The sequence below is a fragment of the Lathamus discolor genome, chromosome 1 (assembly GCF_037157495.1).
Source record: "Lathamus discolor isolate bLatDis1 chromosome 1, bLatDis1.hap1, whole genome shotgun sequence".
Taxonomy (NCBI): domain Eukaryota; kingdom Metazoa; phylum Chordata; class Aves; order Psittaciformes; family Psittacidae; genus Lathamus; species Lathamus discolor.
In genome coordinates, this window is record NC_088884.1 from 49,500,973 (window position 1) to 49,573,061 (window position 72,089).

General features: G+C 37.7%; 1 protein-coding gene across 1 annotated transcript; it reads right to left on the reverse strand.

Moving 5' to 3' along the window:
• Positions 1–3,727: 3,727 nt before the first annotated feature.
• DCN (decorin) lies at positions 3,728–46,397 on the reverse strand. Its single transcript, XM_065670094.1, has 8 exons — positions 46,133–46,397; positions 41,790–42,022; positions 24,872–24,984; positions 12,058–12,271; positions 11,754–11,867; positions 10,462–10,555; positions 6,334–6,472; positions 3,728–5,245 (listed from the first exon to the last, which is right to left on the reverse strand). The coding sequence occupies exons 2-8, from the start codon at positions 41,992–41,994 to the stop codon at positions 5,051–5,053; spliced, it is 1,074 nt and encodes a 357-aa protein (XP_065526166.1). The 5' UTR covers positions 41,995–42,022; positions 46,133–46,397; the 3' UTR covers positions 3,728–5,050.
• Positions 46,398–72,089: the final 25,692 nt, after the last annotated feature.

A 72,089-nucleotide genomic window follows, 5' to 3' on the forward strand; every position in this document is an offset into this window, starting at 1 on the left:
AGAGAACAGCCTGACAAAGCAGTTTTGAAGAAACCGCATCTTTGTATCTCAGAAAGGGAAGTGTGGAGCTCAACAGGCAGGGAAAGTAGCCCTCTGTAGTGCCTGCATCCAGACCGATCCTTAGACACTCACAGTACACTAACAGCCCTGAACAGGAAAAGGGGCAGGAGGCCAAAGGCTGGTTTATGTCACTTTAAATGTATCCACTGATGAGCCTAGCTGTTTGAGTGCTTGTGTTGAGTCTAATTCAAACAATAAAACAGTCTTTGTGCCTTTTCAGGAGATGCACAGATACTTTGTTCTATTGCAGCTGGAGCTGCAGGAGCACTGTTAGCATAATATTTTTTGCTAAAATTTATCGACTATTTTTAGTTCCACTACTTTAGTTTGAAGATGATGAACTTAATACTGAACATCTTACAGCCCTTTTCCTCTTCAGTGCTGTGCAGACTGGTCACTAACAAGTTCCTTACTTTACTGATTTATGTTTTACTGAATAAACTGCTCCCAACTAAATTAGTACTGACTAAACCCCTTTGCTGGTTTAAAATTTGAAATGGAAAAAACCACCTAGCAATAGCTTGGTAGTGACCATGGAAAATAAGGCAAAATCTTTTGAAAAGAAAACAAAAAAACCAAAGAAACAGAACTGTAGGCCAGTCCCCGTAGCAAAACTCACTTCAGACCAATGTGTACTTTCAGACAGGATGAGTAAAACCACATCCATCTGCAAAGCCAGAATATTTGACTGTGGATGTACAAAAAGGCTAAAGTAAGTATGTGAATTTGTGTAGCTTCTCTTCATAAAACTTCATAAGCATCTTTCCTGCTGGTTTTCACAATTAGTGCACAGTAACTTTGTACTGTCCCTCAGTAACACTAGATGGCACTTCAGAGTAGTGGTGGAATCAGAGTCTTCTGCAATCTTTTCTAGTTACTTCGTTTATGATTTTAAAGATACATGAAAATTATGATTGCATCAAACAAAAGTAATTTCTCAGCTTTCTTCTAATTTATATGTATTACTGTGAGCTGGATGATACTACCTGTTTCAAAAAATAACAAGCATAAGCAGAAAGAGATGATAACAGCGTGGTTCACTAGCCCAGGTTATGGGCCAAAACACTGTTGCCAGACATTGTGTTTACAGGATTTGAGAAGCAGTTTGTGGAGGGAACTGAAAAAAGATCTATAGAGCTAGAAAGCAGAACAACACACTGGTGCAAGGGACTTAAGAGTTGATCCTTTCCTGGAAATTAAATTACATTTAATGTCATCAGCATTTGATACATCAGCATAGTATCCAATGACTATCCATAACCTGATGCACTTTAGGAGAAACCACCCAGCTCCCTTCTGGCCTTAAAAGACCAGGGCAGTATGAAAGAGCTAACTGATTTGTAGTCAAGTTTTGAAAACTTAATGTTCTTTAGCAACATACGCTTTTGCTAACAAAAAACGTGTATGTACTTTTGGAAAACCTAAACCTGAGGGATATTATTAATTAAAAAAAAAAAGAAAATAATATGAGAAGGATACAATAAAAGCAAAAGAATAAATTTACAGGATTGCCAGCAAACTGCAGTAAAAACTTAAGCATCACTTCTGCAACAGATCATTTTAATTTCCAACTTATTTAGTCAATTCAGTTAAAAACCTCTTACAGAAATTTTAGTTAACACTTTAATAATATTCACAACTAGGGGAAGAATGATACATTTAGATAGCAAAAAGTAGCAGAAAATGCTGTCCATAATTGCAAAAAGCACTTTAAATAGGAAAAAGGGAAGTTCAAATATTTACTCAGGCATGTTCCTGAGTAGTGTGATGAATCACAGACATTATGAACTTAAGATGGCAGAAAATACATTGCTGTCTATAATTTTATTTTTCTGCCTTTAATATAATCTTTTAGCTGAGGATCTGTCACTACAACTATTTATTCTCATATCTCTTGTTTACACTCGCTTGACTTTTCTGATTATTAGGATATGTTTTGTCTCAGGCTTCCTTTGAGGGTCTATTCTCACACTCAAGAGACAGTCACACCCTTGCCTGCTGTATAGGATGAGATGTCTTAGGCTGCACCTGGGAAAAATGGGTTAGTTCCTTACATGTTTGAGGCTGTGACTGTTTACCATCCTCGTACTTTATGGAAGGATCAGAGACGCACTCTTCGGCTTAAAAGCTTTCTACTTTAGCTCTCTTCTTTCTTTCTTTCCAACTGTTCATAGTTTGTTTGTGTTTGTTCTTTTTTTCTTTTTTTTTTTTTTTTTTAAGTAGAAGAGCCATCTGTTCTGTATTTATATGAAATAGTTTTAAAAGTATAGGGCTTCCCACTGCTTTGAAGTCTTTGCAGGTGCTGTATATGGAGAGGGTCCTGTTGGTCAGACATTCTAAGTATGGCTGCACAATTTATGGTAAGCCAACAGTGTGTTTGCCTTTTGAATTTGTCATGATCTTGCTGAGGTCCCATATTATACGATTTGTTTATTCTGTTTTATTGCACAGGACTGGGAATTAGGAACATCCTGTAATCTTTGCAGCCAATGGTTATTAGCACAGAATGTTTTTTAAACTAAAGAGGGGAGATTCAGGCTGGAGATGAGGAAAAAAGTCTTTACAATGAGAACAGTAAAATACTGGCACAGGTTGCCCAGAGAGGTGGTGGATCCACCACCCCTGGAGACATTCAGGTCCAGGCCGGATGTGATTCTGGGTGGACTGACCTCATTCAAAGATGTAACCTGCTCACTGCAGGGGCGGGTGGACTAGATGACCTTTGGAAGTCCCTTCCAACACAAACTATTTCACGGTTTGATAATTCTGTTTTATGAGGAATAAATTGTGCATTAGCACAGAGGGCAGCAAGCTTTCTGTGGGACATACATGTGGGACATGTATCACAGAGGAGGACCAGGCTCAGGTATTTTCTTCTGGACTTAAAGTTGCTTCTGGTTTGAAAGAAAAACCTTAGTATGTAGAGACTTGAAAGCCACGGAGGGAGAAATGGGAAGTTTACATATATGTTATGTGAAGTTTATATGTAATATGAAGTTTTACATAATAAGTGATTGTTATCATTTATTGAATAAATCTCTTCCTGTAAGTTTTTAGCTGTATCTAATTTGAACATACAAACCCTGTGGAGTTGTTCAGGCTAAGACAATGTCTGTGTTCTCTTTTGAAATGCCAGTGCTTGGCTTTCTGTATCAAATCTGTCTCTAAATGATAGAAAATATCCAACCAAGAACCAAGAGAAAAAATCTGACTGCTTTCTGGAGGGTTTTCCCTCCAGTGACAGAAGGATATAACATACGGTTAGTTTTGTTTAAAAAAAAACACTCAGAAAATGTGAAACCCGGAAGAAAAAACAGATGCAAATGGGGAAAATCAGTGACTACTACATGAAGAAGACAGCTAACAAGAATGTAAACATGTTTTTTAATGTGTAGTGGCTTTAGTGATTCATGATTGCTTCCAATTATTTACTGCCTGTAGAAATGACAGCTATAAAGAAAATATATTGATTTTATAGAAAAAAAACCTATGAGTGTTAGGCATGAAAAATTGTCTTGAGGGAAGTGAATTTCACACAATTTGTTCCTATTTTAACTATCACCATTACAAAGATGTTCGGTTTTCAAGTCTTAGTAACGATTAATGTTGTGACACACTATGTTCTGTTATTCTATCAAAACAGAAAATAAAGACAAACACTTTGGAGTTTGCCTGTATTACATTATTCTTTAATATAAATGACATATAAGTTTTACAAATTAGAGAGATTGACCTAGGAGTATTAAAAGGCTGCAGAAGATTCTTTTAAGGTGACATTTTTATTGAGTATATGTTTAGCTTTGTAGATTGATAGTAGAAATGTGCAGCCTACCTTTGATGTGCTTGCTACCCACTGGTATGGACTGAAGAATCCCAATTTGCAGAAGGCTTCAAATTGTTCTAAGAAGACACTTCTACAAATGATGTCCCAGTAATGTCCAGCTAGGTCTTGCAGTTATTTCACTTCATATTTTGCTATACCTTACTTTTTCTCTTACAACCTAAATTCCACAAATTCATCACATGGGAAGCTTGCATATCTCTACTTGGCAATTAAAAACATTGTTTAAAAAACAAAAACAGTAAAGGATGCTGACAAATGTACAATGCAGAACAAGTGAACAGTGAACTGCTATTGCTTTTGGTTTAGATATATACATGGATTGATACCAACGACTAAACCCTAATACCATACTCTGCAAGGCAGTCTCACTGAAGTCATTATAACTGCTTTTGTGACTAAGGTGAGAGGGACTTGCCCTAGAGAAATTTAGTCATTGAGCTCCAGACAGAGGTTACAGGTTTTGTACTGCAGGCTACTCATTATTTTGTTCAGTAGGATTGTTAGGCTAATCCTGAATAACATTGCTCTAGAAGAATGGCAAACTTTAGAGAACTATGTGTACAATATGAATTTATTGTATTTTTTCCAAAATAATAACATTAGCAACAACTTTATTTGCTCTGCTAAACAGATACATTCAGAATTGGCTTAGTGTTATAGTGGATATTTTTAAACCTCCAGGGCTTGAAATAAATTTGAAGGAGGTAACTCTTGCCTTCTCAGGTCTCAAGATGATTAGAGAGTCCTTATTCCCTCTACTATTTTTGCACGTGTGGCTATAAAAATAACCTTAATCGCTATCTTTTTTTTTTTTTAATATCATAGCTTGACAAATATTTACTCCGAATCTCATATACAGTGGAATCTGAAAACCTGTAGCATTCAGCAAACTTAAAAATACCACAGAAAGCATGCTGTAAAAGAAGGTTGAAATAAATCAGTTTAAAGCACAGTTGGCAATTCCTTTTGATGGTATGCTTGGTCTTGTACATCTGTAATGATTTGTTTATTCTATATCAATGGATCATCTCCACTTTAAAGTGAACTTTCTGGTATTTGGCATTAATTGTTAGCAACAATTTTTTTAACAGGCCTATAACAACAAGTACTTTAGCTGAAACACAACCGAACCCCATCTTTAGACATCTATTTGTAATTTCCAATCTGTACAGCAGAGCGTTCATGGATACATCGGAAAGCAGAGGGCTGGATTTCCCAGTACTGCACAGGGTTGCTGAAGAGGCTCACACCAGAATAGCTAGCCTTTTTGGTGTTGTAGCCAAGAGGGCAAAAGTCGTTGATTCCAACTGAAGCAATTTTGTTGTTATGAAGATAGACCACCTGAAAAGCATAAAAGTACAGAAGTGAGAAATAGAGCTACTCTGACAAGTAAGATAAATGATTTGGTGTCAAATATTTGATAGGTATTGTGCAATGCTATATGGAGTTACAATATATCCTTTTTTCCAAACAAATGTTTGATCCTTCTTACTTTTTGAAATACCTAAAGTATACCCAATTAGAAATTATTTCTACAGAAAGAGCAGAAAATGTGCAAGGCAATCTAGTAACTTTTCTATCAATTGATGATACTGTAGCCAAACAGATGTCAAAGATGTGGAACTATTAATACAGTGCTGTGGTTCAGAAGCATGTGCTTCTGAATAAAGAATGCATTTGGTGCTAATTGATTTCTCTCTAGCTCTAATGCTTTCACTCCCATGAGTGTAACTGTACAGGACTCAGAGCCAAAGTAACCACTAATAATTTAAGATAGCTCATGAATATTACTCTGCTTGAGAATCGCCATTTCTGATTATTATTCCCAAGCTACTTGCAAAAGATGATTTACATTCATTCTTTAAGAGTTTTCTTTGTACAGTGTTAGTCCACTTGCAGACAGATTTTTACTGGTTCCAAGAGGCCATAGCTCAGCCACACAGACATCAAAAATACTGCGGATGTGAAATGCACATTGTGTCTCTTTGTTATCCTGAAGGCACAGCTTTGTGAGATACCAAAGGGAAGGTTCTTGGTGAAAGTTGTGAAATGTCATTGAGTAGAATTTAAAAAAAAAATAATAATAAAAAAAAACAACAGAAGAAATGTTCTTTGAAAGCATTTTTCAAGTTAAAAAAGAAACTGAAGTACACACAGAATTCCATCTTTGTTGTGTCCCCTCAGACACACAGAGACAATGAATGCATACTTCCAGATCTATACACTTCCACAGCCACATCCACACAAAAAACAGAATAGGAGTCATCTTGTCATGTGCAGCTTTTCCGTACCTATTCAACAGTTTATGAAACAATCATCAAGTTACTTTTTCACAAATACTGTATATATTTCTGTTCAAGACTGAATAACCACATAAATACCATTTGGAATCTTTTAACTATTGCTCTCACAAGCCGTATTATAAGTACCTGGATATATTTGTGTTCGCCCAGCCCACCAGGTACTCTGACAAGTTCATTGTTGTTCAAATGGAGCTCTCTTAGGTGAGGTACATTGTTAAGAGAGCCATTTTCAACTGAAGAAATGCTGTTGAAGCTAAGACCCAATCTGAAACAAATAAACAAACAAAAAAATAGGTTAAATTGCCCACATAACCGTCTTTCTTGTGTTAGTTACTGGTATATACCACTGTTGTAGACTAGACCAGCTGATTTTCGTATTACATGAGGTACAGAGTCACCACTTAGAGCTAGTTTAGATAATTTTTTTTAAATGTTTGACATCTGATGTGAACTATCATGATTATTGTTATATTCATGCAACATGTGCTCATGGTACTGCATGCTTCCACAAACTACATGACGAATCCCACTGTGTACATACTGTGTATGTACACTGGCACCAGTCTTTCTCTAAATACTGAATAAGAGTTTCTTGTATGACTTTAGAAACACTGGCTGTAACTTCCTTTGTCAAACTACATAAACAAGGGTGACCAGAACTGTTAAGTTTAAATCTCCTCCCCATCCTTATCATATACTTATGTAGTTAGAGCCATGTTACAGGCTAGAAACAGGAGCCAAGTCAGAAGTAATGATCTATTCAGCAGGAAACAAAAGTAGGATATACATATTTCTCCTAGGTTCCAGTCCAGAGTTTTCATCACAAAATCATCCTTTCTGCCTTCATAAATCCACATTCTGGGTTTACTAGCACGTTTATGTCCAGTTTGGAAAATCTGGTCCTATGTATGTATTTGGTTTGCAATTAACTACAGAATTTTTACAAGAAACTCCTAAGTTACAGTGCTCTGTGTAGCAGTGAGGAATTCAGTAGTAATTCTGCAGATGTTGCTATCATTAGGAGTATAATTTTGAGAAAATTATTTCTATAAAGGCTAAACTTATTTCATCTTGTTTGTTTTATATTCTTTCTTTAAGCAATCTTTCTTAATTTTGAGAAAAAAAAAAGCTCTGAGATTTATTACTAACTGAATAAATTCAAGAATTTTAAATAGGTAATCAAAATCATAGAATATCAGTCCAATCTTTCTAGGCAAAGCATGATCAAGACTAGATGTCCAGCTGAATCTTAAAAGTGTCCAGTTTTGGGGAGTCCACCACTTCCCTGGGGAGATTATTCCAATGGCTGGTTGTTCTCATTGTGAAAAATTTTCCACTTGTGTCCAGTTAGAATCTCCCCAAAAGTTATTTGTGCCCTTGGCCACATCTTTTCCATGGGACTCCTTGTAAAAAGGTAGTCTTCATCTTCTTTGTAGCCACCCTTTAAATAGTGGAGGCCTTATGATAAAATAATTTGCTATGGATGAGTACTTTTAAAGAAAGTCTTATGAACAGTAATCTCCTACCTGCAATTCTATGTGACTTGTGCCAGATTTGAAAGTCAGAATCTGGACCTGGTATAGAATCACAGAACTAAAAATTCTTGTTTGATCTTTATGGGAGAGATGCTTCCAGAAATAATGCTATCCAAGAATGGAAGTGTATTTTATACTTTTCCTTTTAAAAATAAACAAAGAAAGCTCTTGTTAACCAGTATTATATATAATACAAATAGCCATATCATACTCATTTAAACATTGCAATGTTGTCAAAATATTTAATGTCAAAGGAGAGCTTAGTGAGATCTCCCACTGACATTAACAGGGATTTATTTCATTCAGAAATCAGTTCACAGTATCCCATATGTTTTCTAGAGTTTGGAGGAATTGTCATAATAATTTAAAAATCATTTTAATATAACTTTTATTAATTTATATGAATTTATATTAATATATAATTTATACTTAAAATTATTAGAAATTTTTACCTTTGAGTAGAGTACATGTGGGATTTGATCTTACAGAGTAATTTGGTTTGAAGATCCACAGAACGTCTATAAAGGACTTCAGTGATGGGTGCTCATAGTGAACGTCTTTAATACGATTGGGAAAAAAACCCCAAAAACAACACTTTGGCATAAGGATATAAATTCTTGGTGACACATATCTAAATATATATACTTGCTATATATGCAGGTCTACAAGCAGATGTGTCACACCTGGGGAGACCGGCACGAAAAAAGCAAGTCTGACTTCATAGTGGTCTATTGAAGCAAAAGTACATATACTATAGGGATGGACAAGATCCAACTTTGCATTAGCTCATGCAGGAAAAGACTTTAAGGGAAAGAGTGAAATTGGAGGAGTCTGTAGAAAAGTGAGTCTAATTCCCATAAGCAGTGAAATTATATGTAATTACATTTCATCTAAATGTGTTATAAACAAACTCTCCATCACTTGGGGCTATGTTTACAAATGAAATAAATCAAGATTAGGGTGTAAAATACAGGGTGATTAAGAGTGTTTGGAAATAATATAATCTCTCTTTTTTTTCCCATGGGAAAAAAGAAGGGAAGAATTTGAAAAATCAGTCTTATTTAATATATTGACATATTGCTTCTTTTTATGTTAGTCAACAGGTAACATTTCTCCAGTGTTTTAGCTGATTTAGTCATTGTGTTCTAAATCATCGAAGGGCATCATCAAAAACATATCTAAAAGTTTAAGAAATTCTCAAATATTTTAGACTTTTTTTTTGTCTCCAACAACCCTGCTGGCCCATTTTCACTTTTTGAAAACAGACTTCACGCTGCTCAACATCTTTGGGCTTGATGCAACTCCCACTGTATGGAGCTAGATCTTTTCAGTAAACTTTAATAGGTTATAGACATTAGAAACATCAGTTGTGTAATGTGTATACCCTCCTGTGAGGCTCATTCCTGCATGTAATCAACAAAGTCTTTGTACAGTTTACATTAATGAGATTTATTAGAAGCACTATATGAAAACTTTTGAAAGACTTAAGAGTAATTTTACAAGGAAAACAACTAAACAAAAAGGTCATATACTGGTGGCCTTCTAGGACTGAAGAACTCAAAAGAGAATGAGCACTAAATCTACACCAAACTCTTGTGTGGAAAATTTTAGAGTTTGAAACACACCTTAACACAATCAAAATAATGACTTGTTTCTCTAGGTCTGACTGTACTTTAAGGCAGCTATTAGACTGTTGACAATGAGTTGACATGATCCAGAAGGAGAGCGGTCTGACCCTGTAGTGATGTTCCTGAAGATTTAAATCTGTCTGCTCTCTTATGTTCAATGTGTTCCTTTTTTCACCTGTCTGTATTCTGCCTTACTTTTCAACTTTGCAAAACAGGATTTCTGGCTATGTTTAGGTTGCCTGCCTAAGAACAATCCAGAGGAACAGAACAGCTTAAAATCTAATTTAAGAAGCTCTACATTTCCACACCACTGCTTCATAGTATCCTAATTCATAATTATGGTATTTTTATTTTTTCATTAAAATACAGGGGCAGCTTCTTCTTAATTGAAGATGAATCAAATATGAACATCAAACGTGAGTTGAAATGTCTTACTTTACAACCTCTAGAAAGATTTATTACTTGGAGTTGCCAGTGTTAAGTTACTACATACTTCATTGCACTACACTGATGTCCAGTGTGGTTTACCAAGTGGTAAACTTAACTCCTGTTTTTCAGCAATCTTTCTTTGATTTCTTTGATTTCTTTGACTATGACAAGCAGAATTATTAAGATGAAGATCAAGGAATTAGATTCAGTAATCTGGTTCATGGTCAATCACGCTACTATTTTCACAAAAAGGTTTCAAAGTATCATAGTATTAAAATACCTTTTAATAAAGTCCCATTTCACTGTTTTATCATGTTATGTGCTGTGAATTAATTCACAAATAATTCTGTATATTTATAACTGATCTTTGGGAATTCTCCTTACATTTCCTACAGTTAGTAAAACATTCAAGAACATATTCATAGATTAGCAAGGTGCAATCACCCTAAAAAATTTGCACTTTTTAATTGATGGTGTATGATTTTTTTTTAATAAACAAATATCGTTCTTAAGTACACAAATCCTTAGAAGCTTTTGCTGCTAAATTTTGTACTGCTTGAATAATAACACTCATGAAGCCCAGAATGATTCTTTCTAACTGTGTGCATAGTGGTTGCAACTTCAACCAATATTTTATTTGAAAAGAAGAAAATAATTCTTACTTTGCCAAGTTGGTGAGTCCAGACAGACTTTCAGCATCAATTTTGCTGATTTTGTTGCCATCAAGGTGAAGTTCAGTAAGGGATGGGGGGAGGCCTGAAACAGAGCATGCCATCTATTTAGTTTTGATAAAACTGGATTATTATTTTTTTAAAAAGACTTGTGTTATACTGAGGCACTTCTACAGTAAGAAAAATATTTTTAATAGACAGTGCCAAGAACAATTCTCTGAATGAAGCAAGGAACTTACACAATCATTGAAACTAGCAGCAAATTTGGCGTGAAATAAAACTAAGCTCCTAAAGTCAATTATAGAACAATTAATTCTTTAAAAATAGCTAAATGACATTATTCTCAGATATGAATTCTAGCCTTCACAATTATGTAAATGGTACACATATAATTGTGTAAAAGTGCCTTCATTTTACCCAGACTATCCACATGCATAAGCCTACAAACATTTTGCACCTAGATATTAAACAAATAGCAGCAGCAGAAAATGAGAATATAAAGATGAGGTAAAATAATTTTAATGTTATTTTAGGTAAGGCACAAAATAATTTGCAAATTCTGTTTATCAGAAAAAAAAAAAAACAGGAGAAAAGTATTTTACCTATTGGAGGTCCCTCAAAGGAACATCCAAAACAGGAAATGTGGGAAGAAAGAAATAACAACTAGTATTAATCTTCAAAAAGTTTTCATCTATTTCAAAACAATCTGCTGACTAAAGTATGAATAAACTGAATATCATTTCCTCTGGATTGGAACCATTCTGGTTTGTTTTTTTGTTGCTTTTTAATAGGTTAAATTGAAATTGCTCTTCTTTTGCAGAAATTTGCAATAAAGTACTTTTAAGAATAGCATGTTTCTGGGTTTATAGGAATAGTATTTTTGGCTTCAAACCCAGAGAATTGTGGAGGACTGATTTTATACTTGTAGAACTTCACTTAATACTACATGAGTATACATCCGTGTAATGCTGATCAGCTTCACCAGCCAGGCTTGGAAGGTGAAAACATTCTTCAACTTTATATTTCAGCTATGAGACAAGAAAGTCAAAATAACATAAAATGGCTTCCTTTTCACAGTGCACCTATTGTGGAGCTTCTCATAACAGAGCACTAATCTTTTTTGAACCAATAAAAGCCAGCTAACCAAAAAAGGAGAAATAGTCAAGGAATGGCTACTCTAGGGACTGACTCAAGAGACTTCCATAACCATTTTTTTTCCATCTGACTAGAAGTAGCAATATTATACCTCTGTAAATCTCTGAAATATTAATTGAATTTCTTACCTTTTGGAATGCTAGTAATGTTGGTGTCCGCGATACGGACATAGGAGAGCCTCTTCATCCCCTGAAAAGCTCCATTTTCAATACCTGAACTCTTGATTGGATTGGTGCCTAGTTCTGCCAACAAAACATGGTCATGAGCTGTACTGCAGTGTAGGTATTTATATCCTTCAGGTCAAAGCTAGTTTGGAGGTACAATTTATTGTAACATTTCTTTGTTTTCTACCAAAAATCACTGATTGAGCTAAAAAAACAACATCTTGAAAGAACACTGAATTGTTTTTGTTATAAATTCTTATGCTCATACCTAAGACAATCACTTGATTCAGTCCATTAAAGACAGCTTTCCTCAACTTGGAGATCTCATTCTCATGAGCCCGTATCTCCTGAAGAGACTTTGGCATGTTTTCTGGGAGTTCCTTCAGGTTGTTCTTGGACAGGTAAAGTCTCTCCAGTTTCTTCAGAGGAGCAAAAGCTTGCGGGCTTATTTTGCTGATTTTGTTGTTAACAAGGATCAATGCCTGTGGAGCAATAATGAAGATCTCAGATGATCACAAGGGAAATGGCTTTAGGAATGAAAAATATAAAAATTATTATTATTTTTTGATGTCTCTTGATGTCTTTTGATGGCTAATCTAGTGGGCTGAAGAAAATGAAATTCAGTACTAAACCAAATAGGTGAAGAACTTCCGAAACAGTTAAACAAGGCCTACATAATAAATAAAAGTATTATTTTATTGCAGAGGTATATGCAGCTTCTGTGAATATTCATAATTCATACCCAAGAACAAGTACAACCCTTCTAATTGAAAGCTGTGAAATACAAGACATTCACATAAAACTAACATTATTAGCTTCATTTGGTTTTGGTTTTGCCTTTTTTTCCCCCTGATTTTGTTTTTCCAAGGCTACTTTTATACTTTGCCTATCATCACAAAACCATCAAATATTTTTTCCTGAGCAGAGAATTCTGTAACTCAATAAGCTGAAGACATAGGCCCGCTTCAGAAAAGTCCTCATAGCAACACCTACTTCGTCTTATAGTATGCACTTATAAGATATCTGTCTGAAAATTACCTAATTTCTTCAGTAATATAAGCTATTTTTTTAGTAAGTAGAACTTGGTATGGAAGGGTAGCAATTTCAAGTGTTATACTCTAAGTCCAGCAGTTAGGGATTATGAGCCATATTAGTTCTTCCTGCTATATCCGTGCTATTTCATAACTTTAATATCTAGACTTAGGGTAGAATCATAGAACAGCTAGGGCTAGAAAGAGCCTTAAGATCACAGAATCATAGAATCATAAAATAGTTAGGGTTGGCAAGGACCTCAAGATCATCTAGTTCCAACCCCCCTGCATGGGCAGGGACACCTCACACTAAACCGTGCAACCCAAGGCTCTGTCCAGCCTGGCTTTGAACACCCCCAGCGATGAAGCATTCACAACCTCCCTGGGCAACCCATTCAAGTTCCTCACCATTCTCACAGTAAAGAGTTTCCTCTTTATATCCAATATAAACCTCCCCTGTTTAAGTTTTAACCTGTTGCCCCTTGTCCTGTCACTACAGTACCAAATGAACAGTCCTTCCCCAGCATCCTTATAGGCCACCTTCAGATACTGGAAGGCTGCAGGCTGCTATGAGGACTCCATGTAATGTTCTCTTCTTCAGGCTGAACAGCCCCAGCTTTCTCAGCCTGTCTTCATATGGAAGGAGCTCCAGCCCCCTGATCATCCTCGTGGCCCTCCTCTGGACTTGTTCCAACCATTCCATGTCCTTTTTGTTTTGAGGACACCAGAACTGCACACAATACTCCAAGCGAGGTCTCATAAGAGCAGAGTAGAGGGGCAGGATCACCTCCTTTGACCTACTGGTCACGCTCCTTCTGATGCAGCCCAGGATACGGTTGGCTTTCTGGGCTGCGAGCGCACGCAGGGCTGCTCTGAATCTCTTCTCTGCTCAACCTGTAGCTGTACCTGGGATTGCTCTGACGCAGGTGTAGGACCTTGCACTTGTCGTGGTTGAACTTCATAAGGTTGGCATCAGCCCACCTCACAAGCGTGTCAAAGTCCCTCTGGATGGCATCCCTTCCCTCCAGCATATCAACTGGACCACACAGCTTGGTGTCATCGGCAAACTTGCTGAGGGTGCACTCAATCCCACCGTCCATGCCACTGACAAAGATGTCAAACAAGACCGGTCCCAACACCAACCCCTGAGGGACACCACTCGTTACTGGTCTCCAGCCAGACACTGAGCCACAACTCTTTGCATGGCAGCCATCCAGCCAGTTCTTTATCCGCCGAGTGGTCCACCTATCAAATTGATGTCTCTCCAATTTAGAGACAAGGATGTTGTGTGGGACAGTGTCAAACGCTTTGCACAAGTCCAGGTAGATGACATCAACTGCTTTACCCCTGTCCTTCATTTCTGTAGCCCCATCACAGAAGGCCACCAAATTGTTCAGGCAGGATTTCCCCTTAGTGAAGCCATGCTGGCTGTCACCAAGCACCTTGTTGTTTTTCATGTGCCTTAGCTTGCCTTCTAGGAGAATCTGCTCCAAGATTTCCCAGGTACAGAGGTGAGACTGACTGGTCTGTAATTCCCCGGGTCTTCCATTTTCCCCTTCTTGAAAATGGGGGTTATATTTCCCTTTTTCCAGTTGTCGGGAACTTCACCTGACTGCCATGATTTTTCAAATATCATGGCCAGTGGCTTAGCAACTTCATTCACCAGCTCCTTCAGGACCCGCGGATGGATTTCATCAGGTCCCATGCACCTGTACACATTCAGGGTAACTTTAAGAAAATTAGCTCTCTGCACAGACAGGAGAGAAAGGCCTCTGTGAAAGTTCTGTTACTTGTAATAGGTGGTCTCCATAAGCCTCTGAGTACATTACTGTTAACTCTCTTATTTATTAAATAAACATGATATAAAAAGGGAGAAGAAAATCTCATTACTGCCAGAAATGCAATACAGCTAATAGGAAGGATTTCCAGTATGATATATATCAGAATGAATCTTATAATTCCATCTATTTGCTAATTCTCGGACTTACAGAACTGCATGTTTGTGCAGTGAAATAGGTAGAATGGGCTGTATAAATGCAGATATAACACCTACTGATAGTTTTTACTAAGGAATAGCTATAGAGCATCTTTGTTCACTAATTCCATTATGCTGTTTTCAGAAACAGAAGACAACAGTTGCTGCTAATACAGAATTTTTTATGTTGCGTATACTATAGTTGACATTAAGCACATTTTAATATTTTCAGAATTACACTTAGGTCTGTTTCTTGGAAGAAAATTGAACATTCAACTCTTTCCACAGTCAGGTATGTAATCAAACAGTGCAAAGAAGTGTATCAGCATCTGTGACATAACCTCTCCATCATGGAAACTAGACAAGAGGTGAAAAGATAGTTTAAAAAGCTATTATTTGATGTGTTTTGTTTTCCTGATGGACTTCTCTTGCACACCATCTTGAGGAAACCAAGCAGTGTGTGTTGTACATGATTTCACTGGGTATATATAAAGCTGAGTATATATGGTTTTAATTTTGTATGCTAGCTAGCAATAGCACATTTTCAAGAGGAGGTAGAAAAGGTCACTCACAGTTCAACAGGGTATTTCCCTAACAATAAGGCTCTCTGAAAATAAACCTATTGGCCAGTGGAAGCTATGGCCCCAACTCTCTTTTATTTGCACCCTAGTTATAAGGGCTGCTATGAGGACACATGGGGTACACACAGGGTGTGGATTCCTGAGTCATCATTGCCAGAACTGTAATACAGATGTGGTTTTCACCTGTAGTATAATACAGCTACCTGTACAGTATTAAGATATGGGAATCAGTCCAGTTATTATGAAGGGTACAGCTTGAATTATGTAAATTAGTCTCTTTCATTGTTTTTTTTTTGGGGGGTTTTTTTGCATAATAATCGAATAACTGAATTTGTTACTGCCAATTACTTTTTCTTTTTTTTTTTTTTTCAATCTTAGCTTTACTGTGGATTTCTTTTCCATAGATCCCTAAGCCAACATTCAGTGAGTTTAGACTCAGCTTATTGGCACTTGAAATTTTTATCCTGCATCCTGCTTTGTACTGCTCTGTTATTTATTTCAGCTAAAAGTCTGTCTTATATTTTTCCTTTGCTTCATTTATTTGTTTTAATATGGTTACCTTTTAGATAAAAATATTTCACCTACTATTATCATAGCTGATGATCTGATGTGAAATATTTCTTGCTAGAAATAGATAACAATATATTCAGCTAGGCAGTGCAATGTAAATGTTCTCAAAGTAGTTGATGTTAAGAGAATTGCTACAGCTCTTCAGAGCAGAACTTATAGTCCTGGCCAAAACCAGAAATTATCTATGTATATAGGATTAACCTGTTCTGCTTTGCCAATGTTTTCTCCTGAATATGATCATGTTATCCTGGGGAAACACACAGAACTGTTGTTTTATTCAAACATTTAGGAAGTCTCTCAGTTAGAAAGGACAGCATCTATCAACTGTGTTTAAAAATACTGATTTCACAGTGGGAATGTCTGTATGATGATATAAGGTGGGAGGGTATGACAAGGCCGTAGTTCTGATGTAACATTTTTGTACCAGTATATCATTTCCCATTTACACCCTGCTCTGCAAGACCCTGCTCCCAGTATTTTAAACCTGTATTACTTTTCCACACTGTTGTGCAGCTGTAAAGAAGAAAAAATAAACCCACACATTAGAATTTGCAAGAGAAGTTTTACTGTCTCCCACAGCAACAGCAAATAATAACACACCAACACAGCACCTGGCAAGCCATATCCCTGGGTTCCTTTTCCACTTCACAATAACTCTATTATATGTAAGACTTCAAGAACTAAGTTATTAGCCTTAGAGCCATGCTGTTTACTTTCCTCAGAATGTGCCCCGTATGGTTTGGATGTAACAAAAGTTAAACCAAACCAAAATAAAATAAAATGAAAAACTCAGGGGAATTTAGAGGTCAATGAAAACAGGAACTAGAGGAGAAAAACCTAGGGAAAACATCTGCAGGCAGTGTTATTAAAGGAAGGGATGTTAGGCAAAAACATGCCACATGAACTAGTTATCCTGAGTAAAGCCCAGACGGCATGATGGGGTACTATACTAAGTTTTTTAAAGGACATACAAACATTTAGTATAGGGCAAGAAGTACTTTGAAGGAAAATTAAGGGTCAACCTGAAAGTGTTGAATGTGCTGGAGCATTTGGCCACAGATAGTACTGGCAATGCTGCTAATATGAAATTATTTGGCAGAAATCTGACATCCTGGAGCAGAGCCACAGGAATAGATACTTTTATTCAAAAATATATCTTCTTCCATGCTTCAATTTTTTTGTAGAAGGAAAAAGATATTTCTGTTAAAATAAATGTAATTTTTCTCCCACTGCACAAAACCCAAAAGGCTGAGCACATGAAGTATGAATTTACAGCTTTCAGCATGACCTGATAGCGGTGTGAAGATATCTAGCCATAGGTGAAAAAAGAGACAAGAAAGACACAATGTATAAAGAGGCACAAATACACCAAATATTAAATACATCACTTAGGCTTAGAGAGTTCATAGCAGTTTCCTATGGATAAGAGAAAAATTAGCTCTCATCCTCATTTTCCTGAGATAAAGCCTTTTTACTTTGTTATATATGGTATGTAAACATTGCATAATAAATAATTGAACCATAAAATCATAGAATCAGATAGGTTGGAAAAGATCAAGTCCAACCACTACCCCAGGACTGCCAAGACCATCACTAAACCATGTCACTGAGGGCCTTATCAACATGGTTTTTGAACATTTCCAGGGACGGTGATTACACCTCTTCCCTGGGCAGCCTGTTAGAATGCCTGATCACCCTTTCTGTGAATAATTTTTTCCTAATACACAGTCTAAACCTGTCCTGGTGCTGCTATGAGGCCTTTACCTCTTGTCCTATCACTTGTTACTTAGGAGAAGACACCAGCCACCTCCTTACTCCATCCTCCTTTCGGGTAGTGGTACAGAGCAATAAGGTCCTCCCTGAGCTTTCTCTTCTCCAGACTGAGCAACCCCAGTTCCCTCATCCATTCCTCATAAGACTTGTTCTTCAGATCCTTCACCAGCTTTGCTGCCCTTCTCTGTACCCACTCCAGCACCTCAATGCCTTTCGCGTAGTGAGGAGCCCAGAACTGAACATAGTATTCAAGGTGCAGCCTCACCAGTGCCTAGTACACATTCACTTTGTTGTGATATTTCACTGTGGTAATACCTAACAACCACCTTATCATGACCAGCAGTTTAAGTGGTGATTGAAGAGTTAAAAAAATCCAAGCTTTGCTCCAAATATGGCTTACTTTTTACTGAAACACCTCTGGTATTATTGTAGTCAAGAAAAAAAGAAAAAATCACCGTATGACAGGAATAGATGCTGGCTCCATTGAAGTCAGTGGGAGTCTGGCCATTTAGCTCCCTCTGGCCTGATTTCTACCTCAAATATTTATTCCCAAAACAGAAAGGAGGATTCACAATTCAGGAAAAAATTGGAACACTTGTTGGCAGGCTTTGGCAAAATTCACCCTTACAAACTGCAGACGGAGCATGTGGCAATCATGTAGGAACTGGCACATGGTTGCTCTTCTTGGGGTTACCGAAACCTACAACTTTTGCCCTGTCAGGGAATGGGAAGCAGGGGATTGTATTTGTTGATGTAATTTCATTATGCGATAATCTCAGGTTATTTTTCGGGGAGAATTTTGTTTAAAATACTCTGAAGAGAAAACTTTGCCAAAATCAAAAGTGAACTGTAAAATAATAAGCAAATTGTTATCAGACATAATAAATAGTAATCTGTTTTGCCAGATGGGGATGGTACTTTTACCTAATACCAAATCTTTAATGATGCATGCGTCCTTCAGGGTTTAAACCGAAAAGTCAATCTGCCGACCCATTGGAATTTCTTTAATTTCCTGGGTTATGTATTACATTATTACCTGGGGTTTATTGCAGTTCTGCTAGGAACAGGAATGCCTTAGAAACTGTAAACTCAAGAGTCAGGCATCCAAGTAAAAATAATAATAAGTTTCATCCTTTTTGTTTGCCTTATGTTTTCGGTTGTTAGGTCATAATCAGAACCTGGACATATAGTCAAGCTGTTCTGCCAAATTATTAGGAGTGGACTTACACTTAGGAAAACAAAAAGCCAACAAAATAGCTCCACAAATTACACAAAAAATATAAAATTGAACTTGACTTTCTTCTCTGATTGTGTTATAAAAGAAGTCGGAGTTCTACAAAGTAACTATTCATTTTAACAGTTATTTAAAAAAAATAATCATAAATGTTGGTAAACTTGAAGGAACAAGAGCCCCTGAATCTAAGAAGGTCTCTGAACAGAATTACAGATCGTATGCCTCCTGAAGGCCCCATGATCTACAGTTTGAGCAGGAAAAGGATAAAGGTATAAAAAACCATGATGGTGGAATTATTCGTTGTTACATAAATTCTTTGGTGGGTTTGGTAGTAACCCTACCAAACCTAGGATCAAATGGATATAGCTAAGAAAGGCAAGGAAAAAGGGATGACATAGAAACAATAGGAAAGAGTTGAATGAATTGTGAAGAAGGGAGATGGCAAGGCATTGAACAACAGCCTGTCAGTATAAACGAGAGAGGATTGTGGGAGCAGTGTGATCACATCCACAGTACCTTGTTGAATAAACTCACAAAGCCAGGGAGCCTGCTTCAGTTTAGTCTGCGTGATGTTTGGGCTCTGACTGATAAACCTTGTGTAACATGACTTGCACAGATGACGAGGGAGCAGCTTTTCTTACATTAAAAGATATTTACCTTCTGCACATTAAAAACATTTTGCTATATTTTCCTGCTATATACGTGCTGTCTCATAACTTTAATATCTAGACTGAGGGTAGAATCATAGAACAGCTAGGGCTAGAAAGAACCTTAAGATCACAGAATCATAGAATCATAAAATAGTTAGGGTTGGCAAGGACCTCAAGATAATCTAGTTCCAACCCCCCTGCATGGGCAGGGACACCTCACACTAAACCGTGCAACCCAAGGCTCTGTCCAGCCTGGCTTTGAACACCCCCAGCGATGAAGCATTCACAACCTCCCTGGGCAACCCATTCAAGTTCCTCACCATTCTCACAGTAAAGAGTTTCCTCTTTATATCCAATATAAACCTCCCCTGTTTAAGTTTTAACCTGTTGCCCCTTGTCCTGTCACTACAGTACCAAATGAACAGTCCCTCCCCAGCACCATTACAGGCCACCTTCAGATACTGGAAGGCTGCAGGCTGCTATGAGGACTCCATGTAATGTTCTCTTCTCCAGGCTGAACAGCCCCAACTTTCTCAGCCTGTCTTCATATGGAAGGAGCTCCAGCCCCCTGATCATCCTCGTGGCCCTCCTCTGGACTTGTTCTAACAGTTCCATGTCCTTTTTATGTTGAGGACACCAGAACTGCACACAATACAGATGAGATAGATACAATACAATAGAGATGGCAATGCATTGAACAACAGCCTGTCAGTATAAACGAGAGAGGATTGTGGGAGCAGTGTGATCACATCCACAGTACCTTGTTGAATAAACTCAAAGCCAGGGAGCCTGCTTCATATTAGTCTGCGTGATGTTTGGGCTCTGACTGATAAACCTTGTGTAACATGACTTGCACAGATGACAAGGGAGCAGCTGTTCTTACATTAAAAGATCTTTACATTCTGCACATTAAAAACATTTTGCATGCATGTGGTATGTTGCACACTCATTTCAGTGGAAAGTCTCACATGTTAAGCACAATCAAAGAAGAGTCTGAGGAAATGGCAACTCTGAGGGAGTGCTGCATTTAAGATTTTGGTTTTTATCAGAATATTTGTTAGAAACCTACAGTTGCGTCAAGTGGAAAAATAAAAATAAAAAATATATCAATCAGTATTGTTAAGATTGTATGCCATTGAAGATAGTAGGAATCAAGTTCAGAGGTAGAAACTGGACAGAGATATATGTCTTTGTTTTTGTTCAGAATGCTGGTGTTTACTGATTCTTCTTTCTGTGATTCGCATAGCACTATGTTAACTTCTTTTTTTAATTGTGCCTGGGAAAAGGGAACTGAAGCTATAATGAGTCATAAGAAGACTGAGTTCTTTCATTAATAGTTTTTGATCTGTTAGGAGCTTTTCTGTATCCCTGGAAGATGTTCTTAGACTTATCTTCAGTTAATCTGGGCTCTTGTCCCTCCACAGGGAGCCCTCGCTTGATTAAAAAAAAAAAAAGGAGTGCATGAAAGTTTACTAACGCAACACATTATTTTTCCACTTGATGTTACTACAAAGAGTGTATCGATTTATTTGCCCATACATTTAGTGTTAACAATCACTTAGTATGGATATGGTCATAACTGGAAGCCCCAATTTTAAATCTTTGATCTCTTTCATGCAGGTTTTTTCCTTCAGTATAAATACAACTAGCATTAGCACTGTTGTATGCACAGCCATGGCTTTGAGTAGTTCTGCCATCCTAAATTAAGCAATGTTCCATTTGATTTCAGGCCAACAGCAATTTTGTCTTCTTTTGCTGTACTTTTTGCTGTACACTGTGCCATTGAAAAAATTCCTATTAGAAAAGCATGCAGTCATCATTCTGTTGTTTGTGCTGTTCTTATGGTGATCTAATACACAGTAGCTTCTTTTACCTCTTTTTCCAAGTGCCAGGTGTTATGCTGGTTTGATTTGGCTTTGCCACACAGCATGCAATTCCATGGGCTGTTTTTGTAGACTCCTCCTTCACTCTGCATGAGGGCTTACTCATGTAGTATTTTGGATTCATTATTGCGTCCATGGGGTCAGCATACTGTACTCTATCCAGAAGTTTCAGTCTGTCTGGAAAATTCTGACAGTTTCACAGAAGATTTTTTTTCCTGTCTTTTCCAATAGCACCCCTCTGATTGTTTTGCCATAGGTCTAAATCTTAAGCAAATTTTTTTTCACATGACAGTTTTCTGAAACTGCAAAAGTCAGTCCTTGACTCTGAAAAAAAGACTGTCTTCAATATTTTCCCTATTCTCACAAGTCCCCTGGTAAAAAATAAATCTTATCTTTCATCTTTAAATACTGTGAAGTCTCACTGGGTCTAACATTAATAGTTTAGCCACTTTTTCCTGGATAAATTTAGATTATAAAAATATCAAGTGCACCAAAACTGTTGACTCTGGTGTTTTCTGGCAGGCAGCTATTATTTGCAGATAAATATTCCCTTAGTTGAATCCTTTTCTAATTGCTTGCCATATTTCCACAGCTGCAAATTTTGACTTCTCGTTACCTACTCAGGAGAACTTTCTGATAGAAAGAGTATTTATGTAGGTACTAGTTTCTCTTTCATTTCTCTTTCTATGTATTGTGCACTCAGTGCATAAGCAGTTACATTTGTGCTGAAAGAGAAGACATGGGCAAGTTATATGTAGATCCTATCTTTTGTCCTTATTTCATCTTTTTTTTTTTTTAGTACAAGCTGAACTTTAGGTTCAAACCAATTTTTCCACTATAATGTTTTCTAAAACTATTAAATTTATGGTTTATGATGGCTATAGGAATTAGGAAGGAATTTAAAAGGAATATTCAAACAGAATAAACTTAATTTTTTCAATATCTATGAAAACTGGGATTTAAAAAGTGTTCCCTTAAGTGACTATTTCATGCAAGAGGCTAAGTGGAGTTGCTAATAGTTGTAGATTTTGGACCAATAATACTGATAATTTATGTAAATCTTCCTGGTTTAGTAAAGTATAAAAAGGTTTACTAAAGTCTAAGAAGTCTAGAAACTTTTGAACATCACAGTGTCAAGTATAACGTTAACATGAGCTGTTTATCAGGGAACATTATTCATTATATATATCTATACATACATATATATCACACAGATGTATATATATATCTCATTAAAACAAAAGTGAAAATGAAGCTCTGTCAACAACAAACCTTTCAGTTACAATTATCCAAAAACAATATTCCCCTTTCACTGTGATTCTGAAGAATTTTTAATTGCAAGATAGGGAATTGGGAATCATTCCCAGATATTACACAAGAAGAATAATGGTGCCTGCTGAGAGTAAAGATGGTGCTTAGTTACATAAATGTACTGCATGAATAAATTGTTATTTTGAGAGGAAATGAGAGGAATGGTTTTTATGCTTGAGCAAATCCATGAAAACTGCATTATTTTGAAGGTTATTTGTTTAAAACTTATGTTATTGTTGCTCCTCTCCTGTATGATTTCCACTAGTCCTTAAGCATGTACTGGGCACTTTTGGGAGTAAAACAAACAAATAATCTCTTCCCTGAAGAGTTAAATATTTAATTCACTATTAAATTATATCTTCAGTAATAAAAGAAAGGAAAAATTAAAAAATCCCAGATAACTTCCATGAGATGACATAGCTCTCAACAGCTTAACCAACAGCAGGATGTATAACAGAGACCCAAACTGAGTGTCCACTAGGTAGAAGTCCCTGGGAGCAATGCTTTTCATCTGCAGTACCATGATCTAACTCATTTTACGCAGTGTCACGAAGAAGGATGGTGAAAAATTAACATAACTGATAACACTTTTCTCTTTTTTTAGCGCCTTGCAGATGATGGTCACTGAAAACACAAGACTTTTCTCCAAGTGAAAGCAAACCAAAACAAGTGGACAGGAATCAAGATATCGAATCTGTTCAGCAGCCAAGAAAAGGAATTGGGAAAAAATATTCAGGGGCATCATCGTATTCTAAAAGCAAGTCAGATGAAATGTGATGTAGAAGCACCTATTTCTCTTTCTTGACTGAAGAGTTTATCTATGTAACTAGCACGAGTATAGACCTCTGTGCTAAAATTAGATGACATGAGCCTAGAATCTTCTATCCTTAGAAATTTTTTAAAATATTTCTTTTTGCTGTTGCATTAAAAGAAACATTTAAGAGTCAATTTGGAAGCAATTGGATTACTCTTTTTTTCACCAAGTATGAGTGGCTGAATGTGGATTCTTATTTGAAACAGCGCTTATTTGGGTGATGCCATTGGCATCATGAAAGGACAAAAAGCGGGAGTTGGCTTCTTGGTTGTGAATGAATACAAAGAGGTTCTGAGAAGCCAGGAAAGAGAAGAAAAGCAGTTTATATGGATTATAAGAAAAAAAAAAAAAAAGATTAAATGGAATAATACACAGAATAAATTCAACTGGTGAAATGCTAGAAAACTAACATTTTCAGAAATATTCCTGAGTTGGGGTACTACTTTCAAAGGCAAAGAAGTAATAGTCTTTTTCAGAGACAGAAAGAAAGATATTTAAACAAAACTGAGGCAAGACTATGAGGTATGAATTTTAAAATGTTTATAAAAAGTATAGGAATATGGGAGGAGGGCCTCAGACAGAAACAAAAATTTGGAAACAGAGGAAGGTAGCTGTCTGATGGAAACTTGGAAAAGAAGAGGTGAACCAGAAAAAATCTCAGAAACCAGGGAAGGAAAATATTTCAGCAAAGGGAAACAGCAGTGCTGGAAGAGACTGGCAGGTAAAGGAAGATGAGGATGGAGTTTTTCTAGGAGAAGGTTATTGCAAAAAAACAATTTCATGGGGCAGAACATTGACTTGAAAAGACACTTGAACTAAAACTAGCACAAAACCCCTGCTGGCAAATTTGTACAAATCTCTGGGAGCTCAGAGGTGGGAGAGTAAGTGGGGTGGCAGGGTTGAGATGGATCTGCTTTTTAATAGAAATAACCAAGTCACTGTGCCAAAGGGAGTGAAAACATCAATAAAGAGGTGAGAAATTATGATGGAGATCGGGAGACTGGACCAAAAGGAGTCAGGTAGGAAGCAGCTGAAAAGACGTGAGAAGCTTCTGTGGTATGAGAAGAGAGTTCTTAGGAGATGAATGGCAGAAGAAATAATAGGCTGGGCTGGTGAAGGAAGATGACAAAGTATTTGAACAGTTTTCCTTAAAAATCTGGGTAGCAGGACAAACCCACATTCTCCATTCTCTCTCCACCAGTTTTTGGGTTTTGTTTTTTTTTTTTTTTTTTGCAAATGATAGTTCATTTATACACTTACATGAAGATTCTTCAAGTTCTTGAAATCTCCTTCTTTAATTTCAGTGATTTTGTTGTTCTGTAAGTCCAGCAGTGTTGTGTCGGAAGGAAGGTCTTTTGGCACTCTTTCCAGACCTAGGGATAGAGAAAAGAATAAGCAATTGACTCTGAAAGAAATTTTAAATAGGGGTCAGTACTTTTCTTTGCAGCATTTACTTTCCAGTAAACACCACTTCTAGAACTCATTTCCTGCAGAAGCTTATGAAGACTTATCTGAAAGTATTTCTGTCTCCAAACAGTCAAGAGAGTTTCATTTTGCTATGCAAATCAAAATTTATTTATTTATATTTCCCTTCTGCCCTTTTCTGAGAATATATCTGAGTTATAGCTTGAAGCAAAGGATTGATTTCTAACATGTTTCATTCCACTGAATTGTACGAATAAAAATTGCTTTCAGAAAGAGGTATGGTAGTTATTAATTTCACTGTGTGTTAGTGTTTGTAGACAGAGAACATTTCCTGCTATTTAAAAAGTAGTAGGTTGGGTTTTTTTTTCAAAGAAGGATGATAATTAATTACAATAATTTGCAGGAAAAATACTGTTTGTTTGACAGTAACTGAATAACGTGAAGGAAAGTCCACCTTAAAAATGACCAACACAACAATCCATCTCCCTCTTTTTCTTTCATCTAAAACTATGTCCAAGTTTTCTGGAGAACAAATCTCTTGGTTTCATTGCAACTGCCAAAAGAACATCAGACAGTTTAAATTAAAGACTCTCTTTGGGACTATTTTCTGAATAGCTGATATGTAAGTCCGATGAAGTCATGGAAATGAAATTATTTAGTATTAAATAACACTTGCTTTACCCAGCTTTCCTTTCATACTGTGACTTGGACTAGAGAAAATCCTTTATAGTCATTCTGATTTATCACAAAATTCAAATTTTCTTTCCTAACTAGCTTTTTTTTTTTTTTTTTTTTTTTAACAGAATGTGAAATACTTAATGAATGGTTAGTAGGAAGATTTATAGACATTAATGAAGTCCCTATGTGGGCATCTAACAGAAGTGGACGTTTCTGGATAGAACAATCTTTTTACCAGTAAAGTTTTTAACAAATATTTCTGAAGTTATATTTGAACTCTCCTGGGAAAGATCTCTCTGCAAGTATCACCAGTGTCTCCCCAGTATGATGGTGGACTGCATAATATTACTCTCAGATGGAAGACATATATCCATATACATATTAACTTTTTAAACCTATATATTTTAATGTCAAGGATGGCATTGCAAACACAGTGAGATATGCTTGTCCAGAAATAAGACATGCTTTGCCCACAGAGGGTGGGGAGTACACAACTTGGAGATATTCAAAAGTTGGCTGGACACAGCCCTAAGCAACCTGATCTAGTTGACCTTGCTTTAGCAGGAGGGTGGACTAGACAATCTCAGTAGGTGACCTCCAAACTCAACAATTCTGTGATTCTGTGGTGTTTAAAGTCCATGACAAATTAAGTATTTTCACACCTATAATCTAGGTTTCTTCATCAAAATTCAGTGTTAAGTGAAGCCCCCTCTCTTTCAACCATTTTTAGAATATAGATATATATGTAGAATAAAAAAAAATGGTTGGCTTTTATTTGGAAGGATTATGGCAAACTGTGAAAAGAAGTATATGCTTGGTATTATATTTAATCAGTTTAACCTACATAAAGAGCACTATTCAACAGTTACTGCTATAAAACCTCACCATAAACTACAAAGACCACAGTGATGTGTTCTGGAGCTTTTTACTGCAATTAGTGATGCACTAAGAATTCATTATAGATGTGGCTATATTCTTAAAAATATCAGCATGCACATGAGGCCTCCAAGGTTTAAACACACCAGCGCTCAAAAGGTTTTAGAAGCACAATTATCCAACCTGGGATGAATTAGTAAGCTTCTACCATATATAAAATGCCAAGAGTTAAAGCTCATCTCTCATCTTGTTTACCTTACTGATATTCAGTATATGGATATATGATATAGATTAAGATTCTTCATATTACTAAAATAACCTTTCCTCATTCAGGCGTGGATTTCATTTTTACTGAAGGCAATTGCAAAACCCTCATTACTTTAAGAAGTGTGGGACTAGAGTTCCAAATATATAAAATGCGATACCATATAATTTGTATGTTGGTTGTCTTTGGACAGTTTCTGTCTTGACTGGACAGAAATTATGTCAGCATCTAAAAATTCTTTCCCAAAAAGCACTACTTTTACAGGACCATAACATTGTTATAAGAAGTTCTTACAGCCTAGCAACTTTTACAGCATTTTTCACGTGTAAATATAAGAATAAAGTTTAATTACTTGAATTCAGAGTAATATTACTGTGTTCTGGTTGTCAGTATATTTGTATTACCAGTCTGGTATATGTAAATAAGTGCTTATGGCAGAAACAAGGGTATATAAGAGCTATACAACTGTCCTTTATGTGATGCTATTGGAACTTTTCAAGAACAATTGGATTGCTACTGAAGGGATAATTTGCCAAAAGCTACACTTTAAGCTAAATTTCCAACTGTACATTTCAAGCATCACATATCAGTTTCTAAAAGCTCAAGTGTTATCTTTGAATAAGAAAGAACTGATAATTTCTCAGACCAATGAAGTTAAACATTAAATGTTTCATATTATAACGACAAAGACAAATTTAATAATTAGATATCCATTTGTAAAAAGTTATTTATAAAAGCTTCCTATCTTGTACTAGAAACTAGAATGACGTACAATACCACAATTAGCTTTGCATGCAATGATTATAACTGCCATCACTTAGTGTTAAACTTCTTTCAGTTACCTAGCTCATGTATATACTGTTATGTATTTCCTGAAGTGAGTTTTTAAAATGTTTCAGAAACAACTATATAGGTTATATTTGATTATTTTACTTTCTTTTGACTTGTCTGAGATTTGAAGAGCAAAGCATAGAGTACAGGATGCACCCTGGGTGCTGGAGAGATATTAAGCAGTTTAGTACATCCTCCAGCTGAAAGCAACATCAACTGGAGTCCTCCAGTAGAAGAAAAGTTTATAAAAGGGTGGATCTGGACACTGGTTCATAAAATCAGCAGCTAAATAATTCAGGACTAAACTGTGTTTGAGGTGTGGACTGGATCCAAGAATTTCACCACTTGTCACATCTACATTGGCTTCAAGAACTGTTCTTCATTTTAGCTTGCAGGTCCAGGTCTCTATATAGGTACATGTATCTCCTGATAGATATGTATGGAAGGAGTATCAGTGTAGTACAAACCAGTGTGTGCTGGAGATTCCATACCTGGAAAGAGAACCTTCAAATCTTTCTGGTCAGGACAGGTAAATAGACAGCCAGCTCAGATGAATGGGGAGCCTGAACTAACATGACAGTGTGGCAGAATTCAAACTGAATCAAGAAAATTGTAATCCCACTAGAAGCTGAAATGGCTTTTGGCACCTGGTATGGAATTACTATTTTCCAGGAAGATTTTTGATTCCTCTGCTGGGAGAGACTGAGAATTTTAGACAAGAACTGTGGGCTGTCCTTACTACTAATTTCTGAGAAACTTGAGTGAAAGCCAAACACTCCTGAAGCCACGTTGTACACTATGACTGCAAATCCACCTACAAATGCTTTCCAATGAAATTTATGCAATACTAACTGAAAGGGGCACTCGTGTTGTAAAATGTTTACTGAGTCACCTCTCGATCATTTTAAGAATAGTTTACACAAGTATTCCAGATCTTGGTTGTGATTTTTTTATACATAAAAGCTTGCTTCTTAAAAAGCCATGTGAAAATCTCTCATAGGTGCCTGACTATTTATGTGAATAATCAGTGCTACACAATTTGATATTCAGTTCCCTGGAAATATTTATGGCTTCTGGTTCCTGAGATTAATTTATAACTGTCTAAAGTTTTAGATTCTTCTGCCTTTTCCACTGCATGTTAAATTGAAAATACATATGTTTCACTTTGTTTGAATAAAACTAAGTTAGCTATTATTTATGTTGGTAAATACATTTTAAAAATTCTACTTATACACAAATAAACAGATAAGGTACAGCTCCACCCTTCAAAAATCCTTGTTTACATTGAAATTAAGAGCCTAAAGATTCTGAATATATAAGGGATTTAATAAACTAGTTCATGTATCCTTAGTCATGAAGACCATTCCAATTTTCACAAAAATGCTTATCTGGGAGAAAACATGACTTCCTTATAGAAGCCATCAGTTCCTGCAGCACAGGTCAGATATGTGTTATTCCCTGCAGATTTCCAGAAGTAGAAATTTTCTTCTGTTCTACATTATCAACCTGTAGCACTCAAGTATTCCTACCAGTGTACATACGTGCGTGTAAAAATGCATCCATATGAAAATACATAAAGAACAGAATATGCCATAGAACTACAAAATGGAAAAAAATGTGTGTAAGTAAGCTAGAAATATTTCCTTTTGTTAGTCAATATCAGCTGAACTTCTATTATCTCTGGCAGAAATTTTTCTAACTTGTTCTTACACTAGTCACTATACCACAGATTTTGGGAATAACAAACACTACCAAAATGTTTTCATCAAAATCCAGCAGAGCTAGATTATCAACTGATTTAGTTCATGCAGACAACAAGGACCCACACTCACTTTTGGAAGCACTGAAAGGCTCATCTGCAGTCACATATAAGATGCTTGGTTGGGAGAGGTTAACAGGACCAGGAATCCCTCCTTAGTGGGAGGATGGAGAAGAAGGTACCTTTGCAGAAATTGGGCTTGTCTCTGTGGGATCCTTCCTATGTGGGGTGCAATTTTTCCTCACAATTTCTTAAGCAAATGACAGTGTCTGGCTGTTTAGTTGTGATGGCCTCACCTGCTGGAGAGGTCAGAAGGCTGATGGGTCTGGAGATTTTATGAGACCAGAAACTAGGCAGAGAAGAGCCAAGGCTGGCATAATTCAGCCCTTATCCAGTCCCTGAGAGAGCAGCAGTCACTGGCTAGCCATCTCCTGTTCAGCACTGCACCAGCCCAACTAGCATATGTTGCCATTTAGCCAGCCAAACAGGTGTAGAAGATGTAGCAAGGATTCAGGAATATAATGTGGGAACTAAGGGAGGCTAGGGGGTTTGGTATACAAGACAGGTTTTATTACTTTTGCAGCTGGGGGACATACCTGCTCGGCTACAGAGTCTGTGATCAAGCAGTCATGGAATTGTTTAACCCACAAAAAGAGAAGGGTGGCTTTTGAGTTCTCCTAGCAATGGAAGGGTTTCAGTACACTGCTCCAGTTTCTCAGAAATCAGAGCCACAAGATAGTCTGTGACTTGGCATGGAGCCACCTTTCTGCTGAAGCCATACAACTATGCAGAAAAGGAATGCAAGATTGATGGGGCCAGGGAGGGAGACTGAGCAAATGGGAGTCTGAGTCTGTAGCCCAGAGATGAGGACACTTCCCTGAGAATTGCATCCTTGAACACGGAGACCACATAGTCAAAATAACAAATATGCTAACAGTGCCAATAATAAACAGCTTTAAAAACACAAAAGAGCTTGTGGTTTAATTTTTTTGTTTGTTTGGGATGTTTTCTTTTTTTCTCCACCTATCCATTTCACAGCAAGCAGGGATGGGACTTACTCCTCTGAACAAACCTTTCCTTACTCAGCTGGAAAGAAGGGGCCAAAAGGCAGAGACATCTGAACGCTACAGCTCAGATACATGTGTTATTATATTGCAACACTCACGATTATTATCATAGGGGCTATAAAATGGGTCTCTTTTCAAGACTGCTTCAGTTTCCACAAACAGCTGCTGCCAGCTGAGGAATGTGGGCTGCGCTACATGTAATTCCCAACCGCGATCAACAGTGGCTACTCTCCCAGCGGAGGCATTCTCTCCAGCAGCTGCCTGTGCACGTTTCTTTATGCTCTCCCCCGATCTAAGCCCAGCTCTGCTGCATCTTATTGACAGACAGCAACCCTCCAGGGGGTAAATGCCCTTAGTAATGGCCTGAGTGGACTCTGGGGCAAATGAGGTGAACAGCAAATTTACGGTGTCAGGACACTTAGTCACGGAAAATAACAGGACTCAAGGGCTGCTCTCTGGAAAGATGGCAAGGAGCTTAAAACGGCTTTGAATGCTTTGACTTAGAAAAGTTCAATGATGCTTTCCTAAGCTATGTGCTTCAGTATTTACTGGAAATTTGTTCTCTATTGTGTGAGATTTGCAAATAAGACTTTTTTTCATTATTTGCATCCTACCAACTATAAATGAGAAACAATTATATTTCTCTTCAGAGAAGTATCCACAGATGTTTCCTTTCTCCCACTTTCAAAGTAAAAGTTTGCTCTCCACCTACCCCTCTCTTGCTATGAAATCAGCAGTAATACTTTTTTTCCAAAGAGATATAAAAAGCAGTGACCATTGAAATGCAGGAGACTTAAAATATGTCTTCTTAAAGGTCATTCACAACCATTTTTCAGACCTTTTTTCATCTCTTCAGTCTGTAAGACTCGTCTTCCATTAAAATCCATTTTGGACTTCTTTTTATCTATATCTCTGACCCTTTCCATAGGGAAAAACATGAAAATGAACTCCATCCCCTGCTGAGGGAGTCTCTTACAAAGGTAGAGTTACTGATATGTTGCTACACTGTTTGTTTTTCCAAACATCTAGAACATTGCTTCCCAGAACAGTGAAGAACATGGAAAACAGAAATAAATTCACACATCATGATCAAATGTATAATTCTCCATTATGATAGTTCTACTCATTATAAAGACCCTAGCAAAGGTTTTAAAAGTAATTCATTCCTTTAACTGTTTTTTTCCATTTCCACCCACTCTGTGCAGTGAACACATATTTCAAAGAATAACGGATATTGCAAGATACAGATGTTATGAATTATTTTTCAGTGCTAGCCACATTTTTGTTACAGATAGATTCAGCATCCTGGCTCCAAAAGCTAATACCTAAGAATAATGATATATTTTTGAAACTAAAAATCAAGCAACTTCTATTTCTGTGTTTTTTCTAACTGACTTTTAATTTCGTAAGCCTGGAAGTTTTATGCTTTCTCTAGGAGCATTGAAGTATTTTAGAAAGGCAGAAAAAATATTATTAAATAATCATGAGACTTCAGTGATTAAGACATTAAGTTGAAAAAAAGGAATTAAATATTATGAGTTTTCTCAGCTGCTAGAATTGCCAGCTTTATATTTTCCATTGTCATGGTTACAGACATAAAGCATCCCCTCAGAGAACAGCAACTGTCCTGTGTGATTCACGCAATCAGCCAGCAGCATGTGCATTATGGCTTTAGTCAAAGTGAATGCAATGCAGATGTACTATCTATGAGTACTCATGCATTAAGGTGAAACACTTATTTTTTTTTATGAGTGTTTTACAGAAGTCAGAAGAGAACATTTTGGAGACTCAGAAAAGTGAGCATTATCTAACAAATTACAGTTTGAATCATCCTCTGGAGTAATATAATTTGATGTTTTCCTGGTTTGTAGTTTAACCAGTGGGCAACTGGTGACAATTTAAGGATAGCTCCCCCAGTCTTTACTTTGGGATTTGCCAGAATTAGCAATAACATAATGTAGTAGCCACAAAGAGTCATGGGGGAAGAGGGGGGAGGGGGGAATCTTCTCTGGTTTCAAGTAAATTTACCCCTTCCTGTTCTGGCCACATGGTCATTGCACAGCTCTAGTTTTATTATGACCTGAGGGCAAAGATATTTTCCTGGCTATTTCAGGTGCTTCTATATGTAGCTTGGCCATTTTTCATAAAAGTTGTAAGACTGTTTTCAACCTACTTTCATGCAAGCAAAAAATGGAAGGATGGAAGGAGCTGCTGTGACCATGGACATAGGGAATAACATATAAACAAATGTTGGCAGAGAACTTCCTGACTGAATCAGGGAGCCTGCAGACCTGCTAGTTTTCCCCTCTCTTCTAGATGATGATGTATATGTCCTTGTAGCTCTTAGATGTTTTTGCTTCATTACTTGTTAGTCATTTAGTGACAGACCTTCCCCAGGTCAACTAGAACTGTAGCAGTCATCTCCAGCCCAGAGGATGTAAGCTCTTCATCACAGGGTGAAAGAATAAAGAAAATAAATTTTGGTCAGTTATCTTAAGTTCCTCCTTAGTTTTCCCTTTTCTAAATCTGAAGCTTCCTATGCATCTCCTTTTTTAATAATTTCTGTTATAATTTCCTTTGAAAAAGTAAGATTTCCCCTTTCTTGTTCATATTATTCCTTCTTTTTTCTTTTCTGGGCTGCTGCTACTATACCAATTTTATTAGCACTGTTTGCCTTTCCTTTCTGTTCTTACTTTCTAGTGGTAAAGGATCACTACAATCTTCCCAACTTGAAGCTGTGGAAATCAAAGCTGACGACCTGACTGAACTTATGGAAATTAACTACATAAGAGCTGTAAGACAGATTTTTAGCAGTCTTTGGATAACTCACTTATGTCTTTGCTCTTAAGTAGAGATACACAGCAGAGTTGGTTAGTATACTACTTGCAAGCACTCTTCTTCCATATCACCCCAAAATATGAACTCACTGAGAGCCTGTTCAGTTTCTGAGGCCCACGCTGAAGCAGTAGAAGAGAAGACATGCACTCTAGCATAGAAATTGATGTTATCCTAGGCTTCCACATTTTAGGTGGTGGAGAAGGTGCAGGCAGAAACTGTTCTGTGATGACCTATTGCACATTTCTATTGTGCATACTGTAGCCCCATTTACACTTGCACATTTTAAATGCTGTACCAATTTTAAAACTGTCAATTTGTTGTTTTGCCATTAAATCCCTAAAGTTGCCATGAAATTTGGTGAGCAGAAAAGGTTTCTTGTTTTCACTGCTTCTTTAAATATGAATATTCATTGCATTCCTTTCCTTATTGAAAATAAAATTGCAAGCATCCTCTCCTTAATAGATTTTTTGTAGCAACTCAAATAATCCAAATAGATTTCAGGAAACAAACACAAAACTTGTACGGAATGCTATCCTGGGTGCCCCCTCACTTAAAATCATGCATGCAGAGAGCACACATATTCTCTAAATACTGCTTTTCACCTTTCTCATCGACTGCCTAAGCAGGTTGTGGTAGAGTTGCCTGTATCGCAAATGTTGCCTATACAGCAAATGTGACCCTGCTAACACCAGGGTCATTTGTACAGAGCTGTTCATGACCCATACCTGGTCTCTCGAGTTGAAAACTATGACTCAAGCCCCCACCTCTCCAAAAAACCCTGTGCAGGCATGGTCCTTAGTCTTAAGGCCCCTTCGTGTGTGTTCACTGTTTACACCTCTTTCCTTGTAGAGGAGCCACGAGTAAGTTCTGTGCCATTTACCTACTTTGCTTTCATAGTGTAAAGGAAAATAATGCTCTGTGTGAATGATCCCATAAGAGTAATACAACTAAAGAGACCTCAAATTCCAGTATTTGTCCATATTGTTTGCCAAGGCAGGCATGTAAAGCAGGGGAAATATTTTAAAAAAGAAAAAGAAAAAGAAAAAAGTATTTTTAGGGTTATATGATCAGATTTGAACTTTAGGAAAAAATAAAAGTACATGAAGAAAAATGCCCCTTTTCTTTCTGTAACCTGATTAGCTGTTGGCCCACTTCCTTTCAATCACATAGCAGGTTCAGGACATGAGTAAACAAAATGCAGACCAGTGAGTCCAAAGTTGATAAGCAGAGGACACTCTCAAATCTGTCAGAGGTGTTTTGAAATTCTATTTGAAATGAGAAAGTTTAACAAATACCCTAGTAACTGGACTTTGTGAGCAGAGCTTTCCTCAGTAGCTTGAGGCCAGAGCTGGCAGCTCCTTGCTGTTATCATTGGTGGCTTCACAGAAGACCCAAAATTCCTAGGTCTCTTCCCTGTTGGCACTGTGTTCTCAGTGAACATTGGGAAGGAGCCTTTGGATTCCTTAGCTCTTTCTAAGACTTGGCTAGGAACCTTTTGCAGTTGAATAGCACAGGCTTTATGTTGTGAAAAGACCAATAGTTTTTATATGGTTATGTCTTACCAAGTAATACACCCTACAAAGGTGTTAAGAACACAATACAAATACTATAGTTGCCCATGATACTAGTAGGTGTCAGCAGTGATTATGCAGTATTTTTTAAGTACTGTAAATACCTGCTATAACTTATAATAATTAACTCACATTTTACTAGCTATCTACTAGCTATTCATTTGTGCATTGGGAAAATCTCGAAATGAACCCTTGTCACAGAGCAAACCAGAAAACAGTCATTTATTGTATCACTTGGACTTGGCAGTCAGGCTTTCCATTCCTGCCACTAGACTTTCTTATACAGCATTTCCTAGTCTGAAGCAAGCAAACTAATCTTAAAAAAAAAGTAAATAAAATAAAATACACAAATAGACAGAGTTGGTAACAGTTACCTTGCAGTAAGCAGCTAATAAGGAAGGTATGTATTTAAAGTGGATTAATTTTCACCTAGAATCATGTTTATCAACTGGAACTGGAACATCAGCAATTCAGGTTGCGATGCAACAAGACCTGCTTTTCACTGTTACACTGGCAAAAGCTAATGACTTTTTGTTACTATTTAAGCACTCTACATCCAGGCCAATATACTTTCTTTTTCTTGACAACTTTTCAAGAGTGTTATTTAATTATTGGGTTCTTGACTTAATAATTTTTCAGGATGTACTGAGTACAGACCTTTAATTCATGCTTTCTATAAAATTCAAGGCACCCAAAAAATGGATCTAAGCAGAATATATAAAAAAATATGTTACTAATCCATGGCAAATTTATTACAAGCAATTTTAGTAACCCAAGTATTTTTAACTCGCTAATTTTATCAGAAATAACTTCATTAATCTAAAAGTAAGTTGTATAGCCTCAAGTGGCCATTGAGGCCCTGTGATGGCAGTTTAATTCTCCAAGAGTGATATATCCTTTCTGTCACTAACATGCACTTTAGACAGCATGAACAGCCCCATGGAACACCTGCCTAACTCTCTATGGCTGTACAAGGAGCTCAGGTGACTGTTAAATAGCTAACATCACCTGAGATCACACCTATATTAGAGATAATTCCTGCAATACTTCATACAGATCCTCCGGTCTGATCTCCAACACGTTAGAGTATTATAATTCATTCGATTAGCATGTGGAAAGCCCAATGACTTGTGTTTGATGACATCATAAGTAATGTTTGTCTAAAGTAAGCATTTGTCCACGAAAGGATTTAGTTCTCAGTTTTAAGGCCATGGTATTGTGATGCAGAGGGTGTTACCAGTATGTGACAATACGCTTTTTATGGTCCCATTTTTACTGATGATATTTTTGTTAAATGAGTCTGGGTATTTCATGAGAATCTCCTCTTCTATTAAACATAGAAGGAATAAGCCTCTAGTCCTTATTATTAGAAGGAAAATATGTGTAAAACATAGAATAACTTGTCCTAAAAACTCAGCAGTTATAATGTAAATTAACAAAAACTTTTTTATTTAAAAGTTACATTTGTTAATTTGTGGTCATTTAAATATGCATGCTTTGTCTTATTACATATGTAGAAACCTGTAAGATTTTGAGCTAAACATTTAGCTTTAAAAAATATGGTTTTGAAAGACTGGCAAACGTTTAAATAATGGCAGTGATTCTAAAGCTAAGTATGCAATAGTAAGTGATCCTATCTGTTTTCTTGAACTGATAAAATGCCTGAAACTGATAATCAATGAGGTACATATTACTTCTCTTTAAAAAGATTTTATTTTGAAAACAGAAGTTCAAATCAAGGTAATGATTTGATAATGATAAAACCCAAAGGAGATCATTTCCTATCTAATGACAGATAAGGTTCCCAAAAGGAGTCATGATCACATGTAGTTGACAACCGGTCACTAGTGGTGTCCCTCAGGGCTTGGTGTTAGGGCTAGTGTTGTTTAATGTCTTCATTGATGGTCTGGATGAGGGGATCGAGTGCACCCTCAGTAAATTTGTGGTCAACTCCAAGTTGGGTGGGAGCATTGATCTGCTGAAGGGTAGGAGGGGTAGGTAGGCTCTGTAGAGGGATATGTGCAGGCTGGATCGACGGGCTGTGGCCAATGGTACGAGGTTCAACAAGACAAAATGCCAAGTCCTGCATTTGGGTCACAACAGCCCCATGCAACACTACAGGCCTGCAGAAGAGTGGCTGGAAACCTGCCTGACAGAAAAGGAGCTGGGGGTGTTGTTTGACAGGTGGCTGAACAGGAGCCAGCTTGTGCCCATGTGGCCAAGAAGAACAGCGGGATCCTGGCCTGTATCAGCTCTAGTGTAGCTAGCAAAGCCAGGGCAGAGATTTTCCCCCTTTACTGGGCACTGGTGAGGCTGCACCTTGAATACTGGGTTCAGTTTTGGGCTCCTCACTGCAAGAGAGACATTGAGGTGCTGGAGCAGCCAGAGAAGGGCAGCAAAGATGGTGCCTGGAGCACAAGTTTGATGAGGAATCGATGAGCTAACTGGGATATTTAGTCTGGAGAAGAGAATGCTCAGGGTGGACTTTATCGCTCTCTACAAGTACCTGAGAAGAGGCTCCAGTGAGGTGGAAGTCAGTCTCTTCTCTCAAGTAACAAGTGCTAGAACAGGAGGTAACGGCCTCAAGCTGCCCCGGGGGAGGTTTAGATTGGATATGAGGAACAATTTCTTTACCAAGAGAGTGATCAGGCATTGGAACAGGGTGCTCAGGGCAATGGTGGAATCACCACCCCTGGAAGTGTTCAAAACCTGTGTAGACGAGGCCCTCAGTGATATGCTTTAGTGGTGGTCGTAGCAGTGATGGGGTAATGGTTGGACTTGGTGATCTTAAAGGTCTTTTCCAACTTAGTTGATTGCATGATTATATGATTAGAAAATGGATGCTCAAATGTTTCTGGAAGATTTTATACAATGAAACAAATAATTTTTTGTCAACAAATAAATTAGATGTTATCACATTATCATGGTTCAGGAAGAGCCATCAGTTAGTACAGTTGAAACACTGTGTGTGGGATAAACTGCTTCATGCTACTGGATCCCTGGAATAATGCTTTACATATCTGTGAGCTTTTCAGCCACTAATCTCAAAGACTTTTTCAAACACACACTCCAAAACCCATGCTGTGCTTTAATATACCCTTCTTTACAGCTGGAGAAACCCTGCATTTCTGAGCTGTTAGTAAGGTTCCAGTTTAAGGTGCAATACTGCTTGAACTTTGCTTACTGACATCCATCGCTTGCACACCTTTTGGAGACCACAAAACCTCCATGGATGCTCACAGGACGTAGGGACTCCCCTACGTCCTGTGAAGTCTCCAAGGAAGGTGATCTCATTGTATCCTGCAGAACACTGACACTGCTCAATTTGCAAGGGGCTGCCAGACTTCTATGAAGGCAAAATAAAGCTCTGACCACCACCTCTGAACTCGCTTGTGGAGCATTCTGTATCCGCTGCAGGATTGACTAATCACATATGCATCCTCCTGCCTACCAGGGCACTGTGGGAGGAACCTTTTCTTGAGACTCCCTTTGGGAGGATGAGACTTCAAATGGAACGGTTAATCCTTGTCAGGGCTTTTACAAGGCATGTTTGCCTGGCCAACTAAGTGCACATCTTCCCCATATTTATGATTTAAAACATGAAAAACTCTCTCTGACCAGCTATGTCAGCTACTCCCCACCTGTAGTATGTGCTAATAAGGGAGATGTTTGTGATTTCTATGGAAAGTCTGGCTACAGAATAGTAATGCCTTATTCTTAGGCATGATTGAAAAGTGAACCTGTGGCTCCCTTTAAGCAACAGGAGGTGAATTCAGAAATGGCAGTACTTTTACAGATCTCGCAGTAGCCTTCCTGGAGATCCTTGAGCCTCTTGCACAAAGGTAATACATCTATAAGGCAGGAACATGGGGCTCTACTCTTGATCTGTCAGTAGCTGCAGCTTAGAAAGAATTCTTCTTTAAGGTGTGAGAAGACAGCATTCTCTTTCCTGCTAACTCAGCTCTTGGCTTGGAGGCAAAATGAGTTAATTTGCTGGTATATGCCTAGGAAGATGTGACTGAAGCTTAAAAACACAGGAGTTCAGCTGACAAAAGGGCTTTTTTTAATGTTTTCATTGAATTTGGATATTATTATTTTTATTATTTCCATCCAAACTCACGAGACAGGTGGCAAACCTGATCACTGAACCTTGGATGTGACAGTTCTCCTGTGGTCTGTTCATATAACAGTCAGATAGTTGCCTTTTTCCTTACAAATCCAGAGTTTACAAATAGCAAATGTCCCTTTGAACACAGAAAGAATCATGCTGAGGAAAAGGAGACTTCTCCCTTAAGTAGCCCATGTTAGGGTCCCCTAGCTGCCTTGCTCTGACATGCCCTCTGCACCCATGAACTCATGGCTGTAAAGAGCTCTCCTTCTATGACAGAAAGTGAGTGGGAGAAAGGATCCCAACCAGGGTTTCAACTTTACTTTGTGGGACTTGATTTAGTAAGCTCTTAATTTATCCCTGGGAGGAGTCTTGCTGTTGCCTGCAGTTTTTCTTCAGTTAGTGCTCATGGGACTAGATGACCAAATTTGATAATTCTGGGGGAGAGAGGTAGCTAATTTGGTTGGGTCAGAAACACACAGAGCTGAAGCGAAAGAAAGTTCAGGAGCAGTAGTTAGCAGGGACATGGGACTGTCATTGCTAGTTTCATGGCTCCCATGAAAATGCCTTCCTGGTCACTGTTTTCCAAGCACCATTCATCCCTCAGACCAGGAGCATGCTAGGTCATAGTTTGCAACAGATGTTTGAACTCTTGGGGTCAGCTCCCAGCTTTCCTCAAGTCAGTAGATAAATCTGACTTGGTCTGAGTCAAACAGAAATAGGTTTAAAGCTGGAGGTTTAAAGAGCAGAGGGCAGATTTGCCTGTGAGCAGCAAACACAGCTGTCCTGTCCCCGCTCACAAGAGTGGCCATTGGACCTGCGCCCTGGTGAGCATCCCATTTAGTCCACAACCCATCAGGAGCTGTCACAGACGTATGTGACAAGGATGGGCAAAACTTCACGGGGCTGGGGAACTGTGAATGTATATTAATTCTTTGACCTCTGTTAAGGAAATATGTATTTTTCATGGCTGCATATTTTAAGTCCAGGGAGATTTCTCCTTCATGCCACAGAGGCTGGATGTTATCAGCCCAGCTACTTCAAAAGCACTATCTTTTTATTGCAGTATCTGCAGCATGTGGGTTTAAACCACGCTCAAAAGATCTCTCTTTCTTATCACCCCTCTCAAAATTATCTGGGAAACACAGACCTGAGGCCTTAATTGCTGTCTTTCTGAGTCTCCTTGTCAGTATGGGACTCTTAACCCAGAAGCAGCTGTAGGCAGTGGGCTGTAGCACAACCCCCTTGAACCCACGTGTGTGTGAAAGAGAACTGAATGAACATGGGAGCAAGTACAAGCAACAAAGGGTTCCTGTGTGAATATCTACTTTTTTTTACCAAGTGAAAGCTCCTTACGTTCTGCAGAATTGAAGCAGATGGGGACAAGTTCCCAAAATAACTTAAATTCCATCAGCATTAGCCAGTGTAACAACAATAAAACCTAAGACCTTTATGACATGTGGGGCTACATCCTCCTTAGTCTTCAGCCCATGTTTGTTACTCTCTGGCACCTAAATGGTAAAGAAGGAAAGTATCTCTCAACAGGGACAGTACTGTGAAAGCTTTATGAATGCATGGCTAGGTTAGTCAGGCCTCATTTGTACAACTTGGCTTACATTGTCCACTGGGTCTTTGCCAGACCTCTCTGTTGCTTAATTTTGTGGCTTGCTTTAATAAATTCACAGAAGTTTCTAGGGATGTAACTAATATTTCCCCCTTCTTTCTGTAATTACACAACAGCCACTACGGTGAGACCAGGTCATAGGTGGTGGATTTGTGCCATGATTTATATTAATTATTAAAGTCAGTGCTATAACATAGGGAAATAGAAACACCCATTTTTACACTTAAACAGCTGAGAGAAGACTTAAAAAAAATAATCTCTATATAGTTAGTTACCTGTCCACTGAATAAATTGCCTAATTTCCTTCTGAGCAAAACCAATTTTAATTGATTTTCTGCACTGCACACACTGACTTAGACTGAATAATACTGGCTTAAACCAAGAGCAGTCTCACTGAAGTCAGCCTAATTACTTGAGAATTCTGCATAGGAAAGTCAAATATAGTGATGGCAGGCATGGCATCACATCCTGCTGCTCTGACTGCAGACAAGCCCTTGTACATGGGGGAGAAGGGAGAGTTTTTGAGAAAGGTTCTCATGGTTTCAGCTTGAGCAATGTCTAAGAAAGGTATTTAATAAGGAGCTCCAAAATGTGTTCATTGTTTTGGAGTGTTTCCAAGTTCTTTCCTCCAAAAAAGATGTTTCCAGCATATATGATTCAGGGCTAGTTATTCCATGCTCATGTATTCCAATGGAAATGGGATGATTTTTATGTTGAGGTACTAGACAGTATGATTAAGGGTGTTGGAACTTGGACCGTGCAATTTAGAACCTTTTAAAACATTTCCATTCCAACATCTGACCTCACTGAATTTACTTAATATGCATTTGGAGGAATAACTTTGAAAAGTTATTTTCTCTGCAGCAGAAATCTGTAGTCTTTCAAAGAAGAAATTCAATGTACATACACAAAATGTACATTAAAATATCAAACATTCTTCATGGTCACAACAAATTATCTCATCAGGGCTTTATGATTTATTTCATATAGTATGTTGCAGTTAACAGTGGCTATAGCATATTTCTGTGACAAAAACCCCGTAACAGGGTGGCAGTGCATAGCAGCCTCACTGACTCAGCCGTAAATCCATGGCTAGAACATAAGTATACACCCCATGAAGATACTCTTGGGCTTACCTAGGTCAGAGCACTGCACCACGCGAAGATGGCACTGGCAGCGGAAGGGGCACACTGGTCCAAATCCAGATATGACGGGATCGTCTGTCGGAGGCATGTCAGCAGACCCTTCATCCTCCAGCATAAAGTCAAAGAGGCCTTGCTGGTGGAACGGCTTGGCCAAGCATGTTGGCAGCAGTAGGATGAAGAGAAGAGCCAGCTTCATGGCTTAGTTCATCGACTCTGGGCAGAACCTAGGGATCAAAGCAGGAGATTTACAACAAAAGTAGCAGTTTCCCATAGCTTCACAGTTCCTGCTGAAGGAGGTGCAGCATATCCACCAATTGCATAACTGTTCCTTTCAATAAATGAAAACTGAATAATGAAAATAGGACAGTTATGTGATAGGAGACTGGTAACATCTTGTCAATAAGCTTTTACAGAACAGTTTAAAGACAACTGTAAACACATCTGTTTGCATATTTAGGGTAATATTTATTAGGAACAGCCAGCACTGTCAACTTTGTTATGCAAAACAGTCAAAACAATAAGCCACATTTTCCATGTGTCTGTTTTCTGCCAACTTAACAGTCTATTTGATTTCATTTGCATTTGTTTCATAGCAATGAGTTTGTCCCCTGGAGACAAACCTGAGGTTCCCAAACTCACTGTAATGCAGTATTTCGTGTCTTAAGTAATTTTTGGTTTTTAAGTGCCAGCTTGCTGTGTGTTTGAAATTATGGCCTAGTAAAACTGACTGAGAAAGAGTACAGTTTAGTGATGGAGTGGAGAGAGAGGGGGGAAGATCTTTAGCTGTTTAAATGAGTTATAGTTCTTTCCCAGTTTAAATGAGCTATACTTCTTTCCCAGTTTAAACAGCACAATAAAATGCAATGCAATGTTGTGTTATATTGGATATTCTTGTCTTTCTTTCCAAATTTTTCCCTATGGGATTTTATGATATAAACAATGTACCCTTAAAATCCTCTGCTTTGCACTGCATAAGCACTTAAATTGATACTTTTAGTATTTTCAGCATACTTTTCTAACAGAACTTCAATGCAGACTTTCATGCTAAAGAGCAATTTTACACAAGTATGCATTGCGTTAATGGACATTAACAAGGAAAACTGCTTAAATACATGTTCTCAGGACCTAGGTTTCAATGCATTTCAACACACTGTACATTGTGCTACCTATGTTGTTGTGGGCTAAGAACACAACAAAAATACAAATCAGCTCTTTGCAGGCTTTGTGTCAGGGCAGTATAGATCAGCTGATGTTCTGAAAAATATTTCATTTTTCCATTTATTTTATATAAGAAAGCTAATCTTTTACAAACCTTCATGGGTCTAAAAACAACCCCCACAAAAAAAAAAAAAAAAAAAAAGGAAACCTGCCTTCAAGTTTTAAATGACAGAAAGGCAAAAAGGCAAACTAGCCATGTGATTAGGAACCTTTTATTTCAAATAGATGTCATCATTCTGAATACAGGTGATGCTCTTTGTAATTAAAGCAAAAACATCCACTTGCTTCTTTAGGTCAATAACTTTCAAAATGCTCATGTGGGTGTCAGCTGGGATTAATTTTTTTCTAGCAGAAATTATCTAACAGTTAGGGGCATGGTATAGCATTCCTCAGGTCCATACTGCCTAATGGAAAGATAAAAAATCTGGGGGAGAGGCAGAGGAGGAGGTCTGTTTCCTTCTCTACACTGATATATGGAACCCACCAGGTTGATGACTTACATGGGCACCTGATATTGGGTAAGAGCGGTATATTGAGGCCTGTCTTTATTTATACCACATCCAGGTATTCTAACAGGAGTGTTCAGTAGAAAAAAGGTAAATAAATAAAAAAACACAGTCCTGGAATTAGATACCATCTATACTGTGCATGGGTTCAGTTTCCTTTATGAATGCGGTCCTGCAGACAAGGGTTCTGAACTAGGGTTCAGTCTTGAAAGGATGATAAGGTTACCCTATAAAATATGCTAGTGCTTTAAAATCATAGCTTCTATTCCTGTAATCTACCTAAGAGGAAGATGGATTTTTAGCATCTTCATATGTCCCAAAGACTTCAATGTGAATTCCCATGGAGGAAAGCACCACTTCTGTTGTCTCTTTAAGAGAGACAGTTCGTTTCTTAGTTGGACCAGAAAGCATTTTCCATTCCTGGAGCAGACATATTACTTATTGCATGCACAGAGGGCTTTCACAGACCCTAATGTCAGCTAGAGGGTCAGAGCATTTTAACATGTCCTCTCAGCCCAACTCAGTGCTCTGCAAACTTGTGCATGTAGGTTGTGTCCTTCTGTGGGCCATCCTCCTGTGCTTCCTCCTGCCCTGGCCTCCCACCAGTGTTGGGGCTGTGTCCCTTTTCCAGCAACACCCCATGATGCACACAGGGTACATGCAGACAAGTAAGGATGTCACAGCAAACTGGTGCTAATACGTAGTGGTAAGATCTTACCATGGTTTAATCTAAAACAAGACTTTTGAAATGATTATTATGTACAAATTGCTGTAAAATAACAATGCAATACATTAATACTTTGAAATGGGAGGACAACTTGCTAAATCATCACCATTCATCATAATTATCTGCCTTATGAAAATGATCAATAAAACATTACCCCAGTACAACTCATTTTTCAGAATGTACATTAACATGTCCAGTAAACACTGGGAATGCTGCACACTAGCACTGGCAATCAGGACTTTTAAAAGAGCTTCCCCAGCTCTCTTTTATGTATTCATACATTTAAAAAATGTTTTTAAATACTTAAAACTGCTTGTATTCCACCCCCCTCCTCCCCCAGGGTCACTGCTGAAGCACCGTCCACCCTAAGAATGCACAATCAGGATCTTATCCTGGAGTTAAATTACAACCCCTCAAAAAAAACCCCAAAACAATGTAAACGCACTTTGAAAGTGTCATTACACTTTACTTCTTGTTCACATTAATATTGATGACTTTATTTATCTCAGTTAAACCCTGTCTTAGGCCTTTTCCTTTGGTCTATGTTTTGTCAAAACCAGAATAATATCAGTAAGAGCTGTGTGTAAAGGGCAACAAAGGATATCAACTATCTAATCTAAGGACACAGCAGAGAAAATAGCAAGACACAAACTGTTAACCAACAAATAGGAATAGATATGCGTCTGCATATCTTTATTCATATTGACATTTGTACAGCAGGCACATGTATCTGTTCCTATTGTTTGCATGTGTAAATGAACACAGAAAAAAAGACATATACAAAACTATACTAGTAAGAAATGTTTACATTTTACTCACAAAAAGAAATGGGGTAGGGGGGTGGGGGAGTGGAATCTGAATCCTTAAAAGTCTGTGACACAATATTTATGTCTGCAGGACATAACTGTTTAAATTTGCTTTAATTATGTGTTTACAATGAGGAAGACTTTTCCACAAACAGAGGAAACTATACCATAGACTTGGCCACATTTCAGTTTAAAATACCACTGGAAATATGCTTCATCAGTTCACGTCACCACTGTATTGGTGGTCTTCTTGTCAGTTTACCTTTGTATTAAGTTTTAAATATTAGTTCACCTACTGTCACAAATCTCTTAAAATGCCACAAAAGACAAATTAAACATTATATGAAGTTTCAAAAAAACCCAAACCCAACAAAACCCTACACTGCATGTTTTACCCATTTTGTGTAATAAAGTCTAAATGTGCAAACAGAGGAGTTGGAAGTTTTAAAGAGATTAAAACTCTGTTAACAGGAGTTTCAGCTCCAGGAATTTTCTTTTCTACTATTTCACTTGTAGGAACTTTCTTTAAATGTAAGTCCCTTGTTTGTACATTGTAACATAGCACTTTCTAACATTACAAAGGCATACACTGAGCCCGTTTAACTAACTACTACATATTATTTTCTCTGAAACCGAAATTATATTCATTAATGTTTGGAATACAAATGAAGAAATACAAACGAAAAAGAAATCACGTAGTGCAATTTAAAACAGAAATGCAAGTACTCACACATTTTTTACACTCACTACACCACCGATTCTAAACACTGGATTGCAAACAAAGAATATACTGCTGCAAAAGTTTACAGTAAGGAAAAAGAAAGGACTATAGCAGTGCTTATACAAATCAAAACAAGAAACAGAAAAGTCAAATAAACAGTAGGAAATCTGCACAGCCCTTGAGAATGTATTCTCACATTCCCAAGAAACAAAAGTGCTGGATACAAAACTTAACATTGCTAAACATTTAGAAGGATTTCTTCCTCGCTTCTCTTAAAATTCAACTAGTTCTTGCCGTAGACTTGCCTGAAGTTTTATTAGTGCAGCATAGTTCAGGAGAATTACTGAAAACCGTACCTTTTAATCCAGGGATTTGCAACAGGAGCTCTCAAAGCTGAGATGCAATTAAACTAAATATTCAACCCAGGCAAAAGGCTTTGCAGGTGTGGAAAGGAGGAGGGGGTAAGTTCAGCTCAGTGACTGTCACTTGGTGGAAAAACCCTCCTGCTTCTATTCCATAGCACAGTTAAAAAATAAGGTTTCTCTCAATGAACACAATCCAGGCTGACACCCACATTAGATCATATGGTAATGATATGTCTCCTGTATTGTAGCCAGAAACTTTATCAGCTCTTTTGCTTTCTTTTCCTCCTTTTTCTTTTTCATTTGCTTGTTTTCTTTTTTGTCTGTTTAGAATCCTAAACTCCTTGCACACTGTAAGACAGATTCTTAGCTGTAATTCATCTTACTTATTTATGTCCTTACAACATACATTCAGGAAAGTTTTTTTGGTTTTAACTTTGGGTTTTTTCTGACTCATTACTGGGAAAAATGTTTGGCTGTTCCTCTTGTTTATAGTATTTGTAATTCAAGGAAAAGATATAAAATTAAATTTGGAGTTAGTCAAAGTAGAGATTAATATCAGAAAAAAAGGGGTAGCTTTAGGTAAAACTATTTAAACAGATATCAACCTGCCTTTGCTTATGCTATATTATTGTCGAACCAAGTAGTACATAGTAATATACTATTATCTTGGCCAATAATAGAGCTTTGATGCATTTCTTCAAACTACTGCATTTTTTATACATATATGAAAATCATGTTTTCATTAGTAGAACGATTCTAGCATTTGTGGTTAGAACTGGTTTATATAAACTTTGCTTTCTTTTTACTTCTTTCTTACCAAGACAGCAAAGCAGAAGGGAAATTAGCTTTAATTGGGTTTTGGGGCTGGGTGTTTTTCTTGGTTTTCTGGGTTTTTTAAGAGACAGTGAAGATTTTTTTTGAAGCATGAAAGGAAAAATGTATCCTACTTGTTGTTCAGATTTATATTTTAATTTAGCAATTTCTGGTTTGATGCAAATATCAACAGAACCTAAAATGTGATTTCTCTATTCCTGCAAAATTTTAAAATCCTATCAAACTGAGAGCAAATACAATAATTGCTATTTATTTAGCAATTAAAACCACATTGTGAACATGTGTAGCTTCCCTTTGCTGTTAGTTGTCCTATCTAAATACTGGAGGCTTGTGACTCTGTGTTTTGACTTGTATCCTTTTATTTCTGCCCCCAGGCTAAGACCAGGTGCAAATCTGAAATTAAAGCCTTTAAAATGTGAAATGATGTTTAAAAGAAGTCTGAATTCTTAGAAGCACAATAAACTCTTGAAAATTTTATCTATTCTCTTCATTTAATTTCAAGAAGAGACATTAAAACAACTCATAATTGTCCCCTTTTGTTGGAAGAAAACATGGTAGAATACTTGATAGGTTTGGTCAGTGTAGCCCAAAGGTATAATCAGATATCTTACATTACAGCTTCTTTATAGAGTTCACTCTAAAAGTTAAGGATCATTTATTCACTCCTAGTCCTTGAGCTAACTTCTTCCCTCTGCCTTTTCACTGGATTCAAGATTACTAACGATTTTTGTTGTGACATTTTTCTACATATGATTAGTGATGTTCCAAGCTTTCATGCTTGCAACAAAGCCTTATCTTTGTCCAGAAGTGTCGCCATGAGGCTTGCTAAAATCTTGGATGCATCTTAGTAATGTCAGTTATTTGAACCTTGGTCACCAGCTGCATCTGGTGTTTAAAAACATTTCAAAGCAAGATTTTGATGAGGAACAGGTCAGGATAAACTTGTTGTCAGTTTGTTTCACAAAACCCATTCATATCCTTTCCCAGTAAAATGATAATGTGTTTGTTCTGGTGTCCGTTATGGGGTCGAAAGGTGATATAATTTAGTAGCTAAGTCATCTCTTTGGAGGCACAGGAGAGGACAGACAGCCACCTCCTCTTCTTTTTTGTCTTGGGCATTAGGAAGAGTCAAACAAATGCATGAAGATTGAAGTAGGAACAGGTGGAGCACAGGGTGCCTGCTGGGTGGACTGGGGGCTCTCAGTCTGCCTGTAGAGGAACTGCTGCCCATGGAGGGAGAATTTCCTTACTTTCTCTTTAATGAAGTCCATCCCTAGTAGCTCAGAGGGGGAAAACGTTACCATCTTCAGAAATTATGAGAACATTTACACTGCCTATACCAGAGGCTAATAGGTTAATAGCCATAGGTAACAGGGGTACATGTTAGGCATTCATGCCCTCCTGAAATGCAAAGTGGAGTATGTGGAAGATAAGGCAACTGAATGGGAGAGGGCTTACAACGCTGAATATTGGTTCAGAGCACTATTAATTGTTACGAGTCATTTCCACGATTTTACAGGAATGTGGAATCCTTTCTGATGCCCTTAACCCCAATCTTTGCCCCCTGCTATGTTACCTGGGAGATAAACGACCATTAAAAAAACCAACCCAACAATGATATGAAAGCATTACATAATTTTAAGGCCCATGACTATAGTCAGGGCCTAGCACTGATAAGCTCCCCTTCCCAATCTCACCTACTTTGACTACAGCTTAGTCAATACAAAAATAACCATTATTAGAACAATATTGGTTTCTATATAATTTTATTACTCCAATTTAACAAACTTACAGGGCTACATGCTGCTCCTAATACTGATTCTCAGAAAGTTACAGGCAACTGCATGTTAATGTTACTTATATAACAGTCTTTTTATTAAATTTTGATGGATAGCATCTGCTTCATTTACTCACAGCTTATTTTGTAGACCTTTCAAAGGTCAGTGGTGGGAGAGAAGACAGGAAGCCTGCCTGCCTGCCGCTGACTGCTCTGCCTGAATCCAGTGGAAGTCTCTGCAAGAAGGAGATGAACAGATGCCGTGTAGGGAGCAAACATACCCTGGGGGAATTGCTCCTGGAGAGTGGGGCTGGGCTGGAAGAGAGGCACCAGGCAGGCATTCAGTGCTGCCAGCACAGGTTGCAGACTCCTCAGAAGAACAGGGAGCTGACATAATCTGCCCCTGGGCATGGAGAGAAAGGCTTATTTTCCAGGGAGCCTGGGAAAAAAAAAGATAGCCTTTATTGCAATCCAGAATATATCTGGAAGAAAAACAAAGCAGGAGGACAGGATCTGTCCTGAAGGAACATGGTGGCCCAGAGGCTCAGGTTCTTCCTCATTCTAAGTTTCCACTACAGAAAAAGGCATTTTTTCTTGGGCTGCCTTCTAATAGATCCTAGTTTTGATGATCAAAGACTGATTAGTGCTGTTGTGGTAAAGAAGAGGGGCAGGCAAACCTGCCTCAAAGTCCTCATGAACAAGCCAGGTAAGTGTCAATCTCCATCAGGAAGAATTGAATCAGATTCCTTGTTTGGCTGTCTCTCAGGGACCTTCTACACCTCCCCTGTATCTCATGCCTAGGCTTTATTAACATGGCATCCTCTGTGTTCTCTAACATACCACTGCCTGTCTTTCCTCTCCTTTCTACACTAGGCACAGTAATTTCTTCCAATCACCTGTAGTAAAGTGTTCTTACCATAGCAATGGAGTTCCTTTACTTAAAATGCAAGTAAATACTGACCCAAGTTTAGCAAACATTGATCCAGGTAAATATTGACCTAGGCACAGGCTGACAAAGTAGCTAAAGAAGCCGAAATATAATTTCTGGATGTTCTCAGTACCAAAGTTTCCTTCAATGCTCTGTAACCTCACAAATAATAGTTCTGAACTTCTTGAGATCTCTATAGATCAAAAAGATTGATTTTACAGATTTTGGATGTGTGCTACCAGTAGCATCATTTTTCTGTTAAAGCACTTCTTGTATAACTGTTTGAACTAAATGCAACAAAACTTCAAAAGAGAGAACCCTCTGTTGGAAGGAATAGTCCCTTCCCTCACTGTATGTCTTCCCTCCTCTCCCTTTCCCACTCTGCCAGACAATGTACTGTGTACCCCTCATGGTCATCTCCCTGCTCCTTCTGAAGGGAATCTGTGGGATCTACTAGGTCACTGTAGGAAACAAATTCAAATTATCTTCAGCTCAATTATCTAGTGTGTGATTACATCCTTTACTTTGGTCTCTTTTCTTTGGAAAGTCCAATCTGTTAATGGATTCGACACCAGTTTTCCTTTCTGCTGGCATTTCTATTCTCTCCTGAATCAAATTTTCTTGTGCAGGTGTATCCAGCAGCTGCAGAAGCTAGCCACATATCAATGGTAGTCTTACTACTCATGATGATTTCAAATGCTCCAAACTTAACTTCCACCCTTGAGCCGGAAGCCTGTCCTAATTATTCTTCATGCTTTTGTAGAATAAACATGCATTTAGAGACCACTGTTGCCTCCCTCCCTCAAAAAAGCAGCAAATGGGTAAAATTAGACTTTGCCTGAATCTTCCCAGCTCCAGACACCCTAGATGGGTGAGACAAAAGTGATTATGGAACAAAGACACCAGAACATCACTTTGACTTTACCTCTTCACCTTTAATTTACCATAAACATATATACATATTTACATAAAACATATGTAAAAACTTTTGCTGTTGCACACATTGATATACCTTAGGTATAGTCAGGTGCTCCACTTGCTGCATTTCAGTGATAGACAGCATTACATTTTGTTTCTGCCTGGCTTCTGTGCAAGTGTCAGCAGTCTCCTGCCCTTCAGAGAATCTCATACATGAAGGAAAGGGTCTGCTGACAGATGCTCCTCAGAAAAGGTACCAGGAGGCTAAAACTCCCTCGTAGAAGCCACTTTCCCAAGAAAGTGTGTCACTGGGAGTGTGGGCCATGAAGAAGGCAGTGATGACTGGATAGAAGAGAGGATTAGTTTACGTAAGAGGAGGTGAAATTTCAAGTGAGCAGCTGTTTCATCTGATTTTGGCTTTTCTTCATATTTTGCAGTATCTTGAGTTGCAGTCCAACCATTTTCAAGGTTCAGATGAAAAATCCAAACCTTAATTCTCATTTCAATGGCCCTTAGATCATGCTCTGGACAAACCTCGTCATCCCAGCTGGATTACACAATGCCCTAGAAAAGGATGACAGTAATTCATGCAGATGTTGGAACTGTAATCCTTGCATGTCATCTGTTAGTCAAGGGTTATGAACCAGCATGCAAAATGAGGCACATCCTGTGCAGCTCTGAACAGCCTATTCCCAGATTATGAAAAACATGTGAATGGACAGGTCATCCTTGATTTTCGGTGTAGTCATCACAGGCAGTAAACTTTTTCAGGGGGATCTAATAACTGCATTACTGAGGAAAGGAGTGGAAAAGAAAAAAAGGACCTTTACAGCAGCATTTGTGTCTGTGTGTGCATTAAAATGCTCTCTTTTATACGTTGGCAATATTTTTGAGGAAAAACATAATTTCTAACTTCAGCTAAACATATGAAATGTTGACTTTGAAGATGTGATGACATCACAAAACTTACTGGTTATGTTTGGATTGTGTGACCTCACTATGGAGAAGAACTACTGAGAATCTCAAGGTGTATTGGTGGTGAGTTACATGAGAACCAGCCTTGTCTAAACAGGGTGTGTTCTGTGGGGTTCAAATGAAAAAGATGTGCATTTGGCTCAATTTAAAAACATAATAAAAATAACAATGTGGGAGCAGAATCCAATTGGCATAGATGATATCTAGTATTTAGGACGGATAAGTGATCATGAGAACACATTACACTGTACTCAAATTTTACCTGATTTGAAGACATGGAAAATTAGAACATAAATCTTCTCAAGAAATCATAGCTCATAATAAAAAAAAAATCTTGAATATTTAAAACATCTTTTGCTATCAATATAGAATCAGATTTCTTGCAAGGTCACTTGGAATTGGGGTCATCAGCCATCACATACTTCCATGTTACAGTATTGTTCAGGAAGCAGTCTACAATATATCCATTGAATTTCATTAAGTGTTTGAAGAGATATTCACTTTAACTTGGCATTAATCAGCTATGTGCCTTCTTTTGATGACTATTTAAAGCATGTTCTACTTTTATTCTTCTGCTGACCAAGTAATTGCACTGATGCTCTTCAACAGTAATTTTCTGTAGTTAAACTGGATAAAACATAGTGAGGTTTTCTAAATAAAACAAAGTGTAATTCTACATGTAAAAACTTTTAATATAACAGCAGTTCCTTCAGCCATCAAAGTACAGTAGAATGTTTACTCTATAGGTAATCAGAAAAAAAAAAGAAAGTTATCCTTTTTCTACATCATTAATTGTTTCATTTCCTTCTTTGCAACATATTTTTCAGTTACTTTTTTGTTCCATACTATGTTCTTGGAGAAACTTTCTGTTCCAAAAAGACCAGCAACATTTTCATTTAGAGGATAACATACATGTTCATTGTGTTTCAATTGAATAAAAGTTAAATTGTGATAATGAATATTCTTAGGTTTGCATATATTTGGCTCATTTGGGGTTTTTTAATTTGTTTTTTGTTTGGATTTTTCTTTTTAGGTCTGTGTATGCAATAGATGAATTTATTAACCATGCTGGCACACAGAAATCATAAAATCATATTGAAATTGCAACATCCTGTTATTTATGCCATTTCAAAATTTAGGCACTGAATTTCTTGACTCATCATCATCTACCATAATACACCAGGAACTCAAACCCTTTGAGATCTAAGTCAAGGTCTGGGAAAGTGGTTGACAGTTTTTCAAATATCTCTAATAGATCTGACTTTCAAAGAGCAGTATTTGAAAATCGGGTATTGCATAAAGCACTGGAGGGTGGACATAGAAAACAGCCAGGCACCCACACCAACCAATATCTTCTGAAAATCTCAGTATATTGAACTAGTTTGAATCTATCAACTAAATGTAAGGATGGAGTTGTTTTGCCTTACATATAAAAATTAAATAAGATCTTTCAAAATGAAACTATCGGCTTTTTTTAACAAGATGGAAAGCTTGTCTCTGAAAAAGCCACACATACGTTTGCAAGCAAAGACTTATTCAAAGGTCGTTCTTCATTTATAAAACCAAACCACTGTGAGCTGGATCTTGAGACTTGGACAGGTTGGAACACGCATTTGTCACGTTGTTAAAGGTCTTCAACAGTGTTCCTGTACCCTGTGTCTACTCCAAACTGTTTGAATCAGTTCTGCAAGAAGAATTACCTATCTTTCAGTCAAAATTAGAAAATACAGCTCTCCAAGGAGGAGTTCACACTGTATGAAACCCATTCACAGCCTGCAATGCCATTTTTATGTCAACTTAAAATGAGAAACATTTGGCAAAAGAAGCAATAGAACTAAGTCACCAAAATAACAAATTCTTTTTCAAATTGGAAAATAGAAAGGAGAAAAACAGGTTTTAAAAATTCATCCAAGAAAATTCTAACAATTTAGAGGACTTTGGACAATATTTCAGGCCTCACAAAAGCCTTCCATTTTTTTTTTTTTTGGTGGTTTTAATTTTTTTTTTTTTTTTCACCTATCAAACTTTGGCTTTAATTAAGGCTATATTTTAGCCTAAAGGACACCTACTATTTAGTTTGAAGTACCTATCTAATAATCATAATATTTGTCAAGTGCACATCCAGGACAGAAATCTATATGGTTTAGAGTCCATTTTGCAACTTCACTTCTCCTTCTGTGTCCCAAAGATGTTGAATTCCCTCTGCTCCAACAGAATAAACCTCTGGCTTATGGATTACAGCAGGTTTGCAGGGACAAGTTAAGGTTACTTAGAATTCAGAAAATCTTTCTACATTTTTATTTTTTTTCCATGGCTCGAAGTACCAAACTTGAAGTCACCTGAAGTCAATGGGATCTCTTACACCTTTCATTATAAGCAGTACCATGCCATGCAGGAGATGGCATTGTCAGGCTGAGGGGCTCAACAACCTAACCAGTCTGATGAGCTCAACTATTCAGCTATAATGACAACAAGATGTGTTGCTCTGGGGTTAGATCTCTATTTCATCCCTTGACACCACTTTACATCATTGCCTCATTTCTCAGTATGTTTCGACTCGTCTCCACAAATATTATAGGACAGCCATTTAATATGAATTTGGTACAGAGTTATGCACCTCCCACCATCTACTGAAATTCCCCCTCCTTCCTGCAAGTCTTCCCAAGACCTCACAGATTTTGTGTTCATTGAGATAATTTGGTGTTGTTTTCCAAAGTGAGCAGCTTCCTCACATAATTTGTTATTCAAATAGTGAATTAATAATTTATTACAGTATGTTGCAGATTAAAAGAGAATAAAATTGGTGGCACTAAAAAAATACAAAATGTATGAAATGCAACTGCCAAATATGCTGGAGACAGCAAAATGGTTTTGTAGTTTTTAAAAATATTCTTTGAATCTTGAAATAAGATTCAGCCTGCCTGAGATTGCTATTTTTTAATGGCTTCTTTTATAAGATTATACCTCAGGATTTTTTATTTTTTAAAAATCAAAGCATAATATTAACTTCTGTTTATAATAAAAGATCGGTGGCTGTAGAAGATGAAAATTCACATTCTTATATTTCAAGTCTGAAGCTTTAAAAAATAATATCAGATATCTTTGATCAAGGAAACACAGAATCAAATTACTGCTTTATAAGGAAAGTTTGCGTACTGTGGCTTGATCTTAGCTTCCTTAACAGTCTGAGAGCTTCTCAGCCTGTTCTGAAAATAAAATGTGAATTTTGCTATTTTTCACCAAAACAAATGTTCAAATTTCATCTTATCCAGTAAAAAAGGGATGTGCCATTTTGAACTCTTAAGGAGAAGGAATTGCTGTCTGAAACTGAGTAGAGATAAGCTTTGTGCTGGGTGGTGAGTGGGACTATAAAATTATTGTGCTGAGTCTATGATTCCTATGACTATAAATTCTTGAGTCAGGGCAGCTGGCAATAATATAGCAAATTAATACAAAATATAACTTACTTAAATATGATGTTTCTAGACTTTGCCATCTTTTTTTCCTAGTTTCATTTTGTTTGTATAAAGCTTGTGAACAGAAGTGATTGATCTGCCATAGACAACACTTTTACCAGTCTCTGACCCACAGTGTACCCTTTGCCCAGACTTCTCAGGTTTATGTTAGTGTAAAAGCTTGATTTCAGTTTAGATCTACTGCTTACTGAATTACGGATTTCTATGTTTGCTTTTCTGAAGTCCAAGAGATAGTCCAAGACCTATCAAGTCATAATTACATAAAGGTACAGAAAACTGTGCCTCAGTTTCTTAATTCTTCTAGCCTCTTTGATTTTTGGAGAACAGTATACTCAATAGAGGCAGTAACTAGACAGAAGGATATTTTCCATGACCATGAGAAATGACATTATATCCACATGCACTTTTATTTAGAAGCTTAAGCATCAAATTTTTCTATCAGAATATCTTCTTTCTTGTCTTTATATTCATCCAGCTCTTTGAAGAGAAAAAGACACAAAATTGAGTGTGTGAGTTGTGTGCAGGAAAAAGTCCAAAAGTATTTAACAAAACAAAAATTGCATTTGTATAGTATTTTTAAAACAGCCAACACAATCAAATGGAAAATTAATGGAAAATTATGTTCTTACTATAGAGTTCTGTTCTACATCCTGTTCCATGTAAAAATTCTGTTGAAAGAATCTTATTCATTATTTGGTTCTCTTGGGTTTTGAGTAATTTCTATGAAAGAACATGTAATTTAGTCCTATTTAACTCAATAAGATTTTTCAATAAGAGTAACTATAAGCTGGATTCCCACATCTCTTCTATTTAAATGTACATTAATTATTAACCCGATATATATTACATAGTAAATATGACATAGTGTTTACAGCATTGCCAAGCATAATAGAGTGGTTTCATTCAGTGTTCCATTAATTTACAGAGAAAAAGTATATTCTTCCTTAAGACACACAAGTATCATTGGTTGCAGGTCTGTAAAAACTGTAGACACAAGTGTGACACTCTTCTGACACTGATATATTTTTAAGCTGATAACCCATCAGCACCTTGCAGTATATGAACTACATGCTATGTCGATGACACAGAAGCTCCAGCACACATTTTCTCCATAGTGGTATTCCACTGCAAGCTTGTGACAAAGTACATGAAAATCACACTCACAATAGCAATGTAGGAGCAACAACAAAGATGACTATTTAGTCCATCTTCCTGCTGTGTGGTGGCACCAAGTAAAATACTTCTCAAAGATGCTGCTTCTCCCCCTGTGCCTGTTTCTGTTCCCTGAGCCCAGGCAGATCCAGGAAAGCCCCACTTCCCAGCACTGGATCCTATTACTCAGCTCTACTAAGTGTTATTAAAGCTTTCCCAATACACAACATGAGTTTCTGCCATAAATTAAGCCAATTGCTCTTTGTTCTACTTCTTGTGAGACAACTCATCACAGTCTTCTTCATAGCAAGCTTTTCCATACTTGAAGTGTCATCATTTTCTTCCTAAGACTTCTCTAAGCAACAGTTGATCCTCTAACCATTCCTCTTGCTTCATTTTTTCCCCCAGTCCTCTGATGTTTCATATATCCTCTCTCAGATTCTCTTCATTTAATCTTAAAATGGGCTACCTAACACTTTATATGAGTTTCACCAGAGCCTAGAAGAGTAGAGCAATCATCCTCTTATGTCTTGTCTGCTACACTAGAAATTTTTGTGCTTTTATCTCTATGGAGGTATTTATTGACAGTAAAGAATTTTCAAAATTGTTTACTCCTGGTCTGATCACCTTTTCCTTGAAATTAATTAAAGTTTTTCTTATTTTCATCCCTAACAAATGGAAAAGAAATCCTGGTTTTGGTTTTTAAAAAGGGAACAGCCCTTTTTTTGAAAGAACATTTGTCACTGTGTTATATACTCTTACATGTCTCCAAAATATACGAAAAAGAGAAAACATCCACCTTTATGTCCAATACAAAAGCATCATACCACCTACCCCATGAAAACTGCAAATTATCTGAGATGACTTTGTCATATCTTGTAGATTTTTTTTTTATGGAAAAATGATGACATTGACTGTCCATGAGGAGCACCCTGGAACTTGCTAAGGATTTCTACATCTTTGAGGCATTATAATCACATTTTAATGAATTGTGAGATGAATTATTTGAATGCCTGGCCTTCCCTCACAGTATTGCCTGGCTTACCATAATAAAACAAGTTGTACATCCGGTGGATAACTCTCCTGCATCAGAATCCAACATAACGGTTCACAAATCAAAAAGAACAGCTTCTCTAAAAGCAAAGATGATACTTGGAAAAAAGAAGGAAGAGTTAACACATCATCTTCTGGATGAAACAGTACAAAAAGTGACCATCTTGAGTACCTGGCTTTTTTGTAGGCTTTAGAATAGGCTGAATCAACAAACACGATTTCAGTCATTAAAAGGCTAATTTCTAAAAACCTCCTCAGGGAATATCAGTGCCAAAGGTCTAAAAACTATCCTAAAACTATAGATAGTAACATTTTATTTCCAATATTTTTTTCTATCATGGTGTACTGATTGTGTGGGCACATCAATTATTGCAAACAGAACCCAGCAAAAGTAGCCAAACTCTACTGTGTCTTGAAGGCAGAGTAAGAGATCAGCAACAAAAATACATGTATAACCTGCATGCCATTTCTGAGCACTGTACTGCATTTAATGTCAAATGAATGAAACTGTACATCTACTTCAAATTTCTGGAGCAAGAGACCTTCTGACACTGTGGAAAAGAAGTCTTGCACAAAAATTATTGTTCTCCTTGAGGGACTGCAGGTTTGGATTTCTTCAGTTTGTCTGGTGTAAATATTGCAGATTAAAATTTAATATAAGCTTATGTTCCATCTACTATATCAGGGTTTACAACAGTCATTTAAAATCCACCGATTGAGGGGTTTTTTTACCCTTGCAGAGATCATTGGCAAATATTTCATAGCAAGTATTTATTATTTCAGAGAAACTTTGGTTTGTTTAATTTGGTAGAAAACAAAAAACTCTTATCTTTTAAAGTGTCTGAAGTAAGACGTTATGGAGATTTGCAATGCCACTGAGCCTGGGTTTTGCTCTTCTGTGGTACAATAAAAAATGTAGATGCAAATTTTGCACCAGCTCCTTTCACACGAACTGAAGTGGGTTAAATGAACTCAGAAATCATAGAATCATAGAATAGTTAGGGTTGGAAAGGACCTTAAGATGATCTAGTTCCAACCCCCTTGCCATGGGCAGGGACACCACACACTAAACCATGTTACCCAGGGCTCTGTCCCCAACCTGGCCTTGAACACCGCCAGTGATGGAGCATTCACTACTTCCTTGAGCAACCCATTCCAGTGCCTCACCACCCTCACAGGAAAGAACTTCTTCCTTATATCCAATCTAAACTTCTCCTTTTTAAGTTTTAACCCATTACCCTTGTCCTACCACTACAGTTCCTGACAAAGAGTCCCTCCCCAGCATCCTTGTAAGGCCCCTTCGGATACTGGAAGGCTGCTATGAGGTCTCCATGCAGCCTTCTCTTCTCCAGGTTGAACAGCCCCAACTTCCTCAGGCTATCTTCATATGGGAGGTGCTCCAGTCCCCTGATCATCCTCGTGGCCCTCCTCTGGACTTGTTCCAGCAGTTCCATGTCCTTTTTATGTTGAGGACACCAGAACTGCACACAATACTCCAGGTGAGGTCTCACGAGAGCAGAGTGAATGGGCAGGATCACCTCCTTCGACCTGCTGGTCACGCTCCTTTTGATGCAGCCCAGGATACGGTTGGCTTTCTGGGCTGCGAGTGCACACTGAAGCCGGCTCATGTTCATTTTCTCATCGACCAGCACCCCCAAGTCCTCCTCTGCAGGGCCGCTCTGAATCTCTTCTTTGCCCAACCTGTAGCTGTGCCTGGGATTGCTCCGACCCAGGTGTAGGACCTTGCACTTGGCATGGTTGAACTTCATAAGGTTGGCATCAGCCCACCTCACAAGCGTGTCAAGGTCCCTCTGGATGGCATCCCTTCCCTCCAGCGTATCAACCAAACCACACAGCTTGGTGTCATCGGCAAACTTGCTGAGGGCGCACTCAATCCCACTGTCCATGTCAGTGATGAAGATGTTGAACAAGAACGGTCCCAACACTGATCCCTGAGGGACACCACTCGTTACTGGTCTCCAGCCGGACACTGAGCCATTGGCAACAACTCTTTGCATGCGGCCATCCAGCCTGTTCTTTATCCACTGAGTGGCCCATATATCAAGTTGATGTCTCTCCAATTTAGAGACAAGGATGCCATGTGGGACAGTGTCGAATGCTTAAATAAGCGTTAAAATAAGTTTCCGAGGAAACTTATTAACACTGGGATACACAATGATGTGATTTGTACACAAGAAAGGATAGCCAGGCAACTTTGAAACTGCAGCTCAGCAGAACTGTAGAGTTGTATAGACAGAGTTTTTTCCTGGCACTGAAGAGACTGTTTGAAAACCAGGTATTTTCTTGTGAAAGCCATTTTTGGAAGATGGATATGGAAATGGCATATTCATTTAATTTTGTATTAAATGACACTAAATGTAAGACACTGCTGTGTGTAAAAATGTGTATCCCTTGAATATCTGAAAAGTTTACACTCTAGCACACAGTGTTATAAATAATGAGTGGTATCTGGGAATGAGCATCTCTTGTGAAAAAAGTATATGATCATATATTTTTTTATCACTCATATATGATAGAACGTGAATAATAAAAGTATTAAATGAATTAAAGGGGAAAATAAAAATCCACATAACACAATAAAGGGGGGAAGGAGATTGCTAGATGGAGAAAGCTCAAAATTCAAGCTACACCTATTGCTCGCCAGACTGAATCACTTAAAGTTTTCTTCCCATAGCACATATATTTTTCTGACATCTTTTCCCATTATTCACCAAAGAGATTGAAGAAACAGGTATGCTTGAACACTGCCACAGGGTAATACTTCTTTCTGCTTTCTCTCACACTGAGAAATTTGTTCAGCCACATCTAGAAAAAAAGAACCTGCATTGTTACAAAGCAAAATCTATGTTCAAAGTTTCTTAATTTAAAAAGTGGTCTTTTTAAAAAATTCCACATTACAGATAGAGTGGATTGAACACTGGGATTGCATCATTAAGAACTAGACTTCTTTGAAGCTTGTAAGTCACACAGAGGACACAGAAAGCAATCTGCCTGCTCACTGACCACTGCCAGACAGGGTTTTACCTGAATATTTCAGCTGGGCTGCTCTGGTGTAGTTCTAGGGTTATGCAGAGTACGATAAGAGCAGAAGAGTAAAAGCTGTCACATGCATATCCAAAGGCTTATGTAGCTTATTTAGGATGGACACAGAGGGAAGCACAAGGCTCATGGGCTTTCATAAATTAGCAGGCAGATCTGCTTTCTAGATATATATACTGCATGGTTTTCATAAGATTTGTTGTTCAAATAGTTTTGCTTTTTTTGAAGTTTTATTTGCTTTGTTTAATAAATAATGCTGCTCTTTGGAGCAAGTTATTCAATAAGTGAGGGTTTTTTCCTCCAAATTCATTCAGCTTTGCACATAATTTAAAAGAAAATTTAGTTCTTTCACAAGAAACAGGAAGTTCTAAATTTTTCTTTAAAAGAGGGCAATGAACGCTCCCCAGTATGATGTAAAATAAATAACATTCTCAGTCTCATATTGTTCAGACAGACACAGTATAAATAGATTTTCTGAGAGGCCGTGAGAAAACTGCCTGCATTAATAGGCTGAGATATGAAAATAGTTTGAATGATATTACAGTGCAATTACTCAAGGGTATTTTCATCACTCCCAAGTTTTACCTAGCTTCTCTTATGCACTGAGAAATATTCTTTTTTTTTCCCATCAGAAATAGTTTGGAAGGAAAATTTTGTGTGATATTCTGAACAAGAAATATTAGAATTTATAGGAGGGGTTTGTGACTGTTCTTTACCAACAAGCATTATGGTAAAAAGACTTAGAAACACATTTTCCAAAATAAGTATCAGTTATCAGAATCAAACATTTTCTTGTGTATCTTTTTAACTAAATTCTGATTTTTGCATTTTAAGGATTCTTTCGACAAACTTTCATTTGAGTGGATGTCTAAAGGTAAATGACTTAGAAGTTTACTTCTTCCTGCACACAAGGGAATTATTTTTTCCTTAATTTCAGTGGATGCTGAATATAACCAGAAATAAACAGGTCAATTTTGTGCATCATAGTTGTGTTTGCTCAGTGGGAGATGTGAGGATTCAGCACTTCTAAAATGAGACCATATATCTGGATACAAGGATGTATTATAGAAATTGCCTTAGAAAAGTCAAGCCACTGTGAAATCATGTCTAAATAAAGCATTTTGGGAAGAGTAACCAGATATTTCACATAAAGAAAAAGAAAACTGTTGGCTCACATGCACTTTAATAAAGCCTTGTATTTTACTTCTGCAGAACAAGTTTAGAAGGACTAATTTCACTAATATGGACTTTCTCCAGACTTCATTATTCTCCTCTAATTGTAAGAAACTATTTAGCATTTCCCAGCTCCAGTATCTAATGCTTTCTCTTTCCCTGGCATGAGATTGATCTGACATTCTTCATACAGGGAATATTTAGGAGATGGCATGTAATATACGACTGTGTGTTAGTTGCTTGCTGAGCTTTATTACCACATATGCTGAGTATCAGAGTAGGCTGAGTACCAGGCACTGCTAATGAATTAGCATTCAGTATAGCCCTATAGAATGCACAGGCTTTTTGGCAGCATTTCTCTTTGCTAATAATCAGAGAATCATAAAACAGGGTTAGAAAGGACTTTAAGATCATCTAGTTCCTACCCCCCTGCCAGTGACATCTCATACTACATCATGTTGCCCAAGGCTTTATTCAGCCTGGCCTTGAACACTGCCAGGAATTAAGTATTTACCACTTCTTTGGGCAACTTCTTCCAGTGTCTCACCACCCTCACAGTAAATAGCTTTTTAATGTAGCAGGAGTATTTCTAAATATCAAGTCGAATAGGTTTATATGCCAGAAAATGTATTTCTGCCATCTGAAAAGCTGAAACAATAGGAAGTTTGAGGTTGTAAAGCTTTTGATTCTTTGACTAGAAGTGTTTGTTATCTTGTATCATGCATGTTCATACTTCTTGATACGCCTTGTAGATACATCCAAGAAGTGTAGATGTAATATGGAACTGAAATTGTTGGCAGGGAATAATTTTCTTCTAATATAAAAGACAGAACTGAAATGTAAACCACAATCTAGTGTCTGAATTTTTAACTCTGTACTGGTTTGCTCATTAATAAACAAACCTGCTAGACCAAACTCTTGAAGTTTGTTTCTCGAGCGCAACAGCCAACCACAAATAGTGAGAAGGGGCCAAGAAGTTAGGGGTCCTGTAACAACCTCATAAAATCATTCTCTTCCAGGCATCAAAACATACCCCAGAACATCCAATTAGGGAAAGAAAAAAAAAATCCAAAACAAAACAAAAAACAACTTCTTTATACTTGTGTCTTTGATGTTATTTCCTAAACAAACAAGCGTCATCACTTACTAGCCATGCATGTCTTTTGTGCAGTGACTCCTGGCTTATGGATATGAAACCAGAGTCTCCTCTATGAAGAGAAAAACCTGCAGCTGGAAGGGATGCAAAGACAACCATTACACCTGGAGCTGGAAGACAGAGCAAGTTGTAGCTGCGTCCCTTCAGAAATGCCTTGGCCAAGCCCTGGCCACTTAGGAACTTTAGCAACAGAGGTTCTACAGCTCTTCAGCCAGCTGCTTCCAGTAGCAGTGAGGTGACCTTCCCTGGCAGTTGGAAAGGATTTTTTTCCCACAGTCTACCCTAAAGATTTCTTGATCCAGCAAAGCCCTTCACTTCCTCTTCTACCACCACTGAAAAGGAGAAAAGACAGTCCATTTTGTAATCACAGTAGACTGTAGGCATTTTCCTGTACAGCTGCTTCTTCTCCAGACCCAGTTCAAGTTTTTGACAAAATTTGGCCAGTCACGATTTTTTTCCCCCAGTTTCTTTCTAAGCCTTGGTAAAATGATAAAAACTGAAAAGGTAAGAGCCAGGGGTCTCTCAGAAAAACGGATTTCTTGGCTGTGCAAAGAGTGAATGAAGAAGTCTGGTCTGAGGCTCAGCTGACGGCTGCTTGTGGAGCACTGTCAACACCCTGTGCCAGGGCACCCCCCGGCAGCGCATGCACAGGGTGCATTCACCTGCAGGGAATGTATGTCTGCCTGGGGTTGCCTGAACCACAGCTGCATTTGCAGAAGGTGGATGAAGTGAAGCTGCTGGACCCACAGCTCTGATAGCAGGCAGCTGCCTGCGGCACATGGCACAGCCAGGGACCTGAGCCTACCGGGTGCTCCCCATGGTCCCTTCACTCTAAAGTGCAAGCTAAGTACCCAAAGGATTAGAGTCTAATTCACACTTTCTGGGCAATTAGGAAAGGGCAATTAGGAAGTTTTGGTACTCATTTTTATTAGGTGCCAACTGCTTTTTTACAGCTATTTCAAAATGATAGCCTACATCCATAGACCATCCAAAAAATTAAAATCCAAAGAAGGCTGCAAACCAGTCACAGTTTAACGAAATATATTATACTCCTTCATAAATTCTGCTGATAAATCATACAGACAGTAAGATGCCTGGCTTAACATATTTAACACTGCAACTGTGCTATCTTTATAAACGTTCCTTAGAAAGGTTTTGCTGCTAATCTTACCGAACCTACATGATCATTTGTAAATAGACAAAAAAAAGAATGCTTGAGTTTGCAAAAAACTATTTGGGCTTGCTAACTAAAATTCTATTAGCATTCTGTATGCTCCCTTATAACTAATTAGAGAACAGACAGCTGACAATCTGAAAGTAAATCTGAAAAACTGGGAACTATTAACAGAAAGCAAATTAAAGGCAGTTTTAGTCCTCTCTACTCTAGAGTCATAAAATGCAACTTTTACTATGACAGTTACTTACATATTTAGCAGAATAATGCAGTTTATGCATGAGAGAGTATAAATGTATAAACAACTGCAGACAGGAAGTCATACAACAAGAAAACACTGAATTTAAATTGAAGCCAGAAGTATGGAGATGTTCCATTCTTCTCTTCCAGTGGGGGATTAATTTGCATGTGTGGATATCAGCAGGGGAACCTGGCCTCTCCATGGGTGTAGGGTCTGCCCCATTTTGTCATTTTTAGGCCTCATGCCATAGGAAGTGAGCTATTTCATCATTTATGCCAAACACTTTTGATACTGATTAGTGATTCAGAGTTCTCTCTCACTGAAAATGAAATTTTATCATTTCACCTTTTCCAATGTATACACAGAGAGCTTTCCATTGTTTTGTGTTGCTATGGGAAATAGGATAATTTAATTTTTCAGCTATAGGAGGAGAGAAACAAGAAATTAAATATTGCAAAGCTATCAGAAATGGAAGGGGACTGAAACTTATTTTGAATTCTTGAGTAGGTTTCAAATGAATGTTGGCCTCTTTAAGGCCAACATTTTTTTCTCGTTTCTGTGAAGGAGGAGCAGTAATAGTAGTTAATGTAATGAAACAGTTCCTGGTTTTGTGGTATGTTCCAAATGAGTATAATGACCAGAGGTTCAATTCCTTCCTTACCAAGAAAGGAGTCAAGATAATAGCACTGCTACCCAAACCCGAGAGACTGAGATTGCTATTTAAAAGGAGACTGAACTTGCATTCCTGTGGGGGAAAAGAATGAAGTTTTAAATACCTTTGTCACAGAAATAGTGCTTCTTTCAGAGTAAGGCCAAGGGAATTTTTTGAGTCTGCAGGAGGAAGGGAATGCCAGCAGCAGTGACAGCCACTGTATAAATCCCCTAATCCACCATTACAGAAGAGTCAAATTCAGGTTCCTTTCCAGCCATCTCAAGCTTTGTATCTAATTGTCGTTTCAGAAAAACAACATAGTATTTTGTTTAAAAAAATATGTGAACTGAGGATAAATTGGAAGCATTAATTATGAATGTTCTGACTGTCTGTTTATTGGTTTAAAATATTTCCTGATGAAGTATAAAGATATTTTTTTGCCTCGGTAGCATGAGTACAAAACTCATTGTTTTGAATGACTAAGATGTTGGAGGATTGTCTGAGCAGCTGTAATTTGAAGACCATATGAGAAAACACTCTCTAAGGAGTAACATGATATCTTTAGGCAAAAGGGTTGTTTCAAATGAAACTTTCAGCTGATTCCTGCACATATTAGTAATCAGATCTCAAGCTAGTCAATGGACATAAAGGCAGAAGCTCCAGTAAAAACAGCAGCATAGGCACAGTTCTTTGTAAACCCAATATTGTCCAAAACCAAAGGAAAAATGTACTGTTCTCACTACTTACACAGAATTTCAGCTCTTTAAAAACCTAAATAGTACTGTGGTTCAGATGCTGCACTATTATCAGACAGCTGGGTTTGCAGAGTTTTTTAAAGACAATGAGGGAGGTGTCTGCTTCTGTTATAGGAACTCCCTCTCATTTACTGTTTGCTTATATACAGTTGCTGAACTGCAAATTCTCCAAAGAAAGGAGTTTTTTAATGGAAACCACTGAAAAAAATAAAAGTAAGGCTAACATATCAAAAGAGAATAAGAAAAAACCCCAACACTCTAAAAGCGTATCAAAGCAGAAACTGGTAACTGAAGAATTCCTATTTACATGGTCTCAAACTAGTAAAATTTATTCTTCCCAAGCCTGAATTTGGACTCACTATATTAAAACCCCTTGGTCTAAGTAAGAAGGGACATAGGTGGCAGAAGGGAGCAAATCACTGACACGGCAGAAGACTGAGGAGGAGAAGGCAGAGCCAGAGGACAAAGATTAAGCCGCAGCCATGTGGCAGAGTACCACTCTGCACAGGTGTGAAGAAATGAGGAGGGCTACCAGTGAGAAGTGTGTCCTCTAAAGGCAGCAGAAGTTGCCTTTATTGCCTCTGTTGAATTATGCTAAGCCTCACAGTCTCATATTCAAAAAATTATATTGAATTTGGATAGTGGTTAGATACAAGAATTTACAAGGTCTTAAGCTCTTATTGCTACCAGCTGACTTCACAAGACTTGTGGGTGGTACTTGGTTAAGTGAGGAGGAGTATCAAATTAGGCAAAAGTATCTAATAATAAAGCATAATAATAATAATAATATATAATAATATAATATATAATATAATTATAATAATGATAATAATAAAGCATAAATAATCTCTGAAAAATGCAGTCTTTACCTCTCCTGCCTCATTTCTCCAGGAGCATAGCAGGAATCATATCTACTGTGCCTTTTCACACATATCAATATGAAAACAATTACCAGAGGTGTGCTTGAAAAACATTTGTTATGTGAAGAATGTTGCATTTCAGTGTCAGAGATATTAATTCTGTCTTTAATCCCATTAAAATGCTTTCAAACAATGGTGCTTGGGAGTATACAAGAAATGGGAAAAGCAGAGGAGAGAAAACGAGTTAAACATTCATAAATAGGCAGACAATCACACATTCATCATTGATTTATTTCTTGTATTTTTAATTAATTTACTGCTTATTGTACCGCCAAGTACCATTTCCTATCAGCTAGAAGTGCCATTCTCCCTGAATGGATTAATGGAGCAGGGTATTAGTTTGCCCAGCGGTATTCAGTCTGCTTGCAGTTACTCCACCCCTTCAGCTACTTTCTTAACATATTCTACCAAAACCAGTCCTCTAAAATCACTAACTAAAGCTTCAAATATTGCTTTGAAATGCCAATCTCTGAAAAATTGTAGAGTCTATTTGTACTGGCTTTTTATCAGAAGGGTAATTTTGAAATTTATTTTCAATTATCCAAAAATGAACTTTTCTATATGGATTAAATGAAGCAAATATGAGGACATTATTCTTTAATTAATAAAATACATAAACTCTTTTTTTCTTTTTATTAGTACCTCTTGTCAAAGAGTTTTACTAGTCATAGATATAGTAACCACACACATCTTCACAGTTTTGGGCAAAGCTACCTGATGGCAGATAGTACACTAGCCTATCTGTAAATTGCATAATTTCTGCAATAGTTCTTCCGTAGAATCGTAGAATAGTCAGGGTGGGAAAAAACCTTAAGATCATCTAGTTCTAACCCTCCTGCCATGGGCAGGGACACCTGACACTAAACCATGTCACCCAGGGCTCTGTCCAGCCTGACCTTGAACACCGCCAGGGATGGAGCATTCGCACCTTCCTTGGGCAACCCATCCCAGTGCCTCACCACCCTCACAGTAAAGAACTTCTTCCTTATATCCAATCTAAACTTCCCCTGTTTTAAGTTTGAACCCATTGCCCTTTGTCCTGTCACTGCAGTCCCTAATGAAGAGTCCCTCCCCAGCATCCTTGCAAGGCCCCTTCAGATACTAGAAAGGCTGCTATGAGGTCTCCCCACAGCCTTCTCTTCTCCAGGCTGAGAGCCCCAACTTTCTCAGCCTGTCTTTGTATTGGAGGTTCTTCAGCCCCCTGATCATCCTCATGGCCCTCCTCTGGACTTGTTTCTACAGTTCCATGTCCTTTTTATGGTGAGGACACCAGAACTGCACACAATACTCCAAACTAAACTCCATCCTAAACTGATTGTTCCAATTTGCGTTATTTCTGAGTAACATTGTTACCATGGTTTCTTTTGTATTCCCTTGTGTAGCTGTGTGACTACATAGACACAGGTATCAGGGAACACTGCTTACAACACTGAATGACACTGAAATAATTATGTTTTAAAGAGTACTTCAAACTGTCTTTGCAAGCAGTAGGGTACAGGAAAAATGGCAAGACAAAAGCCTTCTCAAGTCTTTCAAAACTATATGCAGAAGTAAAATTTTTGGAAAAATAGCTGACATAGGAATTCCAATAAATGAGTTTGCCAAAGAATCCTTCTTACAAAAATTAAATATTTAATCTGCTCAGTTCAGATAGGAGAAATTACTAGACATACAGAATTTGAATTATTCCATTAGCACAGCTTATATTATGCATCTTAAATAACAGTAGCACTAACCGAGATCTCAGACCTGTCATAGCTTCCTCAACCCACTATAAATAGCTTACTTAAAAACAAGAGTAGTTCCAACTCAGTCTTTCTGATTGGGCAAAGCATTAACCACTGTCCGAGAAATCAGGGTACGTAATCTTGAATCCCATCAAACTGTGAAGCATAATTCCAAGTCTTCCCCTTCATGGTTGCCCAAAAAAAAACCCACAACTCCCCACAAACAAAAGCACAACAAGAAAAGACCTAACTTCTTCTGACTTCTTGTTGGACTCGTTAATATTTCTGTTTTGCCTGAGCATACCTATCAGGTGGGGTTTCCCAGAGTCACTGTAAGACCTTTTTCTAATTGACAATAGTGTTTTGGCATGAGCTAAATTTTGAGAAGTCACTTAAGCCAAGTATGTTTCTGCACAGACAAAGCACATTCTGCAGTACCTAAGCAACTTCTGTATGTTGCTTGGTGGAATTTTTTATCTCTACAGTCAGACAGGGTGCTGGCCATGACAGGAAAACCAGTGTGAATGTCCACTAACTGCCTTCTCTGCACCCCCAAAACCACTGATGTAATCAGAGTGAAGAATAAAAATATTTTCACTTTTCTGAAGACCTATTTGTGGTAGTTTCAGCGAGCTGTTTGACAGCCTAACACTATGACCAGTTGTAACTCCACAACTGAGGAGCCAGTAAAAACAACTAATGACCAAAGGCAGTGCACAAGGGGTGGAGACTTCCGGTTCTGGTTTTGCAGCTGTAGCCACCACCTCACGAAGATACAGTCTTGTTCCCTTAGTACACTTTGCTCTTAATCCTATCCATTTCTGTTCAAATTTCTCAAATTGCGGACCCCATATGCCCTATGAAGATTTTTGGCGTAGAGCCAATCTTTTCTGTGCTCTTTACAAGCTGTCACTGCTAATTAAAAGAAGATAACCCTCTTTTCCCAAAGCAAAGCCAAGAATGTACCCTACAGCTGCTGCTATTCCAGTTTACTCAAAAAAGCATACATGCCACTTAGTTTAGCCCATGTTCTTTGCATTAATGCACATACCATCTGTCATTCAAACCTCAGATTTTGTTTTCAGAAATCTCTGTAATTCTCATCTGCCATATCCACATGTATGAAAAGCAAACTTCTCAGCCACAGCTGCAAATTATTTTCAGCAGTTTTCTCATTAGGTTTTAGGTGTTAAGAACAATTTACACCCTGAAAGTGAACGTGTTTCTACAGGAAATATTATTTTAAGTAAGGATATGTGAGATTTGAGAAATACTATGTTTATTTACCAGGTGATGCTTGGAATATGTAACTAAAACTAATTATATGGATTACATTACCTTCAGGTTTACCATGCTCGAAGCAAAAGAATTTGGCCACACATGCTATATAGGGACAATCTGATCACCTCTAGTTCCTTCTGCTACAGGGCAGTAGTGGTTTTAGTTGACCTAGGCAATTTTTGTTTTCAACATCTAGTGTCTTGGTTGTTGACAGCTGCAGATCAGTTAGAGTTTTTCCATAATTAGATACAATTTTTGTGCATCCACTGTCCCCACCGTACGCTTAGCAACTTTTGTGAAGTAAAGTGCATACAAAAAAGTATACAACACATGGTACTTGCAGGTATTGCATTGCCAATGTCACATTAAGCACTCAACTTGTAAGCAGCTCCTAGTCCAGAAGTGGAATACTTTTACAGTGTTCTGCATCTTTCCCAGGTCTGGGTGAACACCATAAAATGCCAGAGGTGTCTGAAAGTCCCTACTTCTCTGAAAACGACAGGTTTGAACCTAGGGCAGGGCAGTGCTGCAGACACTCCCAGCAGAGCAGGCTTGAGGCTTCTCTAAGACACATAAAAGCATCTCTCTTTCAAACATTCTCCACCTGTGTTGAGTAGGAAGTCTAGCTTTTATTGGAAAACAAAAGTGCCGTTTGTGGGGTCCAGTAGAATGCACGAAACTCTCACATTTTCTCTGTTTCATTGCCTAGTTTTAATCTCGAATATGCTAATGCATTGAATAAAAGTGACAGTATCAAATATACCAGGCACTATAATTGTGTGGTATTTCAGCAGTGTAGCATTATAGTGCTTTTCTCATGTAACTTGGCAACAGCAGCACTGTGCGAGAGGGGTTTCAGCCAGTGAGCCCTATAAATCCCAACAGCATTGCCTGGATCTTTAGGTTAATATATCCCTCCCTTAAAAAATGAGAAGATTCTGTTCTGTAGGAGTGAAGTCAGCACCAAACCAAGGTTTCCATAGTTAAAAAATATTTACAGTTCATTTGCCTATATTCAAATGTACTACTTCTTCCCAACCAGTAAGAGATTCTGAACTAAATGATAACTTTCAGTACTAACTCCCAAAACCTGCAACAACAAATTTATTAAGAAAAGGGAAACAGTGGAAAGTGAACTTCCATACTAAGAAATACGCTCAGAAAATTATATTTTCTATAATTTCATCACACTTAACTGCATTAGCCAAACAGTCCAAGGGGTCTCTGGGACTAAAAATAAAGATTGATTTCTTGTTTATTGACTCCTTGTTTCTTTATGTGTTAGCAATGGACTATAAATTAGCATCAACCTGGAAGGCAGCTGCAGCCTGCTACAAAAATCATATACTCTAAAAAGGCAGGATAGATAAACTCTTTAATGGGTTTTACACTACAAATGTGACTCCTGGAGTGGCAGAAAACCTCAGGCTGTGGGTAGCATCAGGGAGAGGAGCAATACTTTGGAGGAAAACACTAAATAGAAGATAAGGAGAAACGGGACATTGAAAGGAACAAAGGATAATGAAACGGGGTAAAGAGAAAAGGCAGTAGAAGAGACAGCTTAAATGGAGGCAAGTCCATAGTACCTACAGGTCCAAATCTCTCCTGCATAGGAATTTCTCCAGATGCTCAAAGAACCCTCCTTAGACTACATCTGGAGCTGCCCTTGTAGCTGAAATTTCTTACTGCATCTTCCCTTTGAATTTCACCCAGAGGATGGGTAGGAAAGGAGGAAGATTATCTGAATTTTAATTTTCCCCAAAGTCTCTTGTATGGTTCTGGGATTAGAGTGATACTTAGCAAAGCAAAAGTTACAGCTGGGGCCCATCATATCCCTTCTCCTCCAAGGGAGATGCCCATGCCATCTGGTAGAAATGCCATTTCTAGCTCACACACATTCTCTCTCACCACACAGTTACTAACATGGACTGTGTATTCCACTGTTGTAGCATATTCCCTCCATTGCATTTTTCTCTTCCCGCCCATCATTTATTCATAACAGATGACATCGTTGCTGGACAAGTATATGGTGAAAGTATACTCAGCCTGTGTAAAAACTCTAACGCATGTGCAGAAAATCCATTGACAGAGTCTTCATATTTATTAGCCTACGTTTGTGAAAAGCCCTCCCCCTCTGCCTTTTATTGTTTCCTTTTGCTTTCCTTCCAAATAACACAGTCTACAGAGACGTAACCCAAATATTTAGGACCCCAATCTCTCAAATACAATCCATGCCTGTTCATTTTCTTTATGGAAAGTAAGGCTATTATTAGACATGAAATAACTGTAGCTAATAAATCTGCTTGCAAGGACTGAGTAATCTCATTACAAGTGGGAAATGGCGGTTTGTTCATCAACATATGGAGTGCTTTAGAAATGTTGGAATAGCCAAACTAATGTGCAGAGGCAGGGAAATTCAGCTTGAAGAAAGGAAGGAACCTCCAGTGATGTTTTACATATGTAGCAACTTATGTGAGAAAGAAAAATAATTTATCTTATGTCTACCCTGGAAAAAAGGCTAATGTAAAAGTAAAGATCTTCAGGGTGCAAGGCCTGCATAAATGTTTCCCATTACTATAATATGTTCATTTGAATGTTCTTCATAGAGATGAGAACATATGTTATATGTGGTAGAAAGGAGGTATAAGTGTAATTTGGAAGTGCATTTTCAGTCTGCTTGGAAAAGTCAACAGACC

What these genes read in the sequence shown, in the direction of transcription:
- DCN (XM_065670094.1), bottom strand. Translation starts at nt 41,994, where the DNA reads ATGAAGCTGGCTCTTCTCTTCATCCTACTGCTGCCAACATGCTTGGCC. An exon ending in GGTGCAGTGCTCTGACCTAG is followed by an intron (nt 24,985 to 41,789) that starts GTAAGCCCAAGA and finishes CTCTATCCCTAG; the next exon opens with GTCTGGAAAGAGTGCCAAAA. An exon ending in CATTACTAGCATTCCAAAAG is followed by an intron (nt 10,556 to 11,753) that starts GTAAGAAATTCA and finishes GCTCTGTTTCAG; the next exon opens with GCCTCCCCCCATCCCTTACT.